Here is a 63,264-nt window from a genome sequence, read left to right on the forward strand (position 1 = left end):
TCTGTTTTATCTGGTCCATTGTGTTTTTCATCTCTAGTAATTCTGTTTGACTCTTCTTTATGATTTCAATCTCTTTTGTGAAGTAACTCCAGAACTCGGCTTGTTTCTCTATCTTTCTCTCTACTTCATTGAGTTTTTTAATTATAGCTGCTCTGAACTCATTATCACTTAGTTTACCTAATTCCAAGACCTCAGGACTTAATTCCATGTTTTTATTGTTTTCCTTCTGGTCTGGGACTTTTATAAATTGCTGGATGGTAGAGGAGCAGTTTTTTCGCATGGTGGTAGAATTTGGTTGCAGTTACAGCCTGTTGCCACTAGATGGGGGTAGAGAGCCGCGTGTTATGAGCTCTCCGCCTTCGGGCAAGATGGCTGCACCTACTGGCTTTGCTGGGAGGGAGGAGCTGTTATTCTCATGTGCTGGTCTGGATTCAGATCAGTTCTGTTCTCTGGTCTCCCAAGGCCCTTGGTTTATGCGGTCCCCACGGACAGAAGCTTTCCCCCCATCAGCGGGTCTCCACTGAATCAGCGGCAGGAGTCCTGGATGATCCCCTGGTCACGCGGCCCCTCCCCCACTCCTTCCTGACCCGCCGCAGCGATCACAGACTCTAGGGGAGGGAGCGATGTTCTCTCCTACCCTTCCAGTGCCTCCGAGGCTGTAAGTAGGGTTTATGATCTCCGCCTTCTTGGTATTGTAGGTCTCTACCGTGCTGGCATTATGTTTATTCTCTGAAATTCAGTTTTTCCAATCTTTTGTTGTATTTTGGAGGGGAGAGAATCCCGGGTCATCTCACCCCGCCATTTTGCTCCTCCCCTATACCCTGATTTAGTTTAAAGATAATTTTTCTCTCTAAGATCATCCTCATTTTTTACAAAAGATAGCCAAGTGAAGACTAACTGATTTGCAAAAAAGTATAGTTTCAATAAAACTTGGTCCAATTATTTACATAAGTACAGCAAGAATAGCAATTGATTATATAGGCTCTTTCAAATATGCTTTTTAGAAGGAATCTCACGTTGAACTTTAAAGGCCTCTTGAGGCCAGGAAAACCATGTCAAGGGCTCATCATCAGACTCTGCCTACAATACCTTAGATTTGGCTGAATTCTTCTCTTCTTTTGAGGTTCCCCCAAATATCCTTGAGGTTCCTTGCACCTGCCAGAGAAGTGACCTTGTTTATTCACCTGGTAAGGTTGACAGGAACCCTGTAAGCAAGGTACCAGGCCAATATTTCCAAGTGGCTTTATTTCATAAAGTTAACCTTTGTTCCTCAAAAGCTGTCTGATCATATCTGAGTCTATGCATGTTTCTCTCAAATATGACATTCCAGTCAAAGCTTTGGTAATATAACCAATGTTTCCAATTGTGTCCTGTTATAAGGAGAACAGATTCTTACTGAATGTATGCAAATGACTATATTGCCATGAAAATAACAATACTCACTCACTCACTAAAAGTCTCCAATATCTGGAGGAATCAGATAGGGAGAAAAACTAAATGTTGCAATTCTACTTTCAAAGCTATAATTTACCAAATTGCTATAAGTTATAGTTAGCTTGAGAGAAAACAGAAACAGATTTCTTCAAATCTGAAGAAAAACCATTAAAAATCAGCAATATTTCAAACAAAAAGACATAAGAATTATAATCATTTTTATCAGTTCATTCAGCCCTGTGCAATCTTCTGTTAGCAGTTTCATAAAGTCATCAGTTTCTACATTGGAGTTCTATAATTTTTTTTTACACAGTTCAGTTTTATGATCTGAAAGTTTATCAGAAATTTGTATTCTAGAGTGTCAGAGTCCTTTCCATGAATTTCTCTGAAGATGAAAGATATTTTGCAAAAGCATCAGAGTAAAACAATAACTGTCTGTAAACAACAAAAGAATTCAAATTGGCAACTGACAAAGAAATTTTGTTAATTTTCTGACATACAAAGCTTTAAAATAATAACTAGAAATATGACTGATAACCAGGACAGGTCAGAATTTTAGGAATGTTGTATAATTTTTAAAATACACAATATCACAGGTCCCTATGAAAAAATGCTTAGTTATCCTTTCAACCATGGTGACAATTAAAGATTTTCAGGTGAATGCAGAAAATTAAATATGTGTAAGAAAAACCTTAGTACCTTTAATTAAAGACCTGATAAAAATACAGGAAATTAATTGATAAAACATAAAATCCCTACCCTTCTGATAAACTATTCAAAGAAAAAAGCTTTCATAATCTCTTTATCAAGAGCAGACCAAAAGTTCAAGAAAGTTATCCTTTTAAGAGAGACAAAACCAAATTCTAATTTTGCACCAGCTTAATTTTGACATTAAAACTCATTTACTTAATTGGATTTACTTTATCCTAGCCAACTTGACCATGCATAAAACTCCTCAGGGTTTTACTTTCACAAACTTTCTGTCACTTACTTTTACATTTAGAATTTGTCCCAAGTTTTTTCCTCTTTTCTTTCCTAGTACTTTAGGACAAATTTATGTCTCTTAAAAAAACAAACAAATATCTCTATTCTTTATAGCTTCTTTACTGAAAACATTTTACTTTCCTTGTATACAGACTTTCTACACATATATGCTTTCTCACAGGAAATTTCTCATCATGCATGAAACATGTCTAGCAACAAACCTAAGCATTTTTTAGTTTTGCTGAGGATAAGAAACCAAAGGCAGACAAACCTATGCTTAATAATCAATTTATAATATTTTTTCTTATGTGAAAATGGCCTAAATACTCAACAAATTTTTATCATTTAACTTAAGATGTGCACCAGGACATGTATCTTCTGGATGATGGAGACCAGAAATGTCACAAAGCCAAGCTCTCAAGAATGGAACAAGACAAAAGAAAAAACCTCATCTTATATGCACATTAATATCTTTAGCTAAGCCTCGGGTCTCTTGAAGCCAAAGTAATACCTATGTGGGAGGTGCCTCGGGGTTGGGGACTGTGTGTGGTTTCATAGAATACCTCATGGCATGGACATTTTCTTGATGTTGGCAGGGGACCTGTGTCATCTACCCCATTCCATGACCAACTTATCCTATCATGGAAGTCTTCTTGAGGTGGTAAACACCCTAATGGCTCTTAACTGCTCTACCCATGCCCACCAAATTTGCAGGTCTTTTGGCTTCCAAGATGACCTTAGCAACAGCTTTCACCTCATACACATATTCCCAGACAACAGGCTTATAGAGATGCCTACATTTCGCCCTATGGTTTTTCCATAACAAATGACACAAAAGACAGAGTGACCATCTTTGAGAGGAGAAGATCAATAAACCAAAGAGTACTCAGTAGCTCATACCACATACTTACAGCTAAAAGTTGCCCAATTTTGGAAAATGCAGCCTAAGGGGCTACAGGTTGAGGATCAAATTAGCACTTCTCATTGTTTCAGAGTTTAGACATGGCTGGTCAAAAGTATATTTATGCTGCAGCTAGAACCAGATTGTGAACATTTTCAGGTGTCCCCAAAACCAAGACCCTTACAATGAAGGCCAAGCCAAAGCTTCCTTCTAATGGCCAACAGAACGTAGGACCCTTAGCCACAAACAGGAGTGCAACCTGCATTTCTGTCCCACCATCTCTGACAGCAAAATGGAGTGCAACTGCATTTTTTCGTCCCAGCGTAGTCTTGGGACCTGCTCCCCACTCTGCCTCCTGCGCCCCCGCCCCATCCACCCCACCCCACCCCTGTCCTGATTATTATCAAACCAAGCCCTCAGGAAACAAAACAAGCTTGGTAACATTCTGCTGTTCTCTGTAAATATTTACAGCTTCTGGAAACTTTCTGTCAAAAGGGGGAGCCCTTGACTTTTTAAAGATTTCTTTGTTTCTCAGTTTGGAAGCTCAAAAGGAGCCCAAAGTGGCCACTGTAATTCTAAATTATCCTGGGTTATCAGCTATCCCCATTTTAGGGGTTTTTTTCCAAGGTGGCCACAACAAAGTAATTTCTAAAAAGAGTTTATTATGATTCTGAAGAAACCCAGTCCCCAAACAGCCAATTTTAAGTTGTTTACAGACACAGACACAGGAAAACCAGACACCAGTGAACCAGTTCCCAGATTTAGGGTAAAAAGTCCTACAACTGTTCCCTGTCTGAGTGCACACCCAGACGGTCCTATTGGACCCCAGATGGCCTTGCCATAAATGGGAGAACCCAAATGATCCTGCCATAAGTGGAAGGACTCCAGATGGAGGAGAAGGGAGTTCACAGGTGTCCCCAAGGTGACTTAGCCTATTCCTGATTGAGGCTGTGGACTCGCCAGACATAGCCATTTCTCTTCCTACCACAGTCAGTGTTAGGAGGCAGCTGGCAGTTGGGAGGGTAGGAAGGGTAGATTCCTGAGACAAAGAGAGCCTCAGCAGCTGCTAGGCATTTTCCTGACAGGTTGCCTGTCCAAGGTCAATTGGCCACGAGCAGGACTAGAGGTCCCATCTGGGTCGCCAAATTTATTACCACCCAAGGCAGGGTCGTCTGCTCATTGCAAGACATGCCAATAAGTTGAGAGACAAGGTGGTAGGAGAGAAAGGGTTTTATTACAGCTTACCAGCAAGGGGGAAGATGGCTGAGTAATGTCCAAAAGAACCATCTTATAGAACAGAGACTGAAGGCCAGTTATATAGGGGACTGGTCTCCGAGTGGGGGAGGCATCTGGTCTCTGGGTGGGGCAGACATCTGGTCTTAGTTCCTTATGATCTCTTATTTTACTGGATATGCATCAGAGACCAGAGCAATGCCCTATACCCTGATTTAGTTTAAAGATAATAAGAACAAAATCTTTAATATGTATAGCAAAGATTACTGTTTACATGAGGGGTGCCAACATGCCCCTCAGAGGGTACCCCAGAGATGTTGCAGTCCTGCCTGGCCTGGTGAACACATTCCCATGACCCTCCCAACATAGACACTGTGTGGTCCATGCCACCCACCTACACTGTCACCTGACTCCCTCTTCATACCCACACATTCACCCATGGGGTTATGGTCACCTGTGCCCCAGAGGTTTGCTTCCTGCTTGTCCAGCAACTGCAGACCAGCTCTGACTCAGGCACCAGCAAACTTTTCTGCCAACCAGGGGGCTGCCATGACTCCTCTTCAATGAGTTCGGATCCCTAGCCTGGGGAGGTGCCCCCTTACAAGGTTGTCCTTCCTTGAGTACGCTGCCTCAGCTGTAGGCAGAGTAGCCCTATAGGGTTCTTTTTATATCCTTTAGTTACTCTTTTATTGTAGCATAATATTCTTTACATTAAACTTCTATTGCTTAAACCCCTATGTGGTTTCTGTCTCTTGACTGGACCCAGATTGATACAGTACTTGTGGCCCCCAAAATATTAAGCTCTACCAAACCTAGTCCCAGATGGAATAAAAATATAAAACTCTCATCCTATCGCTTAGTACACAGAAAACCATAAATCTAAGCAGCTATGTTACTACTGAATTTTGGAGATTGGGATCAGTTTCCTTGTTACCACAAAGGGTTGGCAGCTCTAGACACTCTCTCTTAGGAGGTCCCTTTGCCTGTTTAGCTTGAGCTGCATTCTCTCTTGGTGTAGCAGTAAAATAACAAGCCATTTGGGCTATCACTTATAGAGCACACACTTTATATCAAGTCGTATGCCAAAAGTTTTGTATGTATTATTATCCCCATATTGCAGATGAGAAAAGCTAAGGATCAAAGAAGTTAGGAACTTGCCCAAGGTTTCACAGTTGGCCCAGGAAGAGCAGGAATTTGACCCCCGTATACCCAGTTCCAAAGCCCAAACTTAACCACCATGAGGTATTTCTTCACAGCAAACATCTATTGCTGTGTCAAGCTCTGTGATAGATGATTCACAGTAGTTATATAATGGGTCTCCTGTAACAACTGTGTTTGGCAAGCAGTGTTTTGTTCCTGTTTTATAGATGAAGAGACTAAATTTCTTACCCAAGGGCACTCAGCTAGTGAGTGTGGAGGCGGGATTTGAAATTGGTTCTCTGACTCCAGAGCCTACACTTTTTTTTTTTTTTTAAAGATTTTTTTTTTTTAATTTCCTTTTTCTCCCCAACACCCCCCGGTACATAGTTGTATATTCTTCTAGTTGTGGTATGTGGGACGCTGCCTCAGTGTGGTTTGATGAGCAGTGCCATGTCCGCGCCCAGGATTCGAACCAACGAAACACTGGGCCGCCTGCAGCGGAGCGTGCGAACTTAACCACTCGGCCACGGGGCCAGCCCCGTGAGCCTACACTTTTAACATCTACAGTCTCCTAACTCCCTGGCTCACATGATAGAAGTGAACTCTGAGGTGATGATGTCCCTACACCTGGGGACCATGATAGGTGAAACAATGAAAAGCACATGGTACTTGACTTAACATACACTGCCTATTGGTTGCCTACCATGCCACGTGTGTTAAGAGATAGAAAGCTGGTGAGGGCAAAAGATATAGGACTAGATCTGCCTCTCTTACCATGTCATTGCCCTACTGTTCCTGACCTTGACCCTAACTCTAAGGGAGAGGGATGATCTGCAGTTACCTCTATAAGAGTGGTTTGGAGGGACCTATGTTTGTCTTCAACCCTCCTCCAAGGAGGAGATTCTCTGACACTTAATGTGGCAGGCACAGCCCCCAGAGCATCTTGCCAACACCCCATGCTCTGATTCCATATTCACCAACTATGCCAACCTGAGTGATTAGTCTCCTTTGTATGGTCTCATGGTTGTTCACTAATTTAGTTCTAAGACCCTAGCAGCTGATAGGCAGAAGGAAATATGACCCATTACAAGATCCAGAGTATTTGCAAGTTTCTAAGAAAAAGGAACTATTCCAGCGAGTGAGACCAAAGAGCATATTTACTTCTATGAGTCATCCTCCTGGAGAGACCACAGTGGACATAATAAGTGACATCCTCAACAACATCCCTACAACAGATAGGCCATCAATGTTCAGAATAATATTTTTCATAATGTTTCCCAGTGAAAGTTGAGGGCCACCTACCAAAGCACAAAGCATTAAAACTAATTCTGCAAGAAGCCATAGGAGGCAGTCAAGCACACAACTCTGTTGCTCTGGCTAAATAGGTAATATCTTTAAGGATATGTGTGTAGTGATTGAACAGAACACATACTTTTTAGGCACTTGTCCACAAACAGCACTTCCCTTAGCCAAGCTTTTGAAAAGTACATTGTGGTTATGAGGTTGAGATTCTACTTGCAGTGTTGGTAATTTCCACTGCCAATTAAGAAATGTGCCACATGCCTTAATAATAAACTGAGCAAGGACTTCAATGTGATCCTTTTAGGAAAACTCAGGCACCAGCAAGAATATATTCCTAAGGAGAAGCCAGCCCACATGCCCTGTAAAGCTCACCAAGGGAGTTCCTGCTGGCAGAACCAAGATTTGCTTTGGGAGGAATTTTGAGAGTTTGCTAACAATGCAAGAAATGGGTAATTGAAGACCCACAGTTCCACATCATAATGTGCAGTGCCATAAAAATTAGCCCGGAAAAATTGCAAAGCAGGTGTGTAACCATATACCCCATTTGGCCACACATGCAAAAATCTGCAGCACATCTCATTTTGAGCAACAGACCCTGCTAGTTAAACTGGTTGTGAAACATACTCCCAAAGTAACTAAATAAGGTAACTTATGGTTTATAATTATTTTCTATAAATCTCTCTAAAGTTGGAGCTTATCTATTAAAATGCTTATTTTAGATCCAGAATTGGTAGCTCCTGTTTCTGGAGGTAATTAGATAGCAGTATCAGTTGTCTATTAAGAAAGACCATTCCTAGCCCATGAATCAGGTAATTTGCATCCAAGAGAATATTTAGCTTTCTGTTCTCTGGTGCAGGGAAGGATGGCACAGTGATACCATATTTAACAAGCTGCATGGCACAGACACTGACCTTTGAGAACCAACACTGGCTGGTAGGCTGCACTGAGTCCAGCAGGAAAGCATACCTGCAGCCCATCTCAAAGTGGTTTCAAGTTATAAAGATCAAGCCAAAAATAAAAGGAGCCAGACACGTCTTTGTTTTAGCCAACTGGAAATTATGAACAGTATAGTCCATATTTTTTCCTACATGTTGTGTCAAAGGCTGGAAGAGGATCACAAAAGTCACAAACCATTTCATACAATTTTTGACAGATTTTGCCGCAAGACCCTATAAATTATAGCAGATGACTGTGCTCATAGCCTGTAAGCTATACGCGTAGAGGGTCAAGCTTGCAAATCATTAAGAGAAAGCCAAGCTCATGGATCTTGCTCTTAGATGCTGGAGTAGGGTGACAACTCATCCTGGTTTGCCAGCGACTTTTCCAGTTTTAGTACTGAATGTCCCATGTCCTGGGAAACCCCTTGGTCCTTGGCAAACTAGGATGGTTGATCACCCCACCTGGAGGCCTTCTTCACTGGCTGGTGATCCTGGGCTGGACACCTGCATTTAGGATGAGACTCAAAACCGGAATCTTTGCATGGGATGGGGCTGGTTGATTGATGGAGTTCACTGCAGGGTGTTTAAGTATCAATCAGCTTTTGCACTATGGGAACCAGCAAATATCAGTCACTGGACCTTTGTCCAGGATGCTCATTTTCTCCACAGATGACTTCTCCAGTTCCCTGCCTGTGGATTGGAAACGAGGTTGCTTACTTCCTGGGGACTGGGCTCCCATTATTCAATATGCAGATTTTTGCTTAATTCCCACTTAGCCTCATACCTTGCCTCTTCCTCCCAAATTCATTGTGCCTCACATCTCCCATTCTACAGTCCTCACAGTTCAATTTATATGACAAATAAGTCTCCTTTCTCCCATAGGTGGAGGGGACCTCTACTGAAGGGGATAGGGAAAGTAGCCCAGAGTTTCCATCTATGTCCCTGTTCCCATTTGCGGCCTCATACTGTACCTTACATCTTTCAGGGCTAAGCCTTTCTGAGACTCTGAGGGTGGGGTGGGAGAATCAGCTGGCTTCTCCATGTTTTCTCCTTCTGGGGCACGCAAGTTAAAGCAGTGTCTATTCTGCCAAGTCCGCTACTACTCCTCTATATGCTCTCTATCTTCAAAAAATGTGTTGAAAATTCTTGTCCACTATTTTCTTTCTTGTTGCTTTCATGCTTACAGGATTTCACCTGTGCTATTCCTCTATTTTACTGGGATTTCAGGAGGGAGAGGAAATAAACTTGTGCTGCCAATTAACCACATTTAACTAGACATCCATTACTCTAGTCTCACTTTTTGTCACACCTGATGGATAGATGTTGGCAATTCTGGAACTATCTTCTGTGTCTATTATCTTTTCTTTTCTACTTTCTATTTATTTATTCCTTTCTGTTGCTTTCAGCGAAAATCGCTTGGTCTAGTCTTTTAGCTCGTCAGCTCTTCAGCTGCATACATTCTACTAAAGCAGGTTTTTTCCTTTAATTATACGTATGTTTTTCTTTTCCAACATCTCAGATTGATTCTTTTTCATCTTCTCTTATTTGAGAACATTAATTACACTTACTTCAAAGCTCAGTACTGGTTGTCCTATTTGTTCTGTTTAATCTTGGAATCTAGAGGCAGACAGCCTGGGGTGGCAGAATCCCGGCTTTGCACATGAAGGCTGTATGACTTTGTGGGAAGTCACTTAATCACTTACACCTCAGTTTCCTCAATTTTAAAATGGGGATAAAAAATAGTCCCACTTTTAAAGATTGCTGGTAGGGTTAAGTTTTTTTAATATGTACAATATATTTAGAATAGTGCCTGACATATAACATAAATTCTCAGTAAATATTAGCCATGATTATTATGATTTCTCAGTTATAACTCTCCCTTTCATAGTGTTTGTGTTTCTCAAATGATATTTAATTTTTTGAGAGTGAACTCTTGTTTGTCCATGAGATTTCCTGCAAGAAACCTGCTTGCTAACTCTGATGGAGAGGTGAAAACCATTTCACGAATGTGTGTTCCACACTCCTCTCAGAGAGAGCACAGAAAGGGCAAGATGCATCATCGGGTGGATGCGCTTGTAGCTGGTCTTTGGAGCTTAGCTGCTGCCCATTTCTCCCGGGCTTTGCCATCCATCTGAGCCCTGCCCTGTCTCTTATTCCCTAACTCAACTTGTATCCAGAGACTGATATTCCTGTCTTGGCCATCTTGTCTGCAAGAGTGGGGTTTAGGAAGTTGTTCAGGAGTCAACTCATCTAGCTGCTGCCATGGGAACCCTCATCTAACCCTGCTATCATTAGTCCATTGGCCCCCTCTTACTCCAGGACTCCCCTACCTCTAGGCATGGAGTACCCTAGCTGCTGCTCCCACTATTGCAGCATATATTGTAGTATATACATTCAAGAATATATGTAGTGTATGCTCATGAGCTGGCATGTAATGTTAAATCTCATCCTGTCTGCTCTCAGCTTCTCAGAAATTCCTCAGTGCTTCTGATTCTCCGAACATTCCTTGTCATTGTTTTTGAAGACACTCACTTTTTCCTTTCCTGTCATTTCTAGAGTTTGGGGCTGAGGACAAAGACTATAGCATGTGCTCAGTCCACTATCATGAAAAGGGAAGTCAGAGAGTCTCTAGAAAAGATGACAATTAAGAAGAATCTTGGAGAATTAGTAGGAGCAGCCAAAGTGAAAAGGGGAGAGAAGGGTATTGCAGGCTAAGGAGACAGCATGAACAAAGGTATGGGGACACGAGATGGTACGGTAGAGGAGGAGGGATTATAAGACATTTCCAGAGAGGCAAGAGTTGTATGGGCTTCAAGCGGAGAGGCAGGGCATGGTCTTATACGTCAGGTTAAAATGCTTAACCTACCTCAGAGAGCCCTTGATGGTTCTAGCAGAGTGACATTGTCAGATGTGCATCTCATACCACTCTGGAAAACAGACTTGAGGGGAATGAGACTGGTGCCAGGATGACAAGTTAGAAAGCTTCTGCAGAAGTCCAGGTTGGAAATCACAGGGCCTGGAAACTAGGACAATGGTGCTTAAGGGATGAAGAGTAGGAATCAGAGGTAAGAAATGTCTAGGAAGAAAAATCTATAGACTGGGGGGAATTTTCTAATAGTATTGGTTTTCTTTAGCTAGAATATAAAGACTTCAGTCCTCTTCCAGTATGGTCATACGTTTTCGAAAAATTTGAAAAAGCAAGATATTTTAGTTGCAAACTGTTAATATTGCTGGTAACACTATCTAAATTTTTATGATAATTGTCAAAGTTGCAAATATTTCTATCAAGTTGCATGTATGAGCTATGAAATTTCATGGCACTTTAAGTTTTCTCTTGTGCAGTGTCTAATTATAAATACTTCTTGAACTGATATAAATATTTTCCAGTTTGTCATGGATATTCTTATTGTGGAGGTGAATTGAGTTTTGTGTTATTTTTGTAGATGTAACTATTTCATATAAAGTTATAAACTGTAATCTTTTCTTGGTGTGTACACTTAGAATCTACAGACTTCATCAGGATAAAATATGTCAGATAAGCTAAGATGAAATTTGATATGGTGAGATGCATAAAACACAATTTCACATGCAGGCATACTTATATTTGCAGTACTCCTACAGTTCGCGCTTTATTATACAAGAGTTCTAATAAAATATGTTTCCTGACATTCAAAAAAGCTGTATTTATATATGTGTGTATGTTCCAATTGTGTATGTCACCTTATTAAGCATATTCCCCATGGGAGAGAACTTCCATTTTAAATAGGCATGAGTGAGAATAGACTTATACACTTAAAACTTTATACATATGATGGTTGAAAGAATTTTCCATAGGCTAGTTTCTGGCTCCACACATGTCAAATCTTGCTTCTCCTCCACTGCCTAGGTAATTATGAAAACAGGTGCTGTAGGACATATTTGCTACAGAGATACCATCTCTGGCTCTGCTGGCAGAATCAGGTCAGTATTCCTAGAAGCCATTCCTACGCTGGGAAGAACAGCAGTAATGTAACTACACAGAGAAACACAGACCTATGTGTACAGACCTACAGATCTACGTATAGACCACAAATGACATAAACATATCCTACTAAACCCAAACTAAATGTATCTCCAGCTTACCTTTCCCTAGCCAGATCCCAATAATGCCTACGGCCGCTCCAACATGAGGGGCTTGAGGAGAACTGTCACAGAGGAGAAATTAGAATAGAAAAAGTCAGCCATCTTAACTGTTTGCACTTAAAATAGCTTACCTTTTTTTTTTAGATTGGCATCTGAGCTAACATCTGTTGCCAATCTTGCTTTTTTTCCCCCCTTCTTCTTCTTACCAGAGCCCCCCCCCCCCAACCCAGTACATAGTTGTATATTCTAGTTGTGAGTGCCTCTGGTTGTGCTATGTGGGACGCCAGCTTAGCATGGCCTGATGAGCAGGGCCGTGTCCGCGTCCAGGATCTGAACCAGCGAAACCCTGGGCCACTGAAGCAGAGCATGTGAACTTACCACTCAGCCATGCGACTGGCCCCCTAAGATAGCTTACTTTTGCAAATTCTTTTTTTTTTTTTTAAAGATTTTATTCTTCCTTTTTCTCTCCAAAGCCCCCAGGTTCACAGTTGTGTATTTTCAGTTGTGGGTCCTTCTAGTTGTGGCATGTGGGACGCCACCTCAGCATGGCTTGATGAGCAGTGCTATGTCCGCACCCAGGATCCAAACCGACGAAACCCTGGGCTGCCGCAGCGCAGCGCACAAACTTAACCACTCCACCACGGGGCCGGCCCCTTTCTTTTGCAAATTCTACAAAAACATAGGACCACATAAAACACTGCTAAGCCTCTCCCATTAGGAGACCATGGAAGTGAGGGGCCCTGCAGCTTCCTGGTGAATCCTCCTCAATCCACAGCACTTGAAAAGTGATTCCAGCAGAGAGAAATCAGATCTCTAGCCTGGATGCCCTGACAGACAATGGTATCGCACCTGAGGTACCAACTCAGGAAAAAAGCAGGTTGAAGGGGAAAGATGGTTAGTTTATTTTTTGACATTATAAATTTGAGTTTTTTGTGGGATACTCTGGTAAAGGTATTACAGGGGAGGAAGACGTAGCCTCTACCCCCTGGGTCCTTCTGGCTGGGCTACGAATTAAATTGACATAAGACAGAACTATAGGAGAAAATCAAACAAAGCTTTATAACATGTATATATGTGAGAGACTCAGGAAAACTGAGCAACTCACCAAAATGGCAGAGGTTCTTATCTTCAATACCATCCTCAGCTAAAGACAAAGGAGGATGTTGGGGTTGGTGATTTGGGGCTTCAAAGGAGAGGAAGGCAATTCACACGGAAATGGAAAAGCAAATGTTTGGTAAATAAACTTTGATAAGAGTGGGCTTGGCAAGGATCCTCCCAGTCTACTGATACCCAGAGTTATCTATGGCGATGGCCTGTCCTGGGGACAGGAATTTATTTAAAATTTTTTTTTGTAATTTCTTTAAAAATTTTTTTTATTTTTCCTTTTTCTCCCCAAAGCCCCCTGGTACATAGTTGTGCATTTTCAGTTGTGGGTCCTTCTAGTTGTGGCATGTGGGACACCGCCTCAGCGTGGCCTGATGAGCGATGCCATGTCTGTGCCCAGGATTCGAACAGTGAAACCCTGGGCCGCCGAAGTGGAGCGTGCAAACTTAACCACTCTGCCACGGGGCCGGCCCCTATTTTAAATTTCTTTTAGGCAGTTAGGAGGAAGGTCAAAGTTTCTTTCAGCGTCTTCTGTTCTTAAAAATAATCAAGCCAAAGAGACACATTTTGGGGTGGCCAATTCTGATCCCCCAGAGTATCGAGTAAGAAGTTATTCATTCATGTATTTGCAGTTCTAATATCACCCCACTGTTTAAACAAAGAAAATTCAAACAATCCAAAGGAAGGTAGGGAAAAGGAAAAAAGAAACAAAGAGAAAGCACATTTCACATGACATTCAAAATAGTAAACCACCTGTATGGCCTATTTGCTGACCAATTAGAGACTTGGAAAACATCCTGGAGGACCTCCCTATGACAAGCATTGCCCCTTTTGTTGCTAGATCGGGGGAAGGTCGGGGGTCAGGGCACTGTGAGGTCTCAGGGCAACAAGTATTTAGCAGGCAGGATGGAGGAATTTCAATTTGTAACAAGTTACAGGGTTATACTAACATGTTCTAGGTGAATATCAGCCCTGAGGGTATATGTGTGTGTGTGTGTGTGCATATAACAAAAAGAAAGGGCAGAAATAAGTCCAAATATTTCTGTAATCATTATCAATATAAACTGGTTAAACTCACCAATTAAAAGCAGATATTCATGGGGCAGGCCCCGTGGCCGAGTGGTTAAGTTCGTGTTCTCCGCTGCAGGCAGCCCAGTGTTTTGTTGGTTCGAATCCTGAGCACGGACATGGCACTGCTCATCAAACCATGCTGAGGTGGCGTCCCACATGCCACAACTAGAAGGACCCACAACAAAGAATATACAACTATGTACCGGGGGGCTTTGGGGAGAAAAAGGAAAAAAACAAAATCTTTAAAAAAAAAAAAAGCAGACATTCAGATTAATTTTTTAAATCTTGTAAAAAATTGTATGTTATTTGCAAGAGACAAACCTAAGAACAATAGAAAGAGTGAAAAAAAGAGAGAGAAAGCAAATACTAGACAAATCCTATCTTAGATACAATATTTATAGCAGGTATAATAATCTTTTAATGAGAAAAGTAATAAAAGGAGATAAGTCACCAAAAGAGAAAACAATTAATGAACTTGTATGAACCTAATAATTTGCTCTCAAAATTATAAGGCAAAATCAAACCAAATGATAGGGAGAAATTAACAAAGTACAATAAAAGTGGAAAATACTAAACCACTCTCTCAGAAATCAATGGATTGAACAGAAAAAAAAACTTTGGGATATAAATAATATAAATAACCAGATTAGCTGAATGGAGAGATATACATTGAGAACTTTGTGCATGTCAAAAGTGAATATACGTTCACAAAAACTGGGACATTCAAAAAATGTCTGTATATTAGGTCACAAAGAAGTCTCAACAAATTCTAAAAAGAGCACATTTTTTCATCTTCAAGCATTAAAGCTACAAATCTATGACAAAATTATTGTTTTTTAAAAAGCCATAACTTTGAAAACAAAAGTGGAAAACACACTTCTGAATAATTCATGAATTAAGGATCACATCCTAATGGAAAAAAAGAGTATTCATAACTGAGAAAGAACAAAACATGGCATATTAAACAAAAGCATAGCATATTAAAACTTGTGATATGTAGCTAAAGCAGGATTTAGAGGAAGATCTGTAGTCTTAAATACATTTATTAGAAAACAACAACAAAAGATTTTGAAAATAAATGACCCTAATATTCAACTCTAGAAACCAGAAGAACACCAGAGCAAACCAAAGAAAGAAGGAACAGAACTCAAAGATAAAAGTACAAATTAAAGCAATAGATAATTTTTAAAAATAATTAACATGACTTAAACAATTAAAAGTCAGATCTTTGCAAAGTCTGGCAAGCTTTCTGGATCCCATCCCCTTACCTGCCTCCTGTCCTCTCACCTGCACCAGGGATCCCTTTTGTGGGGATCCTCTGTTATGTGGGGTTTTTTACAATTTATTTGTTTCTCCATTAGATGAAGATCTGTGTTTAGAGTAAGGGAGGTTTTTTTGTCCCTCTTTCCATGACAAAAGCACAGGGCTGGTCACATCACCTGTACTCAACCATTGTCTGTTGAATGAGTCAATGTAAGGAAGATTATAATAATACTGTACTACTGTAACTGAAGGCCCTCCAGGACCAGTTCAACTAACCCCATCTCTCATCAACGGAGTGATTAAGAATTGTCTTTCAGAAAAACCTGCAAAGTCACACACCCAGGGTATGCGCAAAAGAAGAAATCGTGACCTGAAACAACCTTGGAACCAAAGATCCTCCTCCCCACAGAACCCAAGGACGGGAACACAACCAGAACTTGAAAGTCTGACTCTTATGAGAAGCAAGGGGTCCCTGATTCAGGAAGATCCGGTGTTAAAGTTCCTCCTCCACCTCACCAAAAATGTTTAGTGCCCCGTCATAAATGTTTAGAAGCCTGTCATAAATGTTTAAAACCTTACCATAAATACTTGAAGCCCACCAATCAAAGCCTGTCCCAGGAGCACTTCCACGTGCCAGCCTATTCTCCCTAACCCCTTACATTTTGCCCCAAATCCTGAATCAGGGAGACAGCTCTGAGGGCACACGCTCCCTGTCTCCCTGCAGATCCATCTCGCAGAATCAAAGCTGACTCTCCCCCAAGGCTGGCGCCACAATCAATCGGCTTGTTTATGCAACACCACGCAGAGAACTCCAATTCTGTGCAGTAACACTACTCGGAGCTCCGTGGAATGTGACCTTTTCATAAAGCACTTACTTCATTTGATGTTTCTATCAGTCCTGAGAAGCAATGAAGCAGGGGTTATTTTACAGATTTTTATAGATAATTTTGAAGATTGTATAGGCGAGAAAACCAAGTCTGGGAGAATGCATCACTTCCAAATGTCAGAATCGGAACTAGAACCCAGGTGTTTGAACACCAAATCTAGCATCCTTTCCCCCACACAGTGCTTCCCCCGCGGTGGGGATCAACACAGGTTTGTTGAAAACAAATGGGTGAAAATCATGAAAAGGTGAGCACAGTGGTAGCTATTCACCATTCTGGACTTGAAGAGTTCAGTTCTGAGGCATGAAAGTGTGTGCTACATACAGAAGGAATTCCATCCTAAATGACTTATTATTTTTTAATGTGGTATTTAAAGAAGCATTTTCTCAGCTAGGAGAAAAGTGAGCCATTCAAAGAAGCTCGCCTTTTCTGGGCCGGGGGCTCTGGCGCAGAGTGTCCAGGCAGGGGAGGCTGGGTCGGCGCCAGGTGACCTTCCAGGACGAATCCCCCTGCCCAGAGATAGCGAGGGAAAGAGAAGCTCCCCTTGGAAGGCCGCGGCTAGGTTGGAGACTTCACGCCCACGCCCCGAGTCCCTCCTGCTACTGCATTGCTGCGGCGCCCCCACCAGAGTAATAATGATTCCTGGGAGTCTCCTGGTGCCTCGTACCCTCCGCTCCTCTTCTGCTCCAGTGAGCGTTTCCTCGGAGTCACTCTGGAACCTTTAGCCTGAGTCTCACCCTCGCCCACCCATTCATGTCCAAAAAATGCAGTCCAGGCCGGAAAAAGAGCCGGGACTTGAGGGAGGGGGTATGTTGGAGAGGCCAGAAGATGACTGGGTCCCCAGCGTTGTAGTGGGGCAGTGGCCAGTCTGTCCCAGGCACGGCTTCTGTCAGGTACCCACACCCCTGCATGGGCAGAGCTGAGGCCAGAGCCTCCTTTTCAGCTTAGAGCTGCCAGTCCTTCCCACTTCATTTCCTGTTAAAATGCAAATAGGACCAGCAGCCTTATTTGTAACAGCCCCAAATAGGGAACTACCTAAATGTCCTTCAGTAAGGAACTAGGTAATAAAGAATGGTGCCCCGCAGGATGGTGCATACTGTGCATTCGTTAGGAAGAACCAAGTTGATCCAGGTGCGCTTGCATGGAAAGCCTCTCCAAGATACGAGTAAAAAAATCACATTGCAGAAAAATAATTGTACCACTGTTTTGTAACTAATGGGGTTCAGGGCAGGCTGCCTCAAGATGTTCCACTCTGATGTGTGTGGATTATTTTGAGCTGAAGACAATAAAGGCTCAGAAACACTTAGGAAGAACATTCAACCTTCCCCCAAACTGCCTAAAGAATTTAACATAGAAGCCCTGTTCCAAGAAGGAGCTCATACCATATGATAGCTATAGTATAATGTTAAATAGGTGTTGATGGAAAGACACCAACAAACCCATTTTTTGGCCCAGCAAAAGCTGTCTGACAAACATTTCCATTTCCATCTCCATGTAAATTGTCTTCCTCTCCTCTGAAATCCCAAATCACTACTCCCAACATCCTCCTTGTCTATGGATGAGGATATTTAAACAGGTAGCCTCAGCCAGATGGCTGAGTTACTCACTCTTTCCTGAGTTTCTCCCATATATACATGTTATTAAACTTTGTTTGATTTCCTCCTGCTAACCTGCCTTTTTAATTATTTGACCGGCCATAAGAACCTTAAGGGAAAGAGTGAGGGGAATTCTCCCACTTCCCCAACATAAACAATACATCTACGTGAATATACTATACACAACACACAAAGACTGTATTGTAAAGAGAAAGATCCGGTAGGGCACACTGAAAAGTGGGTTGGGGAAGTGAAGAGTCAATCTCAGTTTTTAAAAAATCTTTTATAATTACCATATATTTATATCTTAAGTGCATGACCTTTTTTTTAAAAAAAACTTTTTTTAGAACAGTTTTAGATTTTACAGAAAAATTGCGAATACAGAGTTCTCACAAACACTGTGTTATTCTGTTCTGTTATTAACATATTAGCATGGTGGTTTTGCTACAATGAATGAGCCAATATTGATGCATTATTAGCCAATATCCATACTTTATTCAGATTTCCTTAGTCTTTACCTAATGTATTTTTACCAGGATACCACATTACATTTAGTTTTTATATCTTCTTAGGCTTCTCTTGGCTGTGACAGTACTTGTCTCAAATTTTCCCTGTTTTTGATGACCGTGACAGTTTTGAGGAGTACTGGTCAGGTATTTTGTAGAATATCCCTCAACTGGGATTTCTCTCATGTTTTTCTTACGATTAGACTAGAATTATGTATTCTTGGGAGGAAGACCAGAACGGAGTACATACTATCACTGCTGGTTGATCACTTGACGTTGACCTTGATCACGTGGCTGAGGCAGTGTGTCAGGCTTCTCTACTCTCCCCACCCCCACCCCTATTTGCATACTGTGTGTGACCTTCTTAATGCAGAAAGTTTTCTTTACCTTAAAGAGAGTCACTAACAATGGCACATCGGGAGGATGGAAAGGGCTTGAGGAATTCCCTCCCCGCTAGTGCGGTGTAGGGCGGGATCCGTCGAGGGAGGTGGAGGATAGTAGAAGCTCCACGCCGACCTCCAAACCCTAGCTGTGCCCTCCTCAGTTCGGGAGCCGGAAGGCCTACGGCTTCCTTCCCCCGCCTCTTGGAGGCTGGTCCCCACCCACTGGCCTGGGCTCTCACCTGGGGGCGGGGCCGCACCCAGACCACGCCCCCGCCCCGCCCCGGGGCGCTTAGAGCGGCCGCGCCCGCTCAGTTTTCCCCACAGCGGGCTTCTCCTCCCGCCCCGCCCAGACGGCTGCGGCGTCCGGGAGTCCGGAGTGTCCCAAGTGCCCCTGGAGAGCGGGAGTGGGACGGAGCTTGAGGCTGAGCCAAGGCGCCGCACCCCGAACGCCCGCGGAGAGAGCGGCTGCTGCCCACATCCCCGTTCGTCCCACGCCGTCCCCCGCCCCGTTGTCCAGTGGCCCGGTGAGTGAGGGTCCCCAGCTGCCCGGGGGCACAGGACGGGGCGGCGGCTGTGTGCCGCGACCCCCGCAGATGAGGCCCGGACAGCCCCGCGCCCCCTCCCGGCCTGGCCCTGCGGCTTCCTGGTTGCACAGCATGGGGGCGGGGACGGGTGTAGGGCTGGTCCCGGACAGGCTGCCGCGGCCTGCCTGCTCAGCTAGACAAGCGGCGGGGGGTGCCCTCCCTGTGGGGTGGGCGGTGCACAGGCCGGACCCTGGTGTGTAGGGCCATGGGATTGTCCTGTGCGGCCTAGGCCTGCTTGGGACTGGGTGAACAAGCGACCAGAAGGCGACTGGCTGGTGTGGGGGATGGCCGGTGGCCCAGGGCCCTCTGACCCAGCTGAGTTCTCGAGAGTATGTGTGCCCTTCTGGGAAAGACTTGTGCTGAGGAGAGACTAGAGGAGGCTGCCTTCAGGAACTTTCCTCCGGAACTGGAAGGACACAAATTCCTGGGAGCTGCTAGTGCTGGAGTTTGTAAGGCACCTTATTTGAGAGAACGTGGGATCCATCCCAGGTGCTGTGTTCGCCTGTGTTTACCGTCTCTGCCTTTCCCTCTTCTCCAATCTTAAACTACATTTTCAGGGAAGGATTCTTGGACTTTTATCTCTCCCTCGGCTCAGCCCAGCCCTCTGAGGGCTTAAAAAGGTAGAAACCCGTCTATTGGCTTAAAGGAGAGTTGTGAAGTTCGTCATCTAGAGACTGGAGAGGAGTTAAGCTAGCTAGTGCTAGCCTAAGCTGGCAGCAGTCTGCCCTAGACGTTTCTGTCCCCGCCCCTCTGATGAGTGACCTGTCTATGGAGACTGGGTGTTTTAGGACAGACCCTAGAAATCCATGGTAGCCAGCCACTCTGCTGTCGCCCCGCAGCCTTCCTTTGCTCCCTGCTGCCCTGACCTGGGCATGGAGTGGCTCCGTGAGGGGTGAGCCCCTGCCCTGCCCACACAACAGGAACAGAAGCTTGCAGGGCAGGGTCAGGCTGAGTCCAGGAGCTGGACAGGCAGGGCATGCTACTTTGCTCACTCCTGACTGGCCTGATTATGATCTTCATTCCTTCCTTGTTTCAGTCCATTGTTGGGGATTCTGGGAGGATTAACATGGCCTCTTCCCTCAAGGCATTCTCTGTGCTACAAGGGGTTCCCCGACAAGAGAGGCCAGCTGAGGTGCTAGGGCAGTTTGTTGCCCTGGCATTGGGTGCTCACTACCTTGGGCTCCTGCATCCCTCCTTAATCTCGTCTCTTACCAGTATCTGTGCCTTGGTTTCCTCATCTTTAAACTACGGGTACTAATAATACCTGCCTCCTGGGGTTATTGTGAGGATTCAGTGAGTTACTATATTTAAGGACTTTACAGCTCAGGCACTACAGAACAGTCAGAACAGGTGGTGACTGGTACACTATACCTGTGTGTTCCAGGTATATGTCACCCAGATTAGACGTAAAGCTTACAGCTGGGCCTGGTGTGTAACTAATGATCTGTGAGTGTCAGCGATAGTAATATAATGATAATAATAATAGCTGTCACTCCCTTCATGCAACTGAAGATCCATCTGAGTTGAGCCACTCCTCTCCTAACCTGTCTCTCTGTCTTAGCTCATGGTGGAATGCCCTGCTTTCCCCATTTTTGCCTATTAATCACAGCCCTTATGGGAGCCATCGAGGTGCCTGCCTCATGTAGGTGCTCAGAAGATGTTGGTTGAGTGACAGTGGCAGGCCAGGGGAGTAAGATTTCTCTATTGGTAAAATATTAGACCTTGAAGGCTCGGTTTAGATAGGCAAAAAAAAAAAACACAAAACAAAACAAAAAACGGTGAGGAGAGTGAGATAGAAACTATTCCAGACTGAGAGCTGAGGGTAGACACTGGTCGAGAGGCCAAGTTGGAGTCCCTTTTGATTCCTTTATGTAGCCAGGTTGAGGATGATCGATAGGGTCCATTTCGATTGCTTTTGCTAGAAGGCCAAGATCAGTGGGAGATGCTGTGGTCATCTCTCTTCGCTGCCTCCCCCTGCCGCCCCCCCACCCGAAAGCCTGCTCCTGGCACTTGGTCCCATGGGGGCAGTCGGGAGAGTCTGTGTGTGGGTGTGCTTCACAATCACAGACAAGCAAACAGGCTTAGGGTTTTCTGCATTTTTCTCTACAACACCTTCTGACCCCATTGCCCCTAGAACACCAGAAATTTGAGTGATGCCTAGATAGGAAAGCTCTTAGGGAAAATGAAGAAACTGAAGTTTCCTTGTTAGGAATTTGCATTTTTAAAAGGAGTTGTTGAAAATAGTGGAACTTTCTAATAATCAGTGAAACCATACCGAGTTAGGCCAACTGATCCTGACCCTGTACTCCATGACATAAAGGTCTGATGTCGCACAGTGGTGTGCTTGTGCTCCTGAAGGTCCTGTTGCCTTAGTGGAAAAGGGAGGACTCACTCTTGAAATTGAGAGGGAAGTCAGGTGCTGCCAGCCTCTTACACCTGGAGCATGGGTTGAAGCTGGCTTGGAGGGCAGTGAGATGAGAGCAGTCTGAGGGAGGGTGAAGAGGAGGACCTCCAAGGCTGTTAACTGGGAGGCAGAGGGAGTATGGCAGATTAAGCCTGGGGAGTGGCATCTTTGAGGGAAAGTGGTGTGTATCTGGGGGGACTCATGATAGCAGATGTGAGCTTGTTGTGTCCACCTAAAAGGTCACAGCTTTTTTTAGGAAGTGGGTGACAAGGCATATTTCTGTTGAACTCAGCATTAGTGAGTACCCACTGTTTGCCTAGCCCTGTGCTGTGTGCACAAAAGCAGAGGCCACTCCCATCCTCCCTAGGTTGTCCTGGATTCCCCTGAGACATCGGACACTGGATGAGAACCAGGTCTGCAGGCTGGGGTAGATCATGAATTCTGTTCTGGACATGGTGCGTTTGAGATACCAAGTAGACAGGTGGGTCTGGGACTCAGGAGGGATATAGGCTAGAGAGATATTTTTGTCTAGGTTGTGTTTGATGTCAAGGGCGTGGTGAGATTGAGGAACTCACCTAGAACAGCTGAGTAAAGGAAGATGAGCCTATAAAGGAGCCAGAAGGGGGAAGGAAAACCAGGACTGTGTCATATCACAGAAGCCAGGGTGAGTCTGCTTCAGTAGGAGGCATTGGTCAGCAGAGGCCATTGCTGCCACAGGAAGTGATGTGGAGGAGATTCAACACCTTAAGTTGTGGCTGTTTTGGTGGGATGATGGGAGCAGAAGCCAGGTAGGAATGAATGGGTGGAGGAGTAGCAAGAGGTGAGGATCTGGGGAGACTGAGTGTAGACAAGCTTTGAAAATGTTGGTTTTGAAGGTGAGGAGAAAGATTGGGTGATGCTGGTGGAGGACCACATTGAGGGGGTATTTGCTTCTGTTTCCTCAACCAGTCATCCTCCTATTCCCATTGCACCCTGAGAAGTTAGCAGTGTGGATGGCCTGTGGTCCCATGGTCCCCATGATAGCCAGATTTTTAGAAGGGATGGGTAAAATGAGATTTGCCTGCAAACCCCAGGGATAGGCCTGGGTACTGCTTCTCTCCCTTGGCAGTTCCTGCCTCCTTCCTGTAGGTCCGAGATAGACAGCTCTGACTTGCTGTTACACATTTCCTTCCCCTTTTGAGGCCACAGGAAGGACTTTCTCTGTTCCCCAAGGGATATGACAAAATAGTTAGTACACAAAAATGTTTCAGGGCCGTATGAAGACTGGGCCCGTCTTATGCTCTGTTCTATGCTTGCATTTTAAGTCACATAAACTATTTCAGGGGACTGGAATGGCTAAGCCTTGTTGTACCATGAAATCCTAGTGAGTGGTTTTCTAAGTCCTATTTCCAGATAAAGGCAAATGGCTGGAAAAAACTCTCAGCCTACTGAGGCAGGATTGTTGAAAAGTCTTCAAAATATTTTTAATATTAATATTTTCACTTCTTGTTTTTCTTTGTGTTTACCTAATATGTCTTTACCCAACCCTTATTTTATTTTATTTTTATCTTTTTGGGGTTCCAGTTGACATAAATTTTTTTTCTTCATTTTTTTTATTGTGGTCATAATAGCTTATAACATAGTGAGATTTCGGTTGTACATTATTGTTTGTCATACACCATATAAGTATGCCCCTTCACCCCTTAGTGCCTACCCTCCACCCCCTTCCCCTGGTAACCACTAGTCTCTTTGTCCATAAGTTTGTTTATATTCCACATATGAATGAAATCATACAGTGTTTGTCTTTCTCTGTCTGGTTTATTTCACTTTACATGATGCCCTCAAGGTTCATCCATGTGGTTGCGAATGGGATGATTTTGTCTTTTTTCATAGCTGAGTAGTATTCCATTGCATGTATATACCACATCTTCTTTATCCAGTCATCTGTCGATGGGCACTCGGGTTGCTTCCATGTCTTGGCTATCGTGGATAATGCTGCAATGAACATAGGGGTGCATAAGTCTCTTTGAATTGTTGATTTCCAGTTCTTTGGGTAAATATCCAGTAGTGAGATAGCTGGGTTATATGCCAACCCTTAATTTTTAACCTTTCTTTCTCTCGTAAAAAAAAAAAAATTGGGGCCAGCCCAGTGGCATAGTGGCTTAGTTTGCATCCTCTGCTTCAGTGACCTGGCGTTCACAGGTTCGGATACTGGAGGCAGACCTATACACTGCTCATCAAGCCATGCTGTGGTGGCATCCCATATAGAGGAAGACTGGCACAGATGTTAGCTCAGGGACAGTCTTCCTCAGAAAAAAAAAAAATGTCTATCTTGTAATCAGCACATGACTTGGGGTTTGTGGGGAAGATGGCAGAAGGCAATGATAACAACAAAACAGATTTGGTAGTTTCTGTCTTTGCTAGAGAATTCAGACTGTTTGCCTCCCAGCTTGTCTTGATTTTATTCCTTGCATCTTATTTTCTTTTTTCTTTTCTATTTTTTTTGGTGAGGAAGATTGACCCTGAGCTAAGATCTGTTGCCAGTCTTCTTCCCTTTTTTTTTTTCTTCCCAAAGCCCCAGCACGTAGTGGCATATCCTAGTTGTAAGTCATTGTAGTTCTCTGTGGGATGCCGCCACAGCATGGCCAGATGAGTGGTGCTAGGTTGGCGCCCAGGATCCGAACCAGTGAACCCTGCTGTGCTGAAGTGGTGCGCACAAACTTAACCACTTGGCCACTGGGCCTGCCCTGCATCTTGTTTCCTATTTATTATTTGTTATATATTTGGTTGTTCTTTCTTTCCTGACTTCTGCTATCTTGGTTAAGTTTTTCATCATCTCTCTTCCCCACCCTACCTGCATTAGGATTCAGATTTGGTCATGAATTAGGAGAAGAGCTGCTCGCTCTCTCTTGGGAAACTGGAGTTCAGGGTTAGTAAGTGTCTGTTCCGTGAAGTTGTCTAGGCACCAGTCTCCTTGGGTAGAGTTGCTTCCAGCATTCTCCAGGGCTGGAGTTTTCAAACTTGAGCACGTATGAGGTCTGTGGTGAGGTTTGTGAATTCTCATTTCTGACAGGTGCCCACACAGTGCTGAGGCCACCAGTCTGGGCACCACACTTTGGGTAGTGCTGCTCTAAGTGCTTCCCTACCCTGTGTGGCCCAGGACAGCTGACTTTCATGGCATGGCCCTGCCTAGCTCCCAGGGAGGCTCGGAAATATAGCCCTTATTTGGGGTCGCCATGTGCCAGGCTGTTAGGGAAGCAAGAGGGAGCAGATGGTTGAGGGGGATAACCAGACATTTCTGGAACACCACCCACTGCTCTCCTTAATTTGGAACCAGTGCTGTGCTTATCAGTCTTGCCATTGGTTAAGCCAGTATTCCTCAGTTAGGAAGTGGCAATGGTATGTCACAACAGTGGCCAGCCAGCAGGCAGTGGAAGCGTGGCAGCTTCGATCCTGTGGGCTGGTGAATAAGAGGCAAGCTTGTGTTCTGAGAGTCAGCAGCTTCCAGGCTGTTCCCGATAGTCACGTCTGGCAGCTGTACGCTCTGCCACTTGGAGCCACCTCCTGATCTTACAGGCCCTATGGGGTTAGGTTGGCCCCTCCAAGACTCACCTTCAGGTTGGAGAGTATCTGGCTGTGCTTCTTCCTCCCAGCTTGACTTCCTCACTTTAAGGTATTACACACAAGTGACTTTCCAGGAGAGTTTGGGGGCAAAGGGCATTTGAACCCTGAACTGAGCTGGGGCTGTTGGTCCGTGCATCTCCTGATACCCTAGAGAGATCAGAACAAGTGTCTGCCGACCCCTACTCTTTGCTGTTGTTAACTCACAGGGAGGTGAAGCTGGAGAGAAGCAACTTTACAGAGGCCTCCCTGGAGCAGATGATGCTTTCTGTGTGGCTTGATTATATGGGACTTTATTTGGGAGGCAGCAGAGTCACTGTGTCACTCTCTCTTTCCCAGGGTAGCCTTTGCATTTCCCAAGCTGCATTCTCCAGCCCAGGAAGGTGGATTGGAGCCCTGAGGTGTGCTGGCTGGAGGGGAGCCATCATGCGCCGTGGTGTATCAGCCTGGAAATTGAGAAACATGGTTCTAGTGTGTGTCCTGCCCCCAGCTGATCCTGAGACCTCAGGCAGGCCCCTTCTGCTCTCTGGGCTTCGGCTCCCACCTCAGTAAAATAAGCCAGTTGAACCAAATGATCTCATGAAGGCCCCTTCTGTTTCTGACGTTCTAGGATTTCTATGTGATCCAAATGCCAGTGCACTGGGAATTGACTTTATTTCTAAGACGTGTCTTTCAGACCCAGCTTGGCTCAAGTTCAGCCCCTTGGTGAGGCCTGGACACTGCCCCCTTGCCACTCTCCCAGCCTTCTTTGCTCCGGTGCCAGCCCTTGGAGGCAGGGTCTGAGCCACTGCCTGGCTAAGGATTGACATAGGCTCCAGCTATTCTTAATTCATGGCGCGTAGCTAGGGAGTTGAATGTTTAACAGTACGTTCCTTAGGCTTTTTGTTCAATCTGGGAAAAATATGGTCAGGGTTGGTGGAATGCTGCCCTAGGCTCTGTGGCTTGCTTCTGTGGCCTACTGGCACTCATGACCCATACCTCAGAGGTGAGGCAGAGCCCCATGAAGGCAGGGCACTAGGGCTCTGCAGTGTCTGCAGAGGGGAGGGCCATGTACATCTTCCCAGCAGAGTGAGGGATGTTCATACACCCTCCCAAGTCACTTGAGGTCCTGCCTTGCTGTGGGAGGGAGAAAGGGGAATGTCTTCCATGTGTCTTCTCTACCCCTAGAATTCCTGGAGCCCGTGTCCCAGAAGCTCTGATCAAAGAGGTCGTTGGAACAGGTGCCACCCAGGGTGGAAGAGATGAATCAGGGTCCACTGGTGTCCTGTTGGTGTGTGTCAAGGACCTCACTGTGCCCAGCCCTGTGCTAGCTGCTGGCAGGAGGTGGAGAGTGCTGTCCTATGGCCTGGGCACGGACTCTGTCACTGAGAGGCCTAGGAAAAAGTAATCCTGGCTCTAGCACTGGTTGGGTGTGTGACGCTTGCTTGTCAAGAATCATCTCTGAACCCTAGTTCCCTTGAGGTGATAATACCTACCTTGGAGGAACACTGTGAAGGTTAATGAGGTAATATATGTACCTATTATAGGTACTGGGAAAAGGGGAGTATTATTAGAACACTAGAGGACATAGAAAACATTTTAGGTCAAGTGCTGATAAATTCCAGGAAGAGCGATAATGTGGGTGAGGAGATCAGGGTGGGCTTCCTGAAGGATTTAGGGCTCCATCTGTCCTAAAGGAAGGCCAGGATTGACATAGGCTTAAGGAAGGGGTAAAGGAGACAAGGAAGACAGACCAGGTAGAGGGACTATCTGAGCAGAAGTCATGAAGATGGAAAGTGCTGAGATAATGGCTTGGCTGAGCTTCGGACATGCATTTCCTGGAGTTCTTTCCATCACATATGTATCTGTGGGAACCTTCCATTTTCTTGCCATGGCACAGTGTAACTCTTGGCCCACGGCCCTTTAGCTGAGCTTAGGCTCCCTCCTGCACAGGGGTCAGCCCATAGTGGAGATCTGAGAGAATCTTCTCCGCTAATGTGATCTATAGGCTCTGGTAGGGATTTCTTTTCAGCTTCCAGCTGTACAAGGCTGGCTGGGGCCTTTGTCACCATTAGAAGAGCAGCCATGGGTAGTTGCAGGAGAGGTTTCCAGGGGCTTCTAGGTAAGGCAGGGGTACCTCAGCCATATGGAGCTGGAATAGATACTCTCTCAGGTCTTCTGGGTCTGAAGGGACTGAGCCTTTCCAAGAACTTGGCGGTGGTGTATCAGGGTCTCCCTAGTAGAGCCCAGGGCTCTCCCTGATGCCTTTAGATCTTTATTTAGTCTTATGTGCCACCCCACTTCCCCCAATTTACTGTGAGAGAGGATCTGTTAGTGACTTTCATATGGAGGTGAGATGGCTCATCGCATCTTAACCAGCAGGGCCCTGGATGACATTGGTTTCTCTGATTACAAGTGCAGCTGTCTGCAGGGACAGCCCAGTGGGGACAGTGGGCAGCTGATGCAGGCACACCTGGCTGAAGGGGACAGCTCCTGTAGCCCTAGCTGTGTGCTACCATATGGAAATGGACATGTTGCCAGATCTCTTATTTTTCCATTAAAAAAAAATTTAAATCAGGTGAGAGTCTCTTTTCAGACCTACCCCCTCCCTACAAAGAAATGAATGTTCGTCAACTACAAAATCTTCCCAGAGCCCCAGGTTCTGGGCAGCACAAGTCGACAACCACAGATCCCTCACAGGTTCACTTGTTTTGTAGATGAGGGAGGGAGATGCCCAGGAGAGCCTTAGGTTTGCCAAGGTCCGTCAGAGAGAAGCCAGCTTTCTAGACACCCCTCCCACCCTTCCTCTCAGTTCCCAAAGAGCAGACGTCTTGATTCTCAGCCTTCATCTCTATTCTTGCTGGGGGAATGGCTCTTCAACGTGGCGTGGGTATTTTCCTGTGACTGCTCTTTGTGTTTATCGCCCCGTCTAGAGGGAAAGCCTGGTGCAGGCCAGGACTTCTTTTCCCCTTCTGTCCCTGGGGAGTCTAGCCCAGCCCTGAGTGCCTCTCTGAGCCCAGAAGTGGAATTACTGTGAATCTAATGAAATTTCATTCTCAGCTTCAGCCATCCCCCTCATGCCCCAGTGGCCCTTCCAAAGCTCTAGGAGGGGCCCTAGCAATGAACTCACAAAGTCATACAGTATTGTAAAATTTGCAAAAAAAGAGATATTGTGTATTCTTTTTCTTGAAGAAGGTCTCTAAAACTGCATAAGCTCCGCAAAACCTGGACCTCCCCCCTTAGATGCTGGTAAAAACCCAGCGATTGGCTGGCATCCTGTCTTCTGGACAGTGAGCTCTTGGCTTAGGGGCAGGAGGTGGGGGTCCTGGGCCATTCCTGTTAGGATCTTGCTGTGTCACCTTGGCATGTCACTTCCTCCTTTCTGGTTGTCAGTTTCCCCACTTGTGAAATGAGAGCTGAGGTGGGGTGGGTGGGAATGAACTGAGTCATCTCTAGGGCTGAGTGACCTCTGGCATCTCAGTTGTGTGATCCTGGCTGACTGGGTGTGATTGCCCCGCCCATGCAGATCACACTGCTGAACCTCCCCCCATTGGAGTATTTGCATTGCTGGCTGGGTGGGGCTGGCCTGGCCACACAGGTGACTCATGTTGACTGATAATACAAGTGAGCAAAGCTTTATTGAGCTCTTATTTCTAGACATGCAGGAAAGGTGAGCACCTGGTCCCTCCTTTCTCGGTTAATGGTCTTTTTGTGATCTTGGTGGTTTATTGCTTTCTTTGTCAAAGAAAGTTTGCTGAGTTAGGTATACTTGTGCACAGATCTCTTGTTTAAAGAAAGCAGAGGCCTTTTTGAAGAGAATATCATGGGAGGATCTGGAGGGAAAGACAGAAGCAATGGTCACTGTATGTATTAGTTTTCTATTGTTGCCATAAAAGACCATAATCTTAGTGACGTAAAACAACACAATTTTTTTTGGTGGTAAAGTATACATAACATAAAATTTACCATTTTAGTCATTTTTAAAAGGTGTACAGTTCAGTGGTATTAAGTACATTCACATTATTGTGCAACCATCACCACCATCCATCTCTAGAACTTTTTCATCTTTCCAGACTGAAACTCTGCCCCTATTAAACAATAACACTCCCGTCCCCCCTTCTTCTAGCCCCTGGCAGCCGTAGTTCTACTTTTTTTTTTTAATATCTTTTTAAAATTTTTATTTATTTATTTATTTTTTGAGGAAGATCAGCCCTGAGCTAACATCTGCCAATCCTCCTCTTTTTGCTCAGGAAGACTAGCCCTGAGCTAACATCCGTGCCCATCTTCCTCCACTTTATATGTGGGATGCCTACCACAGCATGGCTTGCCAAGTGGTGCCATGTCCACACCCGGGAACTGGCGAACCCCGGGCCGCCGAAGCAGAATGTGCACACTTAACCACTCAGCCTCGGGGCCGGCCCCCACAGTTCTACTTCTGTCCCTGAATTTGACTACTCTGAGTACCTCACATAAGTAGAATCATATAGTATGTATCTTTTTGTGACTGGCTTGTTTCACTTTCATAATGTCCTCAAGGTTCCTCCATGGTATAGCATGTGACAGGATTTCCTTCCATTTTCAGGCCAAATAATATTCCTTTATGTTTATACCACACTTTGTTTATCCATTTTTCTGTTGATGGACATTTGGTTTGTTTCTACCTTTTGGCTCTTGTGAATAAAACTGTTGTGAACATTGGTGTACAAATATGTTTGAGTGCCTGCTTTCAGTTCTTTTGGGTATATAGCCAGAAGTGGAATTGCTGGATCAGATGTTAAATTTTTTGAGGAAGTTCTGCTACTGTTTGCCACAGCGGCTGTACCGTTTGACCACATGACTTTTCTGTCTTACAGTTTTGTCTCATGGGTCTCATGGTGTTTATTGGCAGGGTTATATCTTTTCTGGAGGCTCTAGAGGAGAATCTGTTTGCTTGTCTTTTTCAGCCTCTGGAGGCCGTCTACATTCCTTGGCTCATGGCCCCCTTCCTCCATGGATGGAAACCCTCTCATGCTTCTTATTTCTTTCTTTTCATCCTTATTTCTCCTTATTCTTTCTTTTCATCCTTAACCCAGGCAGGAAATGCTCTCTGCTCAGGAAAGGACTCATGTAATTAGATTGGGTCCACCTGGATAATCGAGAAGTTGGTAACCTTAATCACATCTGCAAAGTCCCTTTTGCCATGGAAGATAACATATTCACAGGTTCTCAGGGATCAGGGTGTGGACTGTCTGGGATGGTTTTGAAGGACCTACCTGATGGTGCCTTCATCTCAGGCTTTGAAAAACCCTCCCCTCTCTGCTCTTCCCCTTCCCCACATTGTCCTGAGGTACCCTGTGACCATAACAATTGGTTAGGTATGGCACTCAGTGTGTGGGCTGACATCTGGTAGAGACTGAACAAGTTTGGGTGTATGTCTAGGATCTTTGACGACCCTTTTTCCCCTCTCCAAACGTCAGAGCTTGTCCTGTTTGGCCACTCGGGAGAGAATGACATTGGGTGAGTTGGTCACAGAGTGAAGAGAACTGCCCACACTTTACAGAGGTCTTTCCTGATCTTACGTCATTTAGTCCTCACAGTAACTCCAAGGTAGGTGGGCAGATCATATCTTTGCAGACAGCTTAGAAGTTCAGAGAGGTTAAATTGTCTAGTGAAGGTATGGTGGAATTAGGACCCAGATCCTAGCTCCCAGGCTAATACTTCTTAGGGAGTAAGTTAAAATTAACCTAGCACCTCCTATATGCTAATAAACTACGTGGTGGATAGCTATATATGTATATATCAGTGCATCAGATCCTCACAGCCGCATAGTAAGGTGGATGTATTTTTCCCAGTTTTACAGAAGGACGTCAAGTGACATGCCCAAGGTCACATAGCCTGAAAGCGGTAGAGCTAGAATTGGAATCATTGTCATTGGACTCCAAACCCTGTTCCTAGCAGCTGTGTTGGAAGATGATGTCAGAGCTGTGTGGACCATGGGTAAAAATTCATTCAGCAGAACGGAGAAGTCTCTTGTGACCATCCTGTGATGTTTGTGGCTCTTAGTGGAGGGAGGGTGGGTTGTGTGAAGATGGGGGAACTGGCGTAGGGTGTGGGCGAGAGTAATTTGGGGTGGTAAAGGGCCTGTAGAGAATCTGGGGATGGATGTTATCAGACCCAGTGTCAGTGATGCTTAGGCTGTGTGACCTGGGATGAGCCACTCTCACCTTTTCCCATCCAGACGTGGGAAGAGTTCAGAGAAGGAGCTCCCCAAGTTCCCTTCCAGCTGAGCACTGAAGGGTCACGTTGTGCAGTCAGTAACTGCTGCACCCCTGTGGGCCAAGGTGATCCTGGGGAAACGGTGCTTGGGTTGGATTCTGCAGGAAATGGAGAGCCTTGAGAGCTAAGCGGGGGTTGGGGGGGAGACAGCCTGGAGGGCTCAGATGCCTCTGGGACTTGTGCTTGATTGACATCTGCTGGTCCCTCCTACTTTGTTTCTCAGGCTGGTCCTGGGAGGAGCCCCTTCTGATTAGGTGGTGTAATTGGGAGCAGCTTCCCCCATGTGAAAGTGGTGAAACAAAGACACAGATGTGTCTCTCCAGCCTGAACTGTACTTAGAAACACAACCCACAATTTCCCTATTTTTCCGGGGGGATGGAGTATTTCCTTAGGTCCGGACCACACCTTGGACTTAGGACTTGGGTAGGGGACTTTTTCTGTCGCTGCTACTGTGTCTGTCACAAGAACTTTGGCACCTACGAGGACCATGGCCTGAGCCCCTTCATGTTCTGGGCCTGGGTGTCGCCAGATAATGACACCATATCTGGGTTCACCTTCCCCCTCTGTGGCCTGCTTTCCACTCCTCAGAAATCCTGAGTTGGGGTTGGCATTTGACTAAGTGTTGGCTTACCTGGAAGCCCATTTGGTGTGGGCAGGTCTCAAAGGGGACTGTTCCCATGAACAGGAAGGACCCAGGTTTGCCAGAGAGCTGTGCTGTGGAGGAGTTGGTAGAGAGGTCTCACCTGCCAATCTGTGTGTGCTCCCGGTACCTTTAAATAGTCCCTCCTGCCTCCCTCCCCTTCTCGGTTCCAAGGACCTGGTCTGGAAAGGTCCCGAGAGGAGAGAGATGGTTTCTGTCCGGGCAGGGGCACAGAGTAGAAGTACTGACAGCAGACTGCTGGCTGTTTGCAGGGATGGGCTTTGTGCAGACCAAGGCACAGGTCCCTCCTCCCAGGCAGGTTTTCTCTCCAAGAGGCCTTTTCAAAGTTGCTCCCCCCTCATCCTCCCCCTACTGTCAGCTTCTTGTCTTGACACCCCCCTCCCCCCAGCATTCCTGGTGCTTGAACCAAGCCCCTGGGCACCTGGCTTATAGAGGGGATGGAAAGAAAACATTGCCAATTTCCTGTTGGTGGTTTCTCCTTGGGGAGATTGGAAAAGCCAACACAGCCGTTCCCAGGACTTGCTGCTACAGGGCTGGGCTTGGTTTCGGAGAAGGAACCAGCACACTTTGCTCCACTCCTCCCCTCCCCTGCCATTCACACTGTCCTGACTCTCCCCACCTCTCCTGTTACTCCCCTATCCCACCCCCTCCCTGCCCCAACGTTTCTCATCCTGAGTATTATCAAATGGCCCAGGGTCCTCTGGGACCCTCTAATCCTCTTTGCTATTTTATATTGGGGAAACTGATATAATGAGAAGTTAAATGATATAATGAGAACATATTTGATATTAAACTATTAGTATCTGCATTTTATAGATGTGGCAAACCGAGGCCCAGAACAGTTAAGTAACCTGCCCAAGATCACGCACCTAGTAGAGAACAGAACTGGATTTGAACTTGGTAGTTTGGCTTCAGAGTTTGTTCTTCCCAACACCCTATGCTGCCTTTAATGAAGTACCTGGGATCGTGGTGAAACAGGTGTTTCTAGTTTCCGTCTTTGAAATCCTAGTTTCTGGGGCCAGCGGGCTCTGTGAGGAAGTACAGCAGAGGGGTTAAAAGTCCTGGGCTTTGGAGCCTGGCTCTCTGGGTTTGAATCCTGGCTCAGTCATTTACTAGCTGTAACCTTGGGCAGGTTACATAATCTCTCCATACCTTGGTTTCCTTATCTCTAATATGGGGATCATAATCTTAGTATTTGTCTTAATGAGTTGTCGTAAAGTTAAATTTCATGTAAAGCACTTAACAGTGCCTAGTACATAATAAGTATTCAATAAATGTTAACTAATATTATTTTTGCCTAATGAGTTTTGGAAATTTGGGCATAAAGTTAAGCAGGCTCTTTTGTTATAGGACTTCTCAGGACCTTTATTACGCTATCATGAATTGGCACTTTCCTGGAAGGGGATGTAGCAGGCAGCATTTTCCAACGCTTTTGGACAACCAATCTTTCTCTCTCTTTTTTTTAACTGGGTACCTGATAAATTCTCAACTTGCACAATGTTAAGATGGTGTCCAAGAACACGGTTCGGGAAGCACTGTACATCATGCTTCCTGTTTGTGCTTCGCAAGGCTGAGCTGGACATGGAGGGTCAGGTTAGGCCTGAGCAAGACTTTGAATGACTGTATGTAGCAGAGCTGGGGCTGTGCCTCGCTTCTCTTGTCCCCTCCCCACAGGATGGGGAGAAGGAATTGGCGTGAGCCAAGGTACCTGAGGGTTTCTGGAACCTCCTTGCCATGAGGAATGGTCTTGGCTGACCTGGTTCAGAGCACAGTTACTGCACTGTCTTCCTTCTGTCCTTGGAGGAGTCTTAAAGTAAGTCACCAATGGCAGCACTAGCTGGGACCACCAGACAAACCGGCCTAGCCCTGGTTTAAAATGGTCACAGGTTTGCACAATGGCACTGTTAGGGGAAGGCAGGCAAGCTCTGCTCTCAGCAGACTAAGTTCTACCATGGACCCTTTCCCTATACATTTGTGACTTGAGTAAGCCATGTCCCTGATGTATTTTAGGTCCAAAAGCAAGGTGGTTGGAAGCTAGAGAATCTTCAAGATTGCTTCCAGTGTGGCATCTTGGGTGTCCGTAAATCTAGGATTGGGGTGAAAATCTAAAGAGGTATCCCCTTCAGGAGTCCTAAAATCCAAGAGGAAGGAAGAGTCCTGAGGGGTGAAGCCCCCTGTCATGCACATGGCGTAGGGAGGTTGAGGAAGTGAGGGCCTGGCTTCAGGTCCCTGGTTGGGATCCTTTTCCATTTGAGATTCTTGGAACTGGACTACCTTAAGTAGACGTTTCTGTATTGCCTCAGGCCCCATTTTTATCCTGCTCTGGGTCGTTGCCTCCTGTTGTCCAGCGCAGTGACCCGGGGAGGAATGTGCCCAGCACTCCCAGGATGGTGTTATGGAGGCCGGGAGCTTCTTGGACTAGCTGAGGGCTGACTAACTCCTCATCTCCCCAGCAGTGCCAGGAGGTGCACCAGGTAGGAATGTAGATAATTCATTACTTCTGAGCCCACCCAAACTGAGTTTTGTACTGGAGTGAGGAGAGTTTGCCGACAAGCAAATCTTTCTTGTTTTAAAAAAGTTATACATATGTATATGAGCAAACTATATAGATACATATATGCATATACATTTATGTGGTTTTTTTTTTTTTGGTTTTGAATAATACATTAGAAACTGCTCAGCGGTGACCTTCGGTAGGGGCTTAAAGGGGAAAGTGACTTTTCCTTTTTATTTTGTGCCTTTCTGTTCTATTTAAATTTCTCTACAATGTGCTTGTATTCCTTTTATTTTTATTTTTAAATGTAATTTATTTTTTAGAGCAGTTGTAGGTTCACAGCCAAACTGAGTGGAACGTGATTTCCATACAGCCCCTGCCCCCACCCATGCAGAGCCTGCCACACCATCAACATCCCCCACCAGTGGTACGTCTGTTTCAGTTGATGAACCTATATTGACACATCATTATCACTCAAAGTCCATAGTTTACATTAGGGTTCACTCTTGGCCTTGTACATTCTGTGGGTTTTGACTAATCTGCCCACTATTTTAGTACCATATAGAATAGCTTCACTGCCTTAAAATTTCTTCTGTGCTCTGCCCTTTCATCCCGCCCACCTCCCTAACTCCTGGTAACTTACTGTCTCCATAGTTTTGCCTTTTCCAGAATGTCATATTAGTTGGAATCATACAGGATGTAGCCTTTCAGATTGGTTTCTTTCACTTAGTAATATGTGTTTAAGTTTCCTCCAAGTCTTTTCATGGCTTGATCACTCATTTCTTTTACTACTGAATAATATTCCATTGTCTGGATGTACCACAGTTTATTTATCCATCCACCTACTGAAAGGACATCTTGGTTGCTTCCAAGTTTTATCAATTATGAATAAAGCTTCTGTAAACATCTGTGTGCAGGTTTTTGTGTGCACATAAGTTTTGAACTCATTTGGGTAAATAACAAGGAGTACTAATGCTGGATCATATGGTAAGAATATGTTTAATTTTGTAGGAAACTTCAGACTGTCTTCCAAAGTGACAAAATGTACCTTTTTGCATTTCCACCAGCAGTGAATGAGAGTTCCTGTTGCTCCACATCTTTCCCAGTATTTGGTGGTGTCAGTGGTTTGGATTTTGGCCCTTCTAATAGGTGTGTAGTGGTATCTCATTGTTATTTTAATTTGCAATTCCCTAATGTTGTATAGTGTCGAGTGTCTTTTCATATATCTGTTCAGGTCTTTTGCCCTTTTTTTTTTATTTTAAATCTTTTTTTAAGATTGGCACCTGAGCTAACATCTATTGCCAATATACTCTTTTTTCCCCCTTCTTCTTCTTCTCCCCAGCCCCAGTACCTAGTTGTATATTTGAGTTGTAGGTCTTCTGGTTGTGCTATGTGGGATGCCACCTCAGCGTGGCCTGAGAGCAGCCCTGTCCACGCCCAGGATCTGAACCGGTGAAACCCTTGTGTGCTGAAGCGGAGCACACGTGAACTTAACCACTCGGCCGCGGGGCTGGCCTCCTTTTGCCCATTTTTTAATTGGGTTGTGTGTTTTCTTACTGTTGTTTTTAAGAGTTCTTTTGATATTTTGGATAACAATTCTTTGTCAGATGTGTATTTTGTAAACATTTTTCCCAGTCTGTGGCTTGTCTTCTCTTCCTTTTATTTTAAAAAATACATCAGCAGGGACTGTCTGAGCTGCATGATTTAAACTCTGAATTTTTGCATAAAAACAGATTGAGGATTTAATATTAAAAAATGAACACACAAATGAATTGTCCAGCCTGCAGGCTGGGGAAGGCCACTGGAGGGGTCATCCTGTGAAAGCATCCACTCTAGTCCAGGCCTGCGTGGTTTGCTGCCGGGCTCTAAGGGGTGGGAGGTCTCGCTGCAGGATGATGCTTTCAGGCCTCTGCCTCCTCCCAGCGTTAGCTTGCTGCAAGCTCCATCCCACCTGAGCTCTGTGCTGGTCCTCTGGGGAGGACACTTCTGTATCCTTGTGCCAAGGCAAGGCACTGCCGCCACCCATTGTTACTGAACCAGGTTCGTTTTTGCCCATTGCCCAGAAAGCCAAGCACTGAGACGATAAGATTACAGCAGAAAGAGAGTTTAATCACAAGGCAGCCAAGTGAGGAAAGGGGAGAACAAGTCTCAAATCCACCTCCCTGGAAATGGGGACTCAGGGATATTTATGGGGTAGAGGGACAAGATGGTCTGAAATGTGGAGATAGGTGTTTGGAGGTGAGGAGAGGTGAGGTAATTGATGATCTGCGCAAGTGTAGTCAAACTTCATGCCTCTTCATAGGACCTATGTTCACAAAATGGTGTTGTTAGCATGATCTGGGGGTGGGGGTTTTAGCCTCTTGATGTCAAAAGGTCACTTATTAGACATCTGTGCAGGCCCAGTTGATGGGTTGGTGGTCTCAAACGCCCTGAAGTGGACAAGGAGTTCTAATTCTTGTCAAACAGCTCACACACCCGTTACCATGGTGACCCAGGCTCCAGGGAGATGTTATCTATAGGAACCTAGTGGGAGTCAGATAACGTGTGTCCTAAACAGCATGGTTAACAATGGGTGGGTGAACAACTGAAAGCTATAATAGTAATTGCAAAAAAGAAAAAAAAAACTTTAGTTACTAACTACTTAATCATCAATGGCTAACTGCCAGTTTCACCATCTCTTCTTTTTCTTCTGTGCCCCTGGAAGTCAGGCAGGACACCAGAAGATGCGCATAGTGCGTGGCCCAGCCTGTATCTCTATCTCCCATTGTTGGGGTGGGGAAACAAGGCTCTCCATTATGGTAGAGGGGTAGCTGGCTGGGGTGAGTGAGATTCTTCTTGTTCTGAGTGATTTTGCCTCCTTTCTCTACACAGCATTTCTAGATTCTTCTGTTTGGGGACTCTGGCCAGTGCCCTTGTGGAGCCCTTGTGATGTAATGGTATTCTGGTGTACGTATACACAGCTTTAGGGGACAGGCCCTTTTACAGTCCCTGAGAAGCCTGCTGTGTACCTGCTGTATTATTTCAGCATTCCCCCAGCATTCTGAGGCTTGGTTCTGATGGGATCCTGGGATGCCCAGGTTTTGGTGCTTGTCCTCAGCGCTCTGCTGGGAAGAAAGGCTAGACAGTATAAGTAGAAAGTATCCAAGTACCTTGAAGGGAAAGGTGTTTCCTAGAGTGTGGAGCACAGAATCAGTTCCATCATAATTGCTGGGTATGGGGATGGGGCGCTTGTTTTAATTTCAGATTCCTGGGCTCATCCCAGGTTGAAGGGCCCAGAGTGGTTGGAGCCCAGGCCTCAGCATTCTGAGCGCGCCCTCTAGGTGATTCTCATGCATGATGAAGCAGTGCTAGCCAAAGTGTGGTCCACAGTCAGGCAGCATCAGCATCACCTGGAAGTGTGTTGGAAATGCAGGTTTGGGGGCCTATCTCAAATCTACTGATTCAGAGGCTGTAGGGGAGGGACCCAGCAGTCTCGCTTTAACGAGCCCAGCAGGTGATTGTTTTGCAGGTTGAAGTTTGAGAATCACCAGTTTAGCCAGAGAGGGCCACAGCTGGATGAAATTGGGTACACAGCTGCTGGTAGATGGTCCTAGTGAGGAAGGGTGCTATTTTTGCTGCAGTGTGCCCTGAGAGAGGTAGGACCAGAGGCTGGAAGTTCCCTGGAGGCTAGTTTCTAAGAATTGGAGTAATCCCTGAGGAGGCCAGCTGCCTGCTGTGTGCGGGAGGCTCTCACCATTGAGTCCCCGTGGCAGTGCCGTGACCAGAGCCAGCATAGAACAGGGATATCTCCCAGCCTGTCAGAATCGCATTAGCAGTGTGACGCATTCCCATGCAGGCACCCTTTTTCTTTGCTAAAGGACAGAAGTAGGAGAAAGGCATTGGTCGGTACGTGTGTGATACCATGGAGGCCAGAGAGAAAGCAGATCTGCTGGATTGAAACTCGCTGTGTCCCCTTCTGTCCTGGAGAGTGAGGGTTGGACAGGCAGTGAGGGGAAGGTGAGGGGCACCTGGGAGCCTGCTGGAGCTCCTGTCCTAGCTGGGAATGGCTTGCCAAAGACAACAGGCCCTGATGGTGGCCTCTTTTGAGAAAAAGTGGAGGCCAAAGTTCCCCAAAGACTGGATGATGAGATTTTTTTTTAATTGAAGTAACGTTGGTTTATAATACATAAATTTCAAGTGTACATCATTATATTTTGACTTCTGTAGAGACTACATCACCAAAAGTCTAATTGCCCAGCAGATTCCTGAATTTTCTGAAAAGGGGGGAAGAATGTAGCTGTTGCAAGTTAAAGAGTTGTATGCAATGTCTGAAGTCCCCTAGGATGTGGGTGGGTTGGGTAGGCACTTGGAGCCAACATGGTGCATCCCAAGGTTGCCCCAGGTTATTTGGCTGCATTTGCTTTTCTCCTGGGGATTATTAGGCAAATGAACTGCAGGGCTCTGGGCATGGGAGATGTGTTAGAATCCTAATTTGGAGGAGGTCCTCTTTATACTGTTGTGAACAAGATGGGGAAATGTGCGCTGGGTCGTGGTGGAGTTAGGTGGCCAGATAGCTGGTTGAGTGCCTGTACCCGCTGTTGTCGAGCTGGGGTGTGTCCGTCGTTGGCCCTTTCTGTATCAGTTACTTGGAAGAACGCATGTCACGCTTACCAAATTGGTAGATATAAAACAAAGCTGAGAGGGCGCACAAAGATGTTTGATGTCAGTCAGAATCTCAGGAGATCTCAGTAGGCTGGAGTAACGGGCAGAACTTAAGGGAGAAATTTAACAAGGATCCGCATCAGGTCTTCATTGTCCTGAACACCCAAGAGTTACCAAGCCAGAGGGGCTGGGAGCCACACCCATGGGGAGAAGTGGGCTGATGGTCCTGCCCTTCACCTGGTCCTGCACTCTTCAGACCACACCTGGGGCCTTTGGTTCTGAAGATAGCTTTCAGAGAAAGAGAAAGGGAGTGGGCTGCAGGCTGAAAACTATTTCAGGCAGGAACTGGTGGAAAAAAATGAGACTTTTTTCAGGAGAGGGGAAGACTGGAGGTGGTCTCTTGGGGAGAGGGGAAGACCCAGGGATGAAGGACTGCTCTTTGGACATGGGATTAGTCCCGGCCTGTGGGGCACTCAGGGCAGAGCTAAACCAGAGTCACCAGGAGACTGATTTTGACTCTTGCTGAGAACTCTGTGAAGCGCTCCTGGGAATCAGTGCCATTGCCCTGTGAGCCGCAGAGGCTGGCCTGTGGTCCTGTCTGGGGCGGGGAATACTAGCAGTGCCTCCATTTCTGAGTCCATGGTATGTTTATGTAACAATGCTAACCCCAGACCCAGAGCCCGCTGCCTTGGACTGAATGAGCCTGTGTGAGTTGTTCAAACCTTAGAAGGACAGCCATGGCCTCAAGTGAGCCCAGAAATCCCCACCTGAATTGGGCCTTTTTTAAAGTTGTTTTTTAACAGGCAATACATGTATGTGGCAAAAAATGCAAATATAAACAGTAAGCTTCATTTCTGTCCCCAGGTTTCTCCTCCCTAGGCAACCAGTTTACCCAGTTTCTTGTTTATTCCAGGATGATTCTGTGGTTCTGTGTATATATATATATATATATATACACACACACACCCCCCACTAAGTTTGTGTTTGTTTTATTTTTTTAAGGCAGCTTAGTATTGCACCTTGATTAATAATGGGGATCATTTCCTGTCCCTGTATGTAGAGCTGGCTAATTCTGAAAACAGCTTCAGAGTACCCATTGTATGGATCTGTTATTTATTTAACCAGCCTCTTACAGGTGGATATGTAGGGGGTGGTGGTGGTTGTAACAGCTAATGCTGCAGTAAAATTCATGTGTGTATGTCATTTCACACAGGTGTGTGTCTGGGAAACATTTCCAGAAGTAGAGTTTCTGGGTCAAAGAGTGTCATTTTTAATTTTGATGTCTGTGTTTTTGACTGGCAATTCTCAGTGTATTAGTGAGGGTAAACAGCTTCACTTCCTTTTCTGTAATTACCTGTTCCCATCATTTAAGTTTCTCTAGTAGTTTTTGATCTTTTTCTTATCATAAAACATTTTTCCTAAATTTGTCATTTCTTTTTAAGTTGTTTTCCTTATTTATTTCTTATGCAGAACTTTAATTTTATGTTTTTGCGGTTTGGGACCACTTCTTATGTTTAAATCTTTGGTCTGGCTGAAATTTATTTTGGTGTATCGAACAGGATGGTACCCAGCTTTTGTTTGGTTTTGTTTTTTTCCCCACCTGGCTGTGGATAGGCCTTTTGGCCTCATTGCTCTGGGAGGAGATGAGAAGTGGGTGGGTGGAGGGGCTTTGGTGACCAAAGCTTCTGTGCAGTGGTGGTCTCCAGAGACAGATGTAGGAAAACAACTGTCGCACACCCTGTTCCTTTGCAGGGGAGTGCCTCTTTCTCCCATCGGAAGGTTCCTGGCCCATCCATCCTTTAAATCTCCAGGCTCTTTCTTCATCAGCGAGGTCTGAGGGTTCTGGTAGGAGAGTCAGGCTGAGGGCAGGACCTGGGAGGGCTTTGTGCTGACGGCTCACCCAGCCACAGGGAGATGAGTCAGACAAGGGCAGCACCACTGGGGAGCTCAGCCACCTCACTGCAATGGGCAAGGGGAAAGGGCTTTGGCACACACCGCAGGTAGCCAATTCTAGCTTTCTCCAAGGTTACTTGCCCATCATCTGGCCTCATATTGCTTTGCCTATAGTCACCTCTGGACCCACTGACCAAAACGAATTACCACACCCATAGGGCTGAGAACTAGGCCTACCCTGTGGGGACCAGCGCCACTTTAAGGAAATCCTTCAGCTTTCTTGAAAACAACATGCCCAGTTCTCGAATGTGGCTGTGAAGGGCCACTAGAATCTTGTAGGTGGAGAGCAGCCTTTAGAGCAGTGGTTCCCAAAGTGGAGTCCCTAGACCAGCAGCATCACCTGGGAACTTGTTAGAAATGCAAATTTTGTATCTGCTGACTCAGACTCTGCAGGTGGAGCCCACTATTGTGTTTAACAAGCCCTCCAGGTGGTTTTAGTGCAGTGCAGTGTGGGAAGCAATGGGTCTAATCTGGGTTGGGGCCCAGCATGCAAGGAGGAGCAGCTCACCTGGGGCCAGCAGGTATGATTGTTAAGGGGGCCTACAGGTTTCCTCACATATCCTCACCTATCACTGGATGGCTCTGCAAACTGCAGCAGCCACTGATTAGCAAGAGTAGGCAGGTGGCATGACAGTCTCTGAGTGACTGGTGTCATGGCAGATCTGTGGCTGTCCTGGGCAGTTTAATTGGCATGGGGCACGGCAGAAGGATTTGTATACAGAGGGAGTGTGTTAGAGCAGGTATCCCACTCAGCACCAGCAGGCAAGAGCCCGGGGTTCCAGGCCTTTCTTCTTCCCTTACTTGTGATCTGCAGGTCACTTACCCTTTCTGAGCTCCAGCTGGTTCATCTGTAGAAATGGGATGGTACTGCCTCACTTGCCATGATTCCGGATCCTAGATCAGATGAACCCTCCTGAGCTCTCTTCTTGCTTCTAGGAGTAATGATTCTCCATACTGTACCAGGTTCCCTTGCCCGGTGAACCAGAGGTTGGAGAATGAAAAGTGTAGCTTGGGGCAGATCCAGTTTGGAGGCTTCTCTGGATAGCTTGGAGTCTATAGGTTGGGCACAGGGAGATGGACTCTGGCTTCCCCTGTTCGATGGAGGGTGATATGGACACTGGAAGATAAAACCAAACAGACCTGGACCCCTGAGCATGAGGCTATCTTCTGAAGTTGGAGAACAGCTCCACACAAACACAGCATCCTTTGTCAGCAGCGGTGGGAATGAAGCTTGGGTGAAAGGGGTTTTCAAGGAAACCCACCAGCTGGTGGGTGGTGAATCCTATAGTGGGGTGTGGGCTTGAGCCTGACCCTGAAGATGAGCCCACCTTGGTTGCCATTTCTAGCTGAAGGCCCCAGCAGGTAGAGGATAAATTGGGTTGCCACAGGTCACACCTGATACAAGAGGGGCACCGGTTTGTGGGTGTTGCTGTTCTACAAAGAAGCCGCCACTAAGGCTGGTGGGAGCTCCTGGCGAAGCCTGAGCGCGCTTTCCTCTTCCTTTTCAGATCTAACCATGAGCTACCCTGGCTTTCCCCCGCCCACAGGTGGCTATCCCCCAGCTGCACCAGGTAAGAGGGTTTGGGGCGGGCCAGAGTGGGAATGCCTTCTCTGCTTAGTGTCCAGCAGTAGAGAGTAGAGGAGGAGTAGTGCTTTCCAGTCATTTCCTCACTCCTGTCATGCTCCCACAGCACAGCCAGGTTGGGGAGGGACTGGAGAAGAGCATGGATGCTGAGGCCAGGAGAGGTCTGAGTTTCAAGCTGCTTCTGGAAGTCTAGAACCAGGCCAGGACCTGGTCTCTTGCCTTACTAGCTGATAGCAGTGGGCAAATGGCTTCCCTTCTCTGAGACTCAGTTTTCTCCTTTGCAAATGGCTTCAAGGATCTCTCCCTCCCTGGGCTGTCCCGGATACTAATGAGATAGCCAGGTAAAGCCTCTGGCACGGTGTCCTCCGAAGCATTGTTAGGTGACAATTGCCCTTTGTCACTTCTGCTACCCTGTGCTCAAGGTGCATGGTTTTGCAGCGGCAGGGTTCTCCCTGCCGAGGGGAGGAAGTGGGGGCAGTTGCTAAGAGTCAGATGTTCCTGCTGAGGCTGCAGGAAGCTGTGGGCCAATAGTAGTGAGGCTGCACCAGCCGGTCAGGCGATTGGATCCCGGCCCCAGCCACAATGCTTCTCTTCACACTTAGAAGGCATCTTCTCTGGCCCTTTCCCCTCCTGGGTTCCTGAAATGAGATTTGATCCCCACAGTAGGAAAGGAAATAATGAGGGCTCCTGGGACAAGGGGGAGAAGAGATACCATTCCAGGTCATCCTGAGGTTGCTTGAGCTGTGCTGCCCCTCACCCCATGAGACCACTGGGCACATTCTTTTCCCTAGAACTGAGGTCCTTGAGTCTGAGCACTGATGGCCCTGCAGGCCATTTGGATCCGCCCTTCCATTCAACAGGTGAAGAACAGGTGGAGCGGGGAGGTGCAGCTCCGCCACTGTGACAGGGTGTATCAGGGGTTGAGCTGGGACATTTCCCTCTGAACAAGCCCGGGCCCAGATTTGCCAGCACTAGCCTCAGTCCCCTCTCTAGTAGGAATCGTACCATCTGTGTCCTACCACTGCCACCTCTGTCAGCACAGCTATTCTACCTCTGAGCAGCAAGACAGGGAGCAGGCAGGTGGTTCCTAGGAGGCTCTGTCCTGACTGTCCCGGAGTCCTGGAGCTGAAAAGCCAAACTCGAGGTCCCCTGGGCCTTTTCACTGCCATGGACAGGAATGCATCTCATAGGCAAGCAGCTCCCATGATGATGCTCACTGCCATACTGCTTGTCACAGTGACAACTGTAACATAGGAACACTCACTGGGCACCCAGCTATGCCCTGCACAGGCATTAGCTCTCTCAGTCCTCATCACAACAATTTGAGGCAAATGCTAGCTATTATCCCCACTTGTCAGCTGAGGAAACTGAACCAGAGGGTTTGAGGGCATCGCCCCGGGGCACATACCCCTGTCTTGCTGGTTTCAGAACTGGGGCTTTTCACTGCTGTCCCCTCACAAGGACATGTGACTCAGCCCCATCTCCCTCCATCCTCTCATTCTACTTCTCCCTGCCTCTTACAGACTCCTAAAAGCAAACAGCCAACTTGGCAGGACCTGCCCCCTGCCATGCTTTTGCCTCTGGTTTCTTGGTGCTCCTTGAGCTCCCCACTGTCATGGGCTCAGTACAGTGTCCTAAAATGACACTGTCCTGTTCTTGTGTCTGCACTCCCTCTCTGTGGTGAGCCCCTAGGCTCCTAAAAGCAGAGCCTGTCCCTGGCCTCCTACTCCTTAATACCCCACAGAGGGTCGTGGGGGTGTTTGCTGAACCTCACCTTCCTCCCCGGAAGGAGGAGAAGGTTCCCTCTTCTCTTCCGCTGGCAGTGGGATTGGGTTAGACTTTCTTGACTGAGTGTTTTCTGTATGGTCTGTAGCACCATCCCCAAGGCCCTCCCTGGGTAGTCTCCCCTTCTGAACCCCTGGGAGCTTGATGCTCTGCCTTTCCTTGTTGGAGGGCCAACAAGGAGCTAAAGGGCTTGGTGTTGCTTTCAGGTGGTGGTGCCTGGGGAGGTGCTGGCTACCCCCCGCCCAACATGCCTCCCATTGGGCTGGATAATGTGGCCAGCTACACAGGGCAGTTCAATCAGGACTACCTCTCAGGACTGGTGAGTCCAGCCCTCCTGCTGGGGCTGCCGCTGGGGCCACACTTGCATGGCTAGAGGCTGCTAGCTTCCATGGCATCAGAGGTGTCTGTGTGTGTGTGACCTGTGGGTGCTGAGTGTATTGAGCTGCATCTTAGGACAGAAGAGTTTTCATCAGGGACTCTCACCTGCTTGCTATCCCTCTCTGCATCTTGACGTTTCCCACCTGTAAAATGAGGGCAAGGGGAATGCCTTGGCTGCGTGGTCTCTCAGGTCCCTTTCAGCCCTGGGGGATTGGGTAGGGGTGATGCCTTCATGAAATACATATTGAGCACCTTCTGTATGAGCTCAGCATAGGATCAGGAGGTGAGAATGTGTATGTGTGTGCATGTGCTGTGTACATGCATGTTCACATGCCTGTGCATGTCTGTATGGATGGCTATTCTGGTTGGGACTGGGAGCGGGTGCCTGGTAGCATGGACAGGCATACTACTTTTATTTGTTGATTTGCTTTTAAAATAGTGTATTTTGTAATCTGAAAACAAATGTATGCTTTATGTAAACAGTGCAATCAGTGCATAGTCTGATTTGTTCAGATCTGTTTTAGGCACTGGGGATATGTGGATAAAACAAATGAAAGTCTCAGCCTTGAGTACTTATCCACTGGGAGGAGACAGGTAGTAGCCATATTAAATGGTGTGGTGTTAGAGCAAGTCAGGAGATCAGCAGTACAGGTGGAAGGGATGTGGAACAGTGTCAAGGTGGGCCTTGCTGAGAAGCCACTGGTGCTCAGACTCTGCTCCAGCTCTGGTTGTGGCTCCTGAGAGCCCACTGCAGGGCTCAAGGCAGGGAAGGGCAGATGGCAGAGTGTGGCTCTCTCAGCAGGGGCCATTAATCTTAGGCTCTGCTTTGTGGACTTTCAGGCAGCCAACATGTCTGGGACATTCGGAGGAGCCAACATGCCCAACCTGTACCCTGGGGCCCCTGGGGGTGGTTACCCTCCGGTGCCCCCTGGGGGTTTTGGGCAACCCCCTTCCACCCAGCAGCCTCCATATGGAATGTACCCGCCCCCTGGAGGAAACCCACCCTCCGGGATGCCTTCATATCCGCCATATCCAGGGGCTCCTGTGCCAGGCCATCCCATGCCGCCCCCTGGGCAGCAGCCCCCAGGGGCCTACCCTGGGCAGCCACCGATGACCTACCCTGGACAGCCACCAATGCCACCTCCTGGGCAGCAGCAGCAGCCCATGCCAAGTTATCCAGGATACTCAGGGTCCGGGACTGTCACCCCTGCTGTGTCCCCAGCCCAGGTAAGTGCCAGCCCTGCCCTACCCTCAGTCTAGCCTGGGCCCCAAAGGCCTGAGACGTGTGGCTCAGCGTCCTCTATCAGCAAGGCCAGGGAGGGTACAAGGGAGAGCTAAGTCCTTCGGCTATAACCTCTTGTTTTAACAGACTGTCACTTTCTCAAAGACTCCTCACCCCTGGTTTGTATTTCTGAAGACCTCAAGGAGCTGCCTGGTTTCTCCCAGTTTGATTAGATGTTCTGTGTGCAAGTTGGGTCTGAACGTCCCAGGGTACCCTTCATTCCTCCTGTGTTATTTGCTGCCTGGGCTCTGTGTTTTGTAAGAACTGTTTGGGCCACTGGTCTCCAGGCTTTATGCCCAACGGCTCTTAGTCTTTAGTCCCTTGGATGTGCCTTTCCAGGCTTGTTTTAGAGGATTCTTAAAACCTCCTTTGGGTAGGGAAGATTGTTGGCAGTTCTTTCAGAGCTGCTCTTGGCTCATTTTGAAGAGCAATTCATGTTTGCAGAGCCTAGAATTCATTGTCATGGTTATGTGGCCAAACAGCCAAGCCCAAGGCTAGTGGTATGTGTTTGACTACTATTTTTAGACAGAGGATCCCCTCTCCTTCCTGCCTCTACCCCCACACATTCTCCCACCCCTGCCCTGCTTGCTGTCTCCCTCCCTGCCTTCTGCCTTATCTTTCCTCTGAGCTTATCTCCTTAACTGTGTTATAACCAGTTTGTACTAGCCACAGAAGATAATCCACCAGGACACAGTTTAGGCAGGAAAATTCAGGTATGCTGGGGAGTGCAGCTGTTGGTGTCAGGAGGAAGTCCGGCAGGAACACAGGTCACAGAATTTAGAAAACAGTGCCAGGGAACCAGTGCTAGTCTAAGAGGTAGTCGGGCTACATGTACCATTGTGAAGGTCGGGCACCTTCATTCCCCTAGAGGGAGCACTTTTTTCTAATTCACACAAAGGTGCTCCATGGACTAGCCAGGCCCTGTTACAAGGACCCTGATATGTGCTCTCGTGTGCTGTGGTGGTGAGGCACTGAGAGAGGCCAGTGCCCCTTGTTTCCAAGGCCTCCCCTTCATCAGGAACCCAGGTCAAGCCCTGGAGGACCTGGGCATTGGGCAGGTTTTTCAGCGTCAGGACTCAGCTAGAGGTGGGCTCCTAGCCAAGAGAGCCAAGCAGAAGCTTCAGTACCAGGACACGAGGACAGATAATGGTTACGTTAGTCCAACTCCATGTAGAGTCCTCTGCACTGTTGCTTGCGGGCTCCTTCTGGTACCCCAACTTTTAGAGAAAAGGCCATTCCCAGAGTCTGGGGTAGGGCAATCTCACATCTGGGGGATGCAGCATCTCACCTAAGTCTGTTTGTCTGAGCAGTTTGGAAACCGAGGCACCATCACAGATGCTCCTGCCTTTGACCCCTTGCGAGATGCTGAGGTCCTGCGGAAGGCTATGAAAGGCTTTGGTGAGAGACCCTGGGTGGCTCAAATGCTAACTGCCCTTTGATTCCCCAAGTAGTTACACATGGCTCTGTGGGCTGGGGCTGCTGCGTGGAGGCAGCCTGGCACCAGGGGTGGTGGAAGAGAAGGTGGATATGGGGGTATAGTTGAGAGGCCCAGGAGAATTGGAGGACCCAGACTAGGGAAGTCTCCAGCTGCAGAGCATGCCCACGACCCCCGGCCCTGCCCACTCCCACCTCTTCTTCCTCCAGGGACTGATGAGCAGGCCATCATTGACTGCCTGGGGAGTCGTTCCAATAAGCAGCGACAGCAGATCCTCTTGTCCTTCAAGACAGCTTATGGAAAGGTGAGTCTGTGTGTATATGTGTTTTGTGGGTAGGGGAGTGGTCCCTCGCAAATCGAGGCATAGTCTCCAGCCAGCCCTACTCACTCTTGCTTTTCCTTGGCCGAGGGGGGCTTCCATCTCCTGGAATGGACCATAAGGTGTATTAGGGTATTTCCTGCTGTCCACCTGGCCAGTGGCCTCTCAGCTGATGGTGTCTTCTAGAGGTGAAGGATGCTCTGAGGGAGAAATCTCACAGTCCATAGGATACTTGAGGTTTGATGAGAGGTGCCCAGAGATCCGAGTTCTAGCCCTGCGTCTGCCATGACTCACTGAGACCAGGGGCAAGTCATTTCCTCTCCACTCCCACCTGGTGTGTCTCCTCCTGGAACCCAGGCTGCTCTCCCTGCCCTCTTCACCACCACCTCAGGAAGTTTAGCTGATAGAAGAGCTTTGAAGGAAAAGGCAAGGTGGTTGTATTTTGAACTTTTGAATCTTAGAAAGGTGAAAACAGTAGATATTGAATAGGCAAGTGTTCTAGCCCAGAGTATCTCCAACTTTAATGTGCCCTAGATCCCCTGGAATCTGGTTCAAATGCAGGCTCCGATTCTGCAGGTCTGGGCTGGGGCCTTGGGTTTGGCTTTTCTGTTGATGCTGCGGGTCCTCGGATCTGGGATATTGTCCCTATTAATCACCTTCTGTGGATTCTCAAAGTAGGGTTTTTTGTTTGTTTGCATATCCAATCAGGATTTGATCAAAGATCTGAAATCTGAACTGTCAGGAAACTTTGAGAAGACAATCTTGGCTCTGATGAAGACCCCGATCCTCTTTGACATTTATGAGATAAAGGAAGCCATCAAGGTGTGTAATGTGTGTGTGTTTGTGTTCACATGTGTAGACACAGCCCAGGAGAAGGCCTGGATGGCATGATGTGTCTTAGCCTGCTCATTAGCTACTGTTGTCACTGTGGCTTCTGGACCCTTTTGGGTTGGAGTCTAAGTGCTACAGAAAGGGGAACTTCCGGTGACTTCCCCAAGAGGCAGATGAGGTGTCATTCAGCATCAGGGAGCATCTAAGTTTCTCTCCATCTTAAAAACATAGTGGAGGCTGAGGTTGTAGAGGAAGCTAGTGGTGCAGTGAAAAGAAGAGGGGTATGAGGCATGGGTGATGTCATCCTCATTCATTAGGGCTCTGTTATTGGCAAATAACAGAAACACTCTTGAGTAGTGTAGGCAGAACAAAGATGGAGAATCAGTTATGGGGATAAAGACTAGCAGCCTGGTGTGGAGAGGGATGGGACCCAGGCAGGGTTTGCCTCTTGTCTCTGCTTCTTCTTGAGTGTCCAATTCATTCTTCATCTACTTCTTTGCTGCTTTTTTTATGTCTGCTTGGCAGAGGATCCCTGTTGACCCCTCTCCATTTACCTTTCAGGGATCCAGCCACAGAAGAGATCACTGTCCCCTCATTCCAAATTCCAAACAGGGGGCAGATTCTGATTGGCTTAGTTTGGGTTCACTATCTCCCCCAGTCCAGCTGGTTATGACCAAGGGCAGATTATGACCATTCTGGAGAGTCTCATGCCTCCCAAGACCCACAGCAGGTATCCACCGGATGGGGAGAGGGCAGCTCCCACAGAAGGGGAAATTCTTGTGAATCGAACAGATGCTCCAAAAGAATCCACCTTTTCTTTGAGGCCTGATAGGTGGGCACACTGTGACTCCACTAAAACACACCTACGTGCTTTCTTCTAGGGAGGAGGTCAGGAGGCGTTTGGGGAGGGCAGTGGCCTGGGACCCCAGCAGTGGCCCCCAGCCCTCTGCCCAGCCCCAACCCCCAGCCAGCTTCATGAGGTGGTGGTGGTTGTGGAGTGCTGGAAACAACATACAGTCCCTGTTGCTTATCAACTGTGTGGCCTTGAGCAAGTCACCCCACCACTCTAGGCTCCAGTTTCCCACCAATAAGAGGTTCACTTATGTATGAGAGATAATAAATATTATAGCCCTTGGTGAATCACAGGGGCAGCTGTCACGAACTACCTATGTATCCTTGAGCATCTGTAAAATGGGAACATGTGAACACTGAGCAAGGTGGCTAATGGAAGCTCTTTGTAAACCCTAAGTAATCTAATGGTAGCAGTAATCAAAAAAATAGCTAACCCTCTGTTGTGCTTCCTGTGTGACAGGCACTGTTCTAAGTGCTTTACGTATGTAACGCATTTAATCTGCATGACTTCCCTGTGAGGTAGGTGCTAGGATCACTGCCATTTATTGACAAGGAACCTGAGGCACAGAGAGCTTAAGTAACGTGCCTAAGGTCATACAACTAGTAAGCGGCAGAGCCGAGATTCAAACCAACATAGAAGCCTGGCTGCTGACCTTGTCCTCCACCTTCTCACTGTCCCTGACATGGTCGTCTCTGCATCCTCATTGTTGCTACCTTTTCCTGGATGTCTCCAGATGCTCCACAGTTCACTCTAGGACTCTAGTTTGTTCACATGTCTGCTCTCTTGTGTTAAACCCAGTTTCTCAGTTTTTCTCGTCTCATTCATAGGCTGAACTTGGAATAAAACAGATATGGGTCCACATCTCAACCCACCATTTACTGTGTGGCCTTGGACAAGTCACTATACCTTTCTGGTTCTCAGTTTCCTGGTGGGTGGAATGGGGATGATCCTGTAGTCTCTGCTCATCACCATGTTGCTGTCATTATCTGGAACTTGCCTGGGCCTGTGGAGAGAGCTTGGCTGCTGCAGACCCAGGTGGCAGCAGCCCTCTGGGGGTGTCCCTGTGTTTGGGGCTTCTGTTGCTGGGGCTTGTGCCCTGGGGGATGGGGCAGCAGCATGGCGCCTGCTCTCTTTCCTGGGCACCAGTGAGGGAGCTATTATAAGCTTGTGGCTTGTTGTGTTCTCGGCCACTACAGGGGGCTGGCACCGATGAGGCCTGCCTGATTGAGATCCTCGCCTCCCGTAGCAACGAACACATCCGGGAATTGAGCAGAGCCTACAAAACAGGTCAGACTGGCCCCCAGGGCCTTCTGCCCTCTGCTGATTCCTGTGCTTTCTGGGCCTCGGCCACACCCTCTCCCAGGGTCTCTATTCTCCTGGCCTTCTTATCTCTTCATCTGCCACTCATCAAGCACTGGACTTTGATCCAGGACCCAACCTTGCCTGCTGTTTACACACAGGCCAGGTGACTAAGGTAAGGGAGAGCTGGGGAAAATATCTTGAGTGTGGTTTGGGCCAAGACTGGCCAGAGGCCAGGTCAGCCTGGAGGTCATAGCCCCTCCTGGATCTCTAACTATATGTCCCAGGATGCTGTGTGGGCTGCCTGTCTCTTCATGCCCAGGACTCCCATGCCCTTCTTTTGCCACTGCCCACTGTTGACTATGTACAGTGGGCAGCTTCATTCATGTGGCTGCAAGCTGGACCTTCCCTGTGTCTCCCTTTCAGAATTCAAAAAGACCCTGGAGGAAGCCATTCGAAGTGACACATCAGGGCACTTTCAGCGGCTGCTTATCTCTCTCTCTCAGGTACCTTTCCCACAATAGAGCTTGGGGCTCAGAGAGGCGTGGATCTTGGAGCAGTGAGGAACAGGGATGGGGAGGTAGGGGTGTGCAACTCCACAGAGTGGGCTTGACCATACAGCTGCTTCCTTTCAGGGAAACCGGGATGAAAGCACAAATGTGGACATGTCGCTTGTCCAGAGAGATGTCCAGGTGAGTGTGATGGCCAGGCTAGGTACGCCACCTGGCTTCCTAAGCCGGGGGGTGGGGATGTCCTCTACTTTCTTGCTTCACAAGGGAGGAGTTCTGGGATGGAAAGAGCAACAGATAAGGAGTATCCAGATGCTGTGCGTTTCATACAGTCCCTGCCACTTACCAACCATGTGGCCTTGAACAGGTTACCCAACCACTCTAGGTTATAGTTCCCCACCAATAAGAGGTTCCCTTATGTGGGAGATAATAAATATTACAGTCCTTGGTGAATCATAGTTATAGATGTGAGATTTCACGTGACTTGGTACTTTCCTTGGGTTTGCTTATATATACCATTATGTTTGCAAATGGGCAGAATTCATACTTGCCTGTTAAACTTTTGAAGGTTTGAGCCTAGAAACCACCTGTCCCATTAGTTGTGTAGCCTTAGAATTCTGCCCTTGTCCCCAGCCTTGTGTGAATTGCAGACAAAAGATGAAAAGTGTCTGCCATTTCCTCTCTTTGTCCAGGCATCTGAGTGCCTCTTTAGAGGAGTTTGGGTTTGCCACTAATGAATTCAGACCATAGTGGTTCTGGCTGGAGAGAGCCATGGCTTCCTGGTGGGAGGGAGCTGGCCATACTTCTCTCTCCCCCTTCATTACTCCTGCCACCCGTGGCAGGGCATTCACCAGGCACCGCCAGTGGTCTCCTTATCTTTGCTTTCTGTCAGGGCGAAGAGGACCTCTGTGGAGTGCCCTGTGTCAGGGCTGGAAGAGAGCTACTCTTCTGGTCTGGTCCATTTCCTTTCCAGATGAGGAAACTGAGGCTAGAAAGGTTGAGCATTGTGCCCAGGGAAGTCTGGAGGCAGAGCCTGGACAAGCACCCAACTCCTGGCTCTGTTCTCTCTGCCCAGGCAGCACACAGACCCCTGGTCCCAGACCCCTCCTGCAGGGTCTGCCTCAGTTAACATCTCCCTGGCCTGAGACATCCATTCTCATTTGTGAACTCAGGGCTGGACAGTCCCCAAGCTCCCAGGCTCTGGCTCGTGCTCCAGTGTTGCTTTTCCTATTTCTTATAGAGGCCATTTCCTAGCTGAGGCAGAAGTTGCCTCAGTTTCAAGGTCTCCTGCCTACTGCTCTGCCTTCTTGGTTTGGACCTGCTCAGCCTCTCCTTGATCTGTGCCCCCAATGGCCATCTTCTGCTCTCACCTATCAGTGCCTTTCCATCAAGAGCTGCTATCTGAGGCCTGGAAAGCACTTTAGAGCCATTTGGGCTGAAACTTTCAAAAGCTTAATAGGCAAGTGCAGATTCTGCCCATTTGCTGATGTAATGGTATATGCAATGAAACACAGGGAAAGTGCCTAACCCATGAAATCCCACATCTGTCACTCTGATCTTTCAATTATTGTGATAGTTATTGTCTCACGTGTTCCTTTTAGATAGGAAAGCTGCTTTTTAAAGATTGGGGAATTTCACATAGAAATCTGGATTTCTGGCTTCTCATGAGAAATGGATCTGACAGCTGTGAGCCTGCATTCCTCCATCATTGTTCTCAGCTGATGCTGAGAAATCAGTTGCCCTTCTGTGTGGCTAGCCTTGGTCCCTACCACTCCCTGGCCTTATAGCTGGCCTGTTTCCCTCATTTAAGTTACCCAGCTGGCCCCCTTGGGCTTTCAGGTTTGTGACCCCCAAATCTAATCCAGCTTTTGCCTTTTAGAGATGAGAAACTGAGGCTTAGAGGGGCCTGTCTAGAGTCCCCTGGCAAGTTGGTAGCAGAGCTAGGACTCAAGCCCAGGCGTCTCATTCACATTTTCCTCTGTGCTGCTGCACCCTTGTTTGGGTTAAAGCTGTTCCTTGTCTGGGCCCCAATGGGTCTTGGTTCTCCTGGTCCTGAGTCCCCCCAGCCTCAGAACCCTCTGTGTTGCCCAGTGAGGGAGTGCGGATGGTGTCTAGTTTGGCACAGTGAATGGAGCACAGCCGAGGCGCTGCTCCCATTTCCTTTCCCTCTTGGCCTCCAGGGCCCGGAGACTCTGCCCAGGTCTCCCAGGTGACATGGGCCTTGTGTCTGGGTCGAGGCCTGTATCGCATGCCCATCTTCCCCTCTGTCTGTCCAGGAGCTATATGCAGCTGGGGAGAACCGCTTGGGAACAGATGAGTCCAAGTTCAATGCAGTTCTGTGCTCCCGGAGCCGGGCCCACCTAGTGGCAGGTAAGGCAGTCTGGGCCTCCCTGGGGCCAGGTATATGAGGGCAGATGAATTATTGTGGGAAACAGAGCTTGCAGGAACACTTGGCAGTTATGCTCTGCATGGGGCTTTCGCTTCCTTAAAAGAGCCCCTGGTGGTGATTTAAAAGATGTTATCAGTAGGTTTCCTGAGTTTCTGCAAGCATTGAGTTCTGGAGGAAAGCAAAGGAAGAGGCAAGGGAAACTGGGAGCCTTCTTGCCTGGTATCTTTACATGCTAGAATGTGGAATGTTAGGATTGAGAGAGCGCAAGAGCATCTAATCCAAAATGTGGCATAAAAAATGAGCATAACAATAAGACTAACGTTTATTAACTCATTCATTCAACAAATTGAGCTCCTGCCGTGTGCCAGGTCTTGCAGTAGGTGTGGAGACTGTAGGAAACAGCACTACATCATCCCTGCTCTCATGGGGATCACCTTCTTGTTTGGGGACATGGGCAGTAAACAAAAATAAAATTCATACCAGATGGTAAATCCTTTAGAGAAAATAATAAAGTTGGAAACAGGGATAGGGAATGATGGAGGATTGGCGGGTGCTTGGGGAAGTCCACCGAGGTAATGACATTTCTTTTAAAAACATGAAGTAGTTGCAGGTGCAAAGGCCCTGAGCAGGGGGCTCCCAGCGTGACTGAGCACCGGTTAAGGCAGTCGGTGTAGCTGGAGCAGATGGAGTGAATGAGAGTAGTAGGAGGTGAGGTCAGGGATGAGAGGAGGCCCTGCTGACAGTTGTTGGGACTAATTGTTTATCCTGAGTAAAACAGAAAGCCGTTGAGGGCTCTGAGTGGAGGAACAATGTGATTTGACTTAGATTTTGCAAGTTCACTGGCTGTTGTGTTGAGAAGAGTGAAGGGGTCAATGGCAGCACAGCAAACCAGTTAGGAGGCGGCTGCAGTAATCCAGTGGAGAAATGATGGTGGCTAGCACCAGGTGGCAAGGGCAGGTGGTGAGAAGGGTAGGATTCTGGCCCTGTTCGCTGATGAATTGGACATGGAGTATGAGAGAAAGAAGGGTTGAGGAGGACACAAGGATTCCTTCCCGCTGAGCCGGTGGAAGAATGAGGTGGCCCTCAACTGAGATTGGGAAGCTGTGGATGGAGCAGGCTTTAGGAGGGAAGGAAATTGGGAGCCTCAGGCTGGAGATATGAGGTAGGCAACTGGGTTTATGAGTCTGGAGATCAGGAGAGGTCAGGCTAGAGATGGTGGTTTGGAAGCTGTGAGTGGGTTGAAGGTGTGTTTGAGGCTCTGAGACTGCATGAGGTCCTCTCAGGAGGAGACCAGCAGTCAGAGGACAGGGCCCTGGCCGTTGCAGGAGACTTAAGAAGGAACACTCAGAGAAAGGGAAGTCCTGGAGGCCAACAGTGTCAGAACAGCTAATGTGTGAGGCAGGCGAGGACGGAGAATGCTGACCACGCTTAGAAATGTGGGTGGGTGGGTGGCTCAGGTGAAAGCCTAGGCACCTGCTCTGTGTGTGCACGAGGTCTTGTAATACATACACGCAGACAGGTGCTGCTGTTCTCCCATTCTGTGGATGAGAAAGCAGGCCCAGGGCAGGGGCGGGAAATTAGGTCATCTAGCTGGTAATGTGGCCGAGCTCAGGTTTCAACTCCACCTGTCTGGCTCCACAGCACGCTTTTTAACATTTACACTACACTGTGATGGAACGTGAGTGAATGTATTTTCATTTTAATCATTATTTATTTTAATGAGTATAGACTTATATAAGTAGCACATCAAATCCATGGTTTCACAAACATTATGACTTAGGAGAAAAGAGGAGCTGATCTGAAGCAAATAGTAAGTAATGAAGACAGATAAAGATATAGCAGAAGTCGTGACACTGATATACAGATGACAGAAGTTTGGAGAACACTGACAGAAACTGAGACCCAGGCTGGAGAAGGATTTATATCCAGGGTCAGAGCTAACGTTAGGACCCAGGTCTCATTGTGCCGCCTGCCTCTCTAGGAACCTGCAGTCCACTTCCTGTGGTGCTCAGCTTGTCCTAGGGTGAGCTGGGGGTGCTGGGTGGGCAATAGCTCAGTCAGATTGGGAAAGACAAGGCTGATACATGGACAACGGAGAAGGAATGGCATGGACTGGAAGTGTAGGGGATTTGAGAAGAGAGGGCAGGCTATCGGTGTGTAGGGGTCCTGAACAGGGGATTATGGTGTGATGGGGTAAGCAGCCTGGTGAGGGCAGTCCTGGTGAGGGGACGGGACCGCATGAACAAGCTCGAGGGGAGTGCACTCGACTTGGGGGTGAAGCATCTGGCTGATTGAGAGCTGGGAAGGTATGGTCAATAGGGCTATCCAGGGTGCTGGGAGCAAAGTGGAAGAGAGGAAGGGGCAGAAGTCTCCTCACTGTGTGTCCTGTATTAATTTCCTCTACCTGTCATAATGAAGTACCACAGACCAGGTGACTTAAATGACAGAAATTTATTTTCTCACAGTTCTTGAGGCTGGAAGTCCAAGGTCAAGGTGTCAGCAGGTTTGGTTTCTTCTGAAGCCTCTCTCCCTGGCTTGCAGATGGCCACCTTCTTGCCATGTCCCCACATGGTCTTTCCTCTGTGTGCACATCCCTGGCGTTTCCCTGTGTGTCCAGATCTCTTCTTAAAAGGACACCAGTCAGATTGGGCCACACTAAGGGTCCCATTTTAACTTAATTCTTTAAAGACTTTATCTCCAAGTACAGTTACATTCTGAGATACTAGGAGTTAGGATTTCACCATATGAATTTTGGGGGGACAGAATTCAGTCTATAACTGGTCCCTTCTGTCTTCCCACTAGTTTTCAACGAGTATCAGCGAATGACAGGCCGAGATATTGAGAAGAGCATCTGCCGGGAGATGTCTGGGGACCTGGAGCAGGGCATGCTGGCAGTGGGTAGGTGTCTTGGGCTTGCCTTGCCTACCTGCCTGCCCACCGGAGACTGGTGTGTATTGTAATTTTCAGGGTGCTCACCCAACCTCTCGTTGAGGGTGGTGCAGTGAAAGAAACACAGGATCCAAGATAGCTAAATCTAGCATGCCCAAATGGTGGCAAATCAAAGTGCTGCCTGGATTCCTGTGCAGTTGTACCCTAACTGTCCTGGAGGCGTCTTGTTTATATTTCAGGCGCAGCTCTGGGGAAGGGAGCTGCAGTGTGGTTATTAGTGGGCCAGCAACCAGCTGCTCTCCTGGAGGAAGATGACTCATATCCTCCCAAGTTTCCTCTAAAAATACATTGCTGCAGGCAGTTGTCAGATGTTTGTGATGGAAACACATGGAAAGATTTTTCCTTGCAACAGCAAAACAGGCCCTTGCTGAGGAGAGCTGGCATAGTTCCCAGGATGATGGTGGGCTTCTTGCTGTGCCTGAGCCCTGCCCTATGAGGCAGGGCCTGATGGGCCAGGTCCTGCCCCCCAGGAGGGTTTATACCCACTTGGGAAAATCCTCCTCATTTCTCTGCGTGTCCCTCACTGTTTGTGTCGTGGCCTAAAAAGTCTAGGGAGACTTTTGTTCCTCCTGGCCGTCCTTTCTCCATGAGGGTCTCAGCGTCTCCAGCTCACCTCTCCCATCTGAGCAGCACACGGGCCTCATCACTGTCCACGTTTCTCCCCACACAGCTCCTTTTACCGTGTGAGTTGCCAAGAAAGAGGTTGGGTTGGTCCAGGCTCTGGATATTTCTATTCCAAAGAGATAGAGCAAGACCATGGATAATTGAACCTGGAGAATGGGGGAGAAGAAGATGGATGCAGTGATGTGCTTGACATCTGGCTTCCTAAGAGGATACTCGTGTACTCTGTGCCCACTTGGACTGAGTTTTCTGCAGATCGAGTTATTCTGTTTTTCTCTTCTAGTGAAATGTCTCAAGAATACCCCAGCCTTCTTTGCTGAAAGGCTCAACAGGGCCATGAGGGTATGTAAATCTCATGTGCAGGGTCTGGGTGGGGGTGTCTCAGGGACCAAAGGCTCAGCATAGAAGGCATGGGCTGAGCCACCCCTCAGCCAAGGAGACAGAGAGCCCATGGGTGGAGAGGGGGCCAGAGTGCCTGGGGAAGGTGGGACAGTGGGATGGTGAGGAGGCCCATTGCTCATGCCCTTGGGCGGACTCTCTTCAGGGAGCAGGAACAAAGGACCGGACCCTGATTCGCATCATGGTGTCTCGCAGCGAGATTGACCTTCTGGACATCAGAATGGAATATAAGCGGCTGTATGGCAAGTCATTGTACCACGACATCTCGGTACGGGCCTTCTCGGGGCTGACTGGGCTGCCTCTTGGTGTCCCACTTGCCTGTGGACCTCCCTGGCCACCTCCACTGTCTCCTTGACATCTCCTTCCTCAGAACTCCCATGGGCTTGGTCTCTGCCCCATATGGGCGTCTTGTTTATGGGCCTTGTCCTTGCTCTCCAGTTTTCACTGGTTCATCTGGTTGCTCCCGAACAGATTGTAAGCTCCGGAGGGCAGGAGGGGTCTTGACCCTGCTGTCACCCCCACCCTACATCCCTAGCATGTAGCACATTCATTGCTCAGGAAATGGGTGGGGAAGGAGATTCTAAACATCTGCATCAGAGAATATGCAGGACTTCTCCTACCTTGGGGCCTGGCCTTCAGAGTCCCAGCCACCCTGTGATTCTGGGATCTGTCAGTGAGACTCGGGTCCCAGCACTCCCTAGAATGCAGCTCTGGCTCACTGATAACTGCTTCCTTCACTCAGCTTTGTGATGGAGGCAGTATAGAGAGGCAGTCAGAGGCGACGGCTCTGGGGTCACCTGCTCAGAGCCCAGTTCTGGCTTTTCTGCTTGCTCACTGAGTGCTCTCAAACAGCTTCTTTAAACCTTCCTGAACCCCAGTTTCATCCTCCATAAGACGAGGTTGCTAATAGCTCCCCCAAGGAGTATTGTGAGTCTTGAACAAGGCAGTCCAGGTAAAGCATATTGTGTGACAATAAGTGTCTCATAAACACTAGCCATTCTTTTATCACTGTCTGCCAGAGCCAGTCTGACAAAATTTATTCCAGTCTGGGTGGTCTGAAAGTTACATTCTGAACTCACATGAACCTGGAAACTGTAGGCACCATGACCAGGTCCTGATTTCAGACTCACTAGTGTTTGATGTTGGACGTATCATTGAGAGAAGCCAATCTCCATTTCCCTGGCTATAAAATGATGCTGTTGATAGCAGAGAGTTAGTAATTATTCACAAAGTGTCTTCTGTGTGGGCATCTTGAAGAACTCATGGACTTGCCCTCAAGGAAGGAAATGATTAGAAATTTTCTAAGCGTGGGCCGTGCTTCTAAAGTGCGATGGGCTCAGATGGAGGAGAGATCAGTGTGAGCTTGGATACCTAAATAATAACAGCACCCTCCGCTGGAAGGTCGTCTCACAATAGATTACATTCCCAGCGCGGGACATAATACTACATTACGGTATAGTCCCAATTTAGTGCGACAACAGTGCGCTGTGAAAAGACCACTGTTAGTTAGCCCTGGGGAGGGGTTTTTTTGGCTGTTTAAATATGTTTTTGGTTTTATTTTTCAAATTCTAACTTTAGTCCTTGGGGTGAGTGCAGCCTTCTATTTTTTACAGAGGGTTGGGGAGGCTGAATTGCACTATCCAAGGTCTGTGCCAGCTGTGACGCTGAGTTTTTGAGCCCCTCACCCAGCATGCTGGGGGATTTCCTTGGGATGGGCCTACCTCTCTGTCAGAGCACTTGAGGCAGAAGGAAATCCAGACCCAGGAGGCCAGAACTAGCTCTGCCACCCTTAACTGATGTCTTCCTTGTTTCTGTGACCAGGGAGACACTTCAGGGGATTACCGGAAGATTTTGCTGAAGATCTGTGGTGGCAACGACTGAGCGGTGACTGGTGGTTCACTTCTGTCCACCTGCTGGCAAGGGCAGTGCTGGGAAAAGGCCAAAGGAATGTCCATCTGTTTCTAACAAATCCTCAAAATAGCCCCTCAGGTGTTCCACTGCAGACTGTCCGCAGAGCCCTGGCCCTGTCCTCCTCGTGCTCCTCCTGTTCCGTATAACGTGCTTGATCTCCAGCTCCCGCAGGATCTCTTTCCTCCTCACCCCTCACAGCCTCTTGCTTCTCTCTTCTCAAGTAGACGTTTTGTTTCCTGACTCACGCAATCATTCTCCTTTGCCTGTGGCTGAGACTCTTGGCTTTGTTTTAGTCATGTAGTTTTTATATGTTTATTTGGAGGCATTTTTTTTTATAGTCATTGCCAGACAGATGCATACAAGACTCTTTCCTGCATACATATTTTGAGTGAGAGAGGTCGGGTGGGGGGACACCATGTCCTCGCTGAGGAGTAAAAGGGAGCACCTTTTAAGGGTAATCTTTGCATCTGGTGAGAATGTGTTATGAGCTTTGTTATTGCCAAACTCACTCCTTTTTAGAAAAGAAAAGAAAAAAAGCCAGAAAGTCATCTGTTCCTTCTTCCATGCAAAACCACAAGAATAAGGGCAGCTCCCTGCCATTGACAGGGCTTCTTATAATTTGGAATGTGCCTTAAACCTGAATGTCGATAGCCAAAAGCTGTTTCTAAATTAAAGTCAGCCGGCTCTGGAATGTTCTGGAAATGTTTCCCTGGTGCCAACTTGTTTCTTTCTGCTTCGTGATTCTGCCCTGTAGCTCCAGGCTTATTAGCTGGTGAAAATTTATATGACTTTAAATAGAAATTTGTGCTCAGGAAACCCTTAGCATAAGTAATTTACAGGGACCTGGTTGTTTGGACCTGAGAAGGGAAGTTTCTGAAATCCATTCTGGAGGCCCAGACACTGAAAAGGTGTGGGGATTTAGTCAGATGTAGGCACACTGAAGTCCAGTGAGGGTGAGGTAGGAAGAGGGTGGCTCTTCACCCAGGTCCTGAAGGAAAGGCATGGGCGAGAGGGGGTGTGCATGACTCCTGGGATAGGCCTTATGGCCAGGGGCCAGAGAGGAGAGAGGGGACAACTCAGAGAGGCACAAGACCAGTGCCTTCCCTCAGGGACCCTTCAGTCTGAAAGGGTGCTCCTGGGTGTGGTCCCCGCCCAGCCTTTTGTCTCTTGGTTGGTGGTGGTAGGAGGGGGTGAGTCCAAAAGGGGAAGCATTTCTAGAAATCACTATCTCACGTCCAGAAGCCCAGAGCTTGCCTTGCTGGTCAGGGGTCTCCATTCACTCCTTTTGTGATCTGCAGTGTTGAAAGTTTAGAAAGGCGAGACTCTAGAGACTAGGGTTGAGATCAAGCCTGCTGAGCCCTGGCAGGGCCCTAGGGAGTGGCTTGTCTCCAAAGTAGACATCTGCTTGTGGGTACTGCTGGACTCCTCACTGCTACCTGAACATAGAGGAGGAGATGATGCAAGGGGCATACAGCAGCCATGAGCTAGACACCAACCTGGCCTACCTAGACCTGCCTTCCTCACCAGAGGAGGCTGATGTGGGCACTGGAATCGATAACAGGCCCTGCTCATCACTTCAGCTCTGCCCCAGTTTCCATGCCTGGAGCCTCTTGACCAAGACCCAGCATGCTTGGCTGAGGTGCTCCTCCCCTGGGGCAGACCCCTTGCCCTTGGGCATCAGGTGGGAACTGCAGGGTGGGATGCACTGCTTGGCATTGCACAACTTGCCATGAACTCAGGCTGCTACTGGCAGGCCTCCTGAGCTGTGCCAGGGCCTAGATTCAACCTGCTCTAATGTGACTGTAAATGTATTGTGATATTACTTTGCCCTGTTGTCTATACCATAGGTTTCAAACTGCTGTCCAGCAGGCAGTATTTAACCTGTACATGCATTTACTTTGGTCTCCAAAGAGTCTTTTTAGACATTTGGATTTGTTGTGAACATTTAAACATTGAGAGGTTTTGTATTTTAAAAAACCTGGAATTCTGGTTTCTCTTGAAAACCCAGAAATTCTGGCAACACTGGCCCAGCATTCCTGCACAGCAGTTGCTGCTGGAGCCAGATTGCAGCTGTCCCCTTTAGACGTGTGCTCTCCATTTTGCCACAGGCCCCACCACTCCCTATTGTCTTCCACCAAGCACATGTTACCTATTTGGCCCCTGCAAGCCTTTAAGATCCCTGGTCTACACACTTGAGGACCACCTGTGTTCATCCTGGTCCTGGTTCTCACACACATGTTCAGGGCTGGGTGGATGCTTTTCAGAAAAGCCTTGAGAAAGCCCTAAGCTCTTGCCTCTGGCTGACCTTCAGGTTCTGCACAAACAGGAAGTTAAGGCAGAGTCACAGGCTGCCTGGCTCATTGTCAGTAGATGTGCCCAACACACACAACACATCTGCAAAGACCAAAGAGATTTTTGGGGGGTTTTTTGGTTCCAGGAGTTTAAGGAAATTTGTTGAATCATTAGTGACCACTTACCTAACTGAACAGAGACTTCAATGGCCACCCTTAACAAAGAATACCAACTTTAGAAGTCACTAAAACTACAACAAATTCTGGGGAAGGGAAGAATCTGATTTCTGGAGTTGTCACATTATAATGTCAAAATGCCCAGTTTTCAACAAAAGTTATGAACCATGCAAAGAAGGAAGTTTGATCCATACACAGGAAAACAAGAAATCTGTTAATACAAACTGAGGAAAGATCAGATATTGGAGTTACCAAAGACTTTAAATCAACTGTCTTTAAAAAGCTCAAAGAACTAAAGGAAACCAGGAGAGTGATGTCTCATCAAATAGAGAATATCAATAAAGAGAAATTAGAAAAGGAACCAAATCGAAATCCTGGAGTTGAAAAGTACAATAACAAATGAAAAATTCACTGGAGGGGTTTAAGAGTGGATTTGAGAAGGCAGAAGAAAGAATTGGCAAACTTCAAAATAGGTCAATTGAAATTTCCCATTCTGAGGAGCAAAAAGAAAAAAATTAACGGAGCCTAGGAGACCTGTTAGGCACCATCAACTGTACCAACATATGCATGATAGGAGTCACAGGAGAGAAGAGAGAAAGTAGAATTATATGAAGAAACAATGGCTGAAAACTTACCAAATTTGATGAAAGACATTAATCTAGACATCCAAGAAGCTCAGTGAACTATAATATAAAAAGATCCACACCGAGACACATTATAACCGAACGGTCAAAAGATAAAGAGGGAATCCTGAAAGCAGCAATAGAGAACCAACTCGTCACATTCACTGGACCTTCTATAAGATTAACATTTGATTTCT

The 63,264-nt window shown here is 47.2% G+C and overlaps 1 protein-coding gene across 8 annotated transcripts; it reads left to right on the forward strand.

Moving 5' to 3' along the window:
• The first annotated feature begins 19,094 nt into the window (after positions 1-19,094).
• On the forward strand, positions 19,095-60,682 carry ANXA11 (annexin A11). 8 transcript variants are annotated; one of them, XM_070491354.1, is made up of 18 exons: positions 19,157-19,384; positions 34,692-34,817; positions 35,161-35,264; positions 35,908-35,986; positions 42,940-43,002; positions 45,008-45,120; positions 46,020-46,406; positions 47,772-47,859; positions 48,106-48,200; positions 48,924-49,037; positions 51,096-51,186; positions 51,625-51,704; positions 51,834-51,890; positions 53,984-54,077; positions 56,899-56,994; positions 57,950-58,008; positions 58,211-58,333; positions 59,887-60,682. In XM_070491354.1, the coding sequence occupies exons 4-18, from the start codon at positions 35,911-35,913 to the stop codon at positions 59,944-59,946; spliced, it is 1,596 nt and encodes a 531-aa protein (XP_070347455.1). In that variant the 5' UTR covers positions 19,157-19,384; positions 34,692-34,817; positions 35,161-35,264; positions 35,908-35,910; the 3' UTR covers positions 59,947-60,682. The 8 variants fall into 8 exon arrangements, with proteins under 8 accessions (XP_070347467.1, XP_070347440.1, XP_070347455.1 ...); XM_070491343.1 differs by lacking the exon at positions 35,161-35,264 and having other exon boundaries at positions 19,181-19,384; positions 35,905-35,986; XM_070491356.1 differs by lacking the exon at positions 35,161-35,264 and having other exon boundaries at positions 19,209-19,384.
• Positions 60,683-63,264: the final 2,582 nt, after the last annotated feature.

Source organism: Equus asinus, chromosome 2 (genome assembly GCF_041296235.1).
Source record: "Equus asinus isolate D_3611 breed Donkey chromosome 2, EquAss-T2T_v2, whole genome shotgun sequence".
Lineage (NCBI taxonomy): Eukaryota > Metazoa > Chordata > Mammalia > Perissodactyla > Equidae > Equus > Equus asinus.

Excerpts from the sequence above, each read along its gene's own strand:
- ANXA11 (XM_070491339.1), top strand. The coding sequence starts at position 35,911 with ATGAGAGTTCCTGTTGCTCCACATCTTTCCCAGTATTTGGTGGTGTCA. Across the intron at positions 49,038-51,095 it reads AGATAAAGGAAGCCATCAAG|GGGGCTGGCACCGATGAGGC; the intron begins GTGTGTAATGTG and ends CGGCCACTACAG. Across the intron at positions 58,334-59,886 it reads CATTGTACCACGACATCTCG|GGAGACACTTCAGGGGATTA; the intron begins GTACGGGCCTTC and ends TTCTGTGACCAG.